The sequence below is a fragment of the Magnolia sinica genome, chromosome 6 (assembly GCF_029962835.1).
Source record: "Magnolia sinica isolate HGM2019 chromosome 6, MsV1, whole genome shotgun sequence".
Lineage (NCBI taxonomy): Eukaryota > Viridiplantae > Streptophyta > Magnoliopsida > Magnoliales > Magnoliaceae > Magnolia > Magnolia sinica.
Genome location: NC_080578.1, coordinates 87,866,954 through 87,939,042, shown reverse-complemented (window position 1 = coordinate 87,939,042; position 72,089 = coordinate 87,866,954). Strand labels below are relative to the sequence as shown.

General features: G+C 38.9%; 2 protein-coding genes and 1 long non-coding RNA gene across 3 annotated transcripts; 1 reads left to right on the top strand and 2 right to left on the bottom strand.

Annotated features, from left to right (window-relative positions):
• Positions 1-31,533: 31,533 nt before the first annotated feature.
• On the bottom strand, positions 31,534-48,673 carry LOC131249023 (sesquiterpene synthase TPS3-like). The gene is made up of 7 exons (XM_058249592.1): positions 48,510-48,673; positions 47,993-48,251; positions 47,102-47,477; positions 46,162-46,380; positions 34,471-34,609; positions 32,691-32,939; positions 31,534-32,178 (listed from the first exon to the last, which is right to left on the bottom strand). Exons 1-7 carry the CDS (start codon positions 48,624-48,626, stop codon positions 31,858-31,860), a joined length of 1,680 nt encoding a protein of 559 aa, XP_058105575.1. The 5' UTR covers positions 48,627-48,673; the 3' UTR covers positions 31,534-31,857.
• A 13,948-nt stretch (positions 48,674-62,621) lies between these two features.
• Positions 62,622-64,425, bottom strand: LOC131250106 (uncharacterized). The gene is made up of 6 exons (XM_058250751.1): positions 64,246-64,425; positions 63,937-64,174; positions 63,624-63,833; positions 63,449-63,541; positions 63,259-63,366; positions 62,622-63,173 (listed from the first exon to the last, which is right to left on the bottom strand). The coding sequence occupies exons 2-6, from the start codon at positions 64,018-64,020 to the stop codon at positions 62,820-62,822; spliced, it is 849 nt and encodes a 282-aa protein (XP_058106734.1). The 5' UTR covers positions 64,021-64,174; positions 64,246-64,425; the 3' UTR covers positions 62,622-62,819.
• Positions 64,426-66,848: 2,423 nt separating this feature from the next.
• On the top strand, positions 66,849-69,909 carry LOC131250105 (uncharacterized). Its single transcript, XR_009173065.1, has 3 exons — positions 66,849-66,972; positions 67,990-68,070; positions 69,830-69,909. It is a non-coding gene; the product is annotated as an uncharacterized LOC131250105 (long non-coding RNA).
• The last annotated feature ends 2,180 nt before the right edge of the window (positions 69,910-72,089 follow it).

The following is a 72,089-nucleotide window of genomic DNA, read 5'->3' as shown; positions in this document are numbered from 1 at the left end:
ATATTTCAATATCTAGATTATATAAGGCAATTTCTTATGAATTTTTCAAATAGGGAATGATCACCTACCTGCTATGAAAAAATTGTGTGATGGGAGAAAAATAATCTGAAGCGATGTTGATTTCTACGTGTACTAGCTTGGATTGATCAAATCTGAAGTCGATGTTGAACCCTCACGGATACGCTCCCTTCTCCTGATCTCTCTTTTTCTTCTTAAAATCTTTCTTTTATGATTTTCTCTCTCGTTTCCTATAGATAGCATGAGAAAATGGGGTATAAAAAAATAATGTCAGGTGAGTTAGTGGGTTGGGAGTTTAATGAACGGTTTAGATTGAGGACTGGGTCCCACCATGATGATAGCAATCATGGTGGATGGGTTCCCATCCGCAAACATACCGCGGAGTAGTGGGAAGAGAGGGAGTCGTGGAGGAGAGGGGGTTGCTTTGTGGGTGACGTGCGTCATCACGTCACTTGCTTTGCTCTTTTTTTTAAGAGTGGGCCCCATAGCTATGATGTGATAAATACACACCGTTCATCATTTTTGCCCGACAGGGTTAGGGCATGAGCCAAAAAATGACGGTCATCCAAAGCTTATGTGGGCCACATCATATGTAACGGTGGATTAATGGTGAATCCCAACGTTTAAAAGAAACAGGGTATTACAAGCAGTGCATCAGAAGATGTCCCTATGCCTCCGTTTATCTTTCTCATGGCCTTCCCTTGAAGGGATGAGATAATGGTGTTCATACTCAAGGACTTATTACTTGTGCACAATGAGTCCCTAAATGATTCATACGATGCCAGAAGAGAATTCAACAACATACATGCCTAATCTTCATCTTTGACCACTTCCTTCATGTCCAATAACTTGCAAATCAATTTATTAAAACTACTGATGTGGGCCTCCACATCTCCACCTTCTACCATCCTGAAGTTGAACAACTGCATCTTCAAGTGTAGGCGATTCTTAGTAGACTTTTTAGCATAAAAATCCTCTAACTTTGCCCACAAACTCACTGCGGTTTTCTCCCTAAAGACATTGTAGAGAACCTCATCCGTGAGACACAAACGGACAAAGGATAGGCCATTTTTATTAAGAGTATTCCGGTCTTTGTCACTCATAGACGGTGGTCGCTCCTTAAGAGCCCTATCTTCGCCCTGCTTAGTTAATAGGCTAATCATCTTAACTTTCCATAACTCAAAATTATTTTTCCTTGAGTAATTCTTAATATCATACTTAGTGTTTCCCATTGAGACTAATACTATAGATTCAAACCTGTGCCCCAATGTTAGCTCTGATACCACTTGTTGGGGGAACCACAGAAGCATGCAAAGATGAATTAAGGATAACAATTCAATAGCACCAAGCAAACAAAAAAAGAACACAATGATTTAACGTGGAAAAAACCTTACAGGAAAAAACCACGGCACAAAGCGACAAATGATCACTATGAAAGCAAAAATTACAAAGAGAAAGAGCTTATCCGATTTGAACAACGTCGAATTTTACCCTTGCTACACCCTTTAAAACCCTAGGACTATTTAGAAACTCTTAGAATACCTCCCAATCCCGTTTACACCCATATATACATATATATGTATGTATGTATGTATATACATATGTATATATATACATATATATACATACATACATGTATATATATATATATGTATATATGTATATACATATGTATATATATATATGTATGTATATGTATATACATATACATACATACATACATACATACATACATATATATATATATATATGTATCAGAGTCATCTTGTAAGCAGTTTTCATTTTCTGTTATATATATGTTTTGATTTCTGTTTTTGCTTCTTGTATTTAATTTTGTGTCTAAGTGTATTTCGGTAAATCTCTTTGCAATAGATTTATTTTCTGTTTTTATATTTCCAAATTAAAATTAAGAAGAGGTCCGAAGCTCCCTTATCGTAATACCCTGATGCCGTTAGCCAGTGCGTAAGGCCTTTGTTGGGACTCATAGTATTGACCAGCCACTCTTGTTAATTTTACTTTTGTAATATGGATTCAGGAAGAAGATTTGTTTCAGAAAGATCTGCCAACTACAAAAAACTAGACAGATCTGACAGTTCTGCTAGCCAAAAATCTGTCAAATCTTCCAAAAGTGTTATTTCCAAAGTAACCAAATGGTTTTTTACCCAAAGTAATTTTTATTCTGCCAAATTTACTATAGAATCAACAAGAATTGCCAAAGTAGCTGACGCTGACACTATGTCTATCAAAAATCTTGAAGAAATTCAATACTCTGATATCAAACAATCTCTTCAAAACTGGAGTCCGCCAAAAGTTTCCACAGAAGAAATTTATAGAGAAGGTTCTTTCCAACATGATGAATCTTTTAAATCTGATTTCATCATCAAAACTGTAGAACAAACTTTATCTATTTCTCATCAAAGTGAAGATCTGAATTTATTATCTATTCAAGAACTTCTCCGATCTTCTCACAAATACAAATACATACATGTTGGATTTGTCCAAGTTACTGTAAAACCATTAACTCGATTAGGTTTACAGACTTTTACTCTTGTCACTTTGTGCGACCGAAGATTCAAAAATTTTAAGGATTCTTTAGTTGGAATGATTGAGGCTAGCCTCTCCAATGGCCCTGCCTATTTCATCTGCATTCTAAATTATTTAGTCGCCCTGACTGACAATCATTTGTCTAAATTCCTTAGATTAGGAGTTTATACAAAAGGATTCGATATGTACCCAGGAAGTGAAAATATTGTGGTAACTTACCATATATATTATAAGCTGATGAAAACAGTTACTCCTGGAACAACATATGAAGAACGAATCTGAGGTTTAACTACCTTGTTTCTGGTCAATCTAGCTCATAATTTCACAACACCAAAAAGAATTAAATTGGACGATGTAAATGTTTCCAATTGGCATCTTGAAGATGCTAAAAAAAAAGCCCCAAAAGAATCTACCAAACTAGAATTCATTCAAACAAATGCTGATGGATCTGTAGACATCATCTTTGCCAAATATACTCAGCTAGGAATGAGTTCTTCTCAAACAGTCCCAAATCCAAAACAAAATCTTCCAAAGACAATTCCCACTCATGTCTTTAGCCCTCACTATCAAAGGCAAGAGGATGATTATAATCCTTCTGAAAGTGATTTTCTCCCTCATGTCAATATGATTTCCGTTACCTGCTAAAATCTATCCTCCTTCACTATAAATATTGAATATCTAAAAAAGGATTTTCAAAAATATCCATTAACAAAATTATACATATGAAGCATGCAGTTTCTAAAATAAAATCAGTGTTAATAAAACATGCTAAATCAGTGGTAGGGAAGGCCCGGAAGTGATATACAACCAAAATAAATAAAGAATTCTACCATCCATATATAACAAAGAGAATGCATCCAATGCTGACATCTAAGTTAGTTATCAAGCACTCAATCTCAGCAAACATGGCACGTAGGCATGTGATCCAGAACATTCATCTATGGTGTGCTACCATGTATTGACTATATGCCAAAAATTCCACCAATCAGATCCCAGTGATTGATTAGAGCATTTTTATCCATTTGGGGGTTACAGGTCAGGCTTAGGATTGGATCTTGAGCCATTTCATCAAACAGTTAACATGTATGAATTCTGAAACAGAGAAAAATAGATACAAAGAGAGGAAGAGATCAAACCTATGGAGAGAAGCCTCAGATTTCTTCGATTTTAAGAGATGCCTAAAAAATATGAAAAGGGGCTTTCGAATGGTGTGTGTTTGCTTCGGGTAGGAGCTTCATGGCTACTGCAATGGAGGTCTGAGCAAAAAGATGATGTGAGGGAGATAGAAGAGATGTCAGAGATGCATTGGAGAAAGATGAAGGAGAATGAGAGAAAGGGAAAGCAGATTGGGATGAAGATCGAGAGAGAGAGAGGGGAATAGGGAGTAGAGATCGGGTGAGAGAGAGAGAGGGAATAAGAGAACGGAGAGAGGGAGAGAGGGAGAGGATTAGGTTTTTTTAGGCGCGGCTCTATTTTGAGTGCGCGCCCATTTTGGGCGTGGAGTGGGTACCCATCAGGACAAACTTTTGGACGGTCCTGTTAGGGGCTACGTGGGGTCCACCATGATATATGTGGTGTATCCATGCCGTCCATCCATTTCAATACTTAAATTTATTTTATAATACCAAAAATGAGTTATATTGAATGCCCAAGTGGACCACACCATAGGAATCACATGTGATTTAATCTCCATTTTCCCTACCGTGTGGTCCACTTGAGCCTTCGATCTACCTGATTTTTTTGATTTCATGACCTAAAATGATATGTCAAAATAAATGGACGGCTTAGATAGAACACATATATTGTGGTGGGCCTCATAGACCCCTTACAAGTCCGTTAATTTGTAATGAAGTAGTGGTGGTGCAGTAACTCTTTAGCTACGGATTAAAACCGTAGTAATTTTGCTACGGATTAAAACTGTAGCAAATGACTAACATGATCCGTAGCCTTTGCTCATTTTTTTGGTAGTGAACCCACATGATATGAATATTTATTCCTCTCTAATATATTGGATTGCAAAAATGTCGACAAATTTCTTTCGTGGTTCATTAGAGCATCTTTTAGATGCATTTGTAATATTTTACATCTCCCATACTGTATATAGGAAGTTACTAAAAGAGCTTCTACATCATCTATGCAGGGCATAAAAGTAGGGAAACCTGTGCGGCTTAAAGCAAGAGCAGACATGATCTGGATTGTTAACATCATCTATGTTAGGCCCATGATTTAAACGGTCCAATTCAAGTATATGTAACCAACAAAAACCGTCGCTAAATGGGAGATTTTTCACGGATACAATCCACGTTTCTTAGTGACGGAATTTATGTATCACATTTTAACAACAAATCTCATATGTTGTTTTTGTGAAAGAAAAATGTGACAGACCAAGCGACCGTCGAAAACCGTTGCTAATTGCAAATTGCGATGGTTTTGGTCCCTTTCTTCACTATTTTGGTGCAGTATCGTGTATATATATCACTATGAATCAAGTTTATTACTTGGTTGTTCTTTTTAATTCTTTTGAATTGTTTTTCTAGAATGCTTGAATTGTATACAAAATTTACTCTTGTTTTAGTTTTTAATTTCTACTCTGGGAATAAGCCACATATTAATCATGCTTTCAAGAGAATGATAGTTCACATGTCCTATTCTAACATGTGCCACTTATCAAGAAAGTCAATCAAGTAGAAGAAATAGCACAATGATCATTAATTACAATAAGTTCGAACAAGCAATTAGATACATAACATTTTCTAACAAATTTACCATTTTTAAAGATAATGCATTTTTTAGATTCAAAAACTAACTTAAACATATTCTTGTCAAGTGTAGAGCTAGAGACAAGTTTCTTCCAAAGGTCCGGTACATACAGCATGTCTAAAAGAGTTAACACCTTTTTAATGGCAAGTTGCAAGCTCGTATTTTCCTTGTCAATGACCTTTGGTTTGGATAATTTTTTGATTAAAAAGTCAATCGCATCCTCTACCTTCTTGTATGAGGAAAATGTGCCTCAGAGTTAGGTAAGGAGCTTAATGGTCCCCTATTCAGTCCACCACTCATTTGAGCTATATGAGCAATGAGTGCTTTGGTGATGATTCCACAGACTCATTAGTAAAATGTGCATGATCTTTCTCATTTTTATTACTTTTTTTATATCTACATTCCATAGTAAAGTAACCTTTTAATATCTGAGTATTGAAAATTCTCGAGTATTACCATGAAATTTAACTTATTATGTATATGTGTACAATACCAATCTAGCTATCCTAACCTTACTATTCTCCAACACAAATTTACCCTTAGAAATAATCTTCATTCATAAATCAAGACATCTGACCGTTAATTTTGAGATAGGATCATCATATACCCACGTATTTTCATTTGTCCATAACAACCGACCATTCAGTCAACTATTCACCACTAGGTAAAGATATCTAACCATTCACTTTGAGTTTGGATCACCTAATTATAGTAAACCTAATACTTGATCTCTGCATCCACTCATATACATATCAAATTGAGATTCTGACCCGTTCATCTTGTTCACCACCATGAATATGCTTAACCCACTATCAAAACTATAATCTAAGAAACTTATACATGTGAACAAGTCACTTAAATCTAACGGTATACATGTTCTACTTCTTGATCACTCTAAAAACTCCCTTGTGATCATCCATTTACAAAACTGACTGTACACCCACTTACATACATGATCAGAGTACCGACCATTAAGTTTTTTTATTTTTAACATGTCATCTGAGCATCCATGTCATGCCCTAGACTCGGTAACCGGATTCACAAGGAACCCGATGGCCGGTTCTGGCCGTAACAGCCTCCGTAGTACCCCATTCTCGGCTCCTGAAGCAGGTTCCGATCCTAAGATCCTACAAGGAGGATTTCCATAACAATATAACCATTTCCAATACGAGCATACCCAAGATCATAACAAGTAAATCTGAGAATAAAAAAAGGCACATATCACAAAATCCACTATGAATTTGAACTTTTACAAGTTACATAAGGTCCAAAAGGACATACATAAGATAATAGAAGAAAGAAAGGAAGGATGCAATACTGGGTCCTCAAGCTCAACTCTACTCCATGCTCTGCCGCTACGACGCCTGCCTAGGATCTCCCGCACGCATCAATCTTGTATAAGCTTATAGAAGCTTAGAGAGTGGTGTAAGTGTATGATAATAGTGCACAGAAAAATAGCAGGAGGTACAAGGAAAGAACCATACTCAATAAGAATATCACTAGCCTTACCAAGGCTTATCATGAGTATGATGCAAAGAGTACTGGACGCCATACCAAGGCATTACATGATGGGGCTTACATAACCAATACTAATGCGATGCAAGTAATGCCAATGCTCATAACCAAACCGTATGTCAAGTATATTTCCAATCATAAGAAAATCACCGGGGTCCATTACACTGCTAGATGACTGCCGCTCTACAGACCCCGCACAGTCAAACGAGCGTAAAAGACCTCACTACCCGCCTGTGGACAACCAATCACCAGCAAGGCCTGACGGTAGCGGACCCATTCACGAGCTGGTCAGACTCAGCCTAGCAATGCCCTCTTACATCAGGCGAGTAAGGCCACACCCCTATCCAACCGACTACACGACAGTGGGAGTCACGGCCTAATGGTATAAGGCTCTCGTGCGCTCATATATTCCACCCGGTCATGGCGTTGGAGCAGATCCTTGGTACCATGGAAGTTTTGGAAATTTCACCCATGGGCATCCTATGCACCCAATATGCTCAAGTAACATTTTCGGTGTCCAAACATGGCCATCCATGATGTATCTATGGAGGCTACAACCCTAATGAAGCAAGGGTGATAATGCTCATATTATGCAATACCAGATGCATGAATCACACAATCAACTATGCATCAATTCCAAGCATCCAACATGCTCAAGAGGGAATATTACGTCCCTTAGGAAGACAGCATGCAATGCCCAATGACACAATCATAACCACACACACAATGTCATCCAAGCATACAATGATGCACATGGGCCATGAAGATGGGTCTAGGCGCATTATGCGGCGATATACAAAGTAAATTACATTCCTCCTATCCAAGAAGGAATCAAGACTAGGTACTTAGACAATATCCATAAGGAATCCCACCTCTAGTGGGGGCTCATTTACCTGGGGTAGCCCACGAGACTAAGCATACAACTACGGGTCTAAGTAATATAGAAATGAGCCTAGCAACTGTCTAAGATAAGTATCCAATCACTTTTAAATACAATCAGACCTAGAGGGGTCCATAATGGGGACATTTAACCACCATTCCCCAAAAAGGCATATCTACCATGAACTATATGGATAAAAGGCCCAAGGCCTACATTTAAGATAAAAATAAAAGTAACCACATACATATATTCCTCATAATAGGCCATAAAAAGATATAATACCACTTTTAACAACATGGCTCTAAGAGGGGAATTAAGGCCCAAGGCCCAATTCCCAATGGCCATAGAATCCATGCATTAAGTTGGACTTGGTGGGCAGCCCGCGTACACAATATACGGCCCAAAAATAGGTTTAAGTTTGGATGAAATGGGCCCCACTACATCAGCCCAATAATTAGCAATTTAAGTAGGCAACCGAGGGCCCAATACTATCCTTACCTCAGCCCACAAGTCCATCAAAATGGTGGAAGTCGGCCCAATGTATGGTTGGGCCAAGCTGGGATGTCCCTGCCCAATCTGGGCTCACTGGATGTCCCAAAATTCTGATCTTAAGATGGTGGTCCTCATAAGATCACTAAAAGTGACCCAAAAGAATACACTGATTAAGCCCAAGGATTATAAGAAAGCATAAGCATGTAACACGTACACAAGTTCTCAATATGGTGAGCCTCACAGCCAAATAAAGTTGTAACCATAAAATTATACATTGAAGGCCCTTTGATAAACTTTTGGCCCATTTGACTTCCTGGGCCTGCTAAGGTCCAGAAATTAGTTGAGTATGTGGAAATAATCTCATGAAGGCCAACTATACTCACTGGGGAACCCTACCAAATGGAGAGTGTGTATATATCATGAAAAGATCAAGTGGGCCTGCTACTGGATTGTGAGTCCAGCAACAACCCAAGGCAGAGAGTGCTTCCACAATCGGGCGATCCAAGGCTTGGACGGCCTGGACCAAACATGCATCCAAGGCTTGGACGGCCTGGACCAAACATGCATTAAGGTAGGTCCCACATACATGCACAGTGAGCCTTAAATAAATAGCCTAAGGTCTATGGTGGGCCTTTAACCACCCATAGAGAAACCTATGAGCTTACCTTAGGATCACCGAGGAGGACATCCAACCTCAACTGGTTTCCAAGAGGTAGCTCACCACTACCCATATAAATGAAAGATCTAAGGCCTAAGTAATGTGTGGACTAGTAGGCCATACACCAAGCCCAACTCATAAGCCATATAGTGGGCCCTCAAGTAAGGTTTGGGCCCAACCACAAAGGTCATAATTCCACATATTGTGATGGGCTTCATGGGCAGCCCAGTAATTCATTTACATGGGCAAGTTTTACATTTAACACAAGTGAGTTGGGCCTCACTTTTGGCCTAAGTACTGGGTCAGTTTAGTGGGCAGCCAAGGGCCCGACTTCTTGTGTATCATTGCCCCTAAGCCCATCACAATAGATAGGAGAGTATAGGCCCAAGATCAATGGGCCTATCCAAAGGAACTGAGTCTACAAGGCCTACTTGCTAACACAAACATGCATATACTGTATCACATAATGAGCCCTAAAGAAATGGCCCAAAACAAAAGTCATCCAATTCATACATTATGGTGGGCATGACTGCAGCCCATAAACCTAAGAATACACATAGGCAAGGCCTATACTGACAGTGTGGGCCTTGCCACGTCAGCCTAAAGACTTAGCAAGGCCCTCCACACTATACATTTATGTGGGCCCCGCAAGTCAGCCCATAATTAAGTATTTCATGAGGGCATCACGGCTAATAAATACACACGGTCAGCCTGTAGATGGCTCGTTGGGCCCGTGAAACAATAAGGTTAGGCCCTACATGATCTAGGGCTCAAGAAATAGGTTTCCAGCCCATTGGGCCTATAAACTACCAAAAATCTGGTTAAGGCTAAACCCCAACATCACCACAAAGGTGGGCCTTAAGAGGAACTAATTATGCCCAAAAATGTCTAAGGAAAAAGGTAAGGAGTGTGTGCAATACTCCCTTAAATCTGGTGGGCCACAACAGCTCCAAAACAATCAACTATGGAGTAAATTTGGGCCCCTTACTGGAATTTCAGCCCACCCACTTCCTGGGCCTGCTGGAATCCATAAATTTATGTAATTCAGATGGGTTACTAGCCCATGGTGACCCACACATATATAGTGGGTCCCACCGGATGAGAGGGGAATGCACAACACATATTAGAAGTGGGCCATGCCGCTGGAATACAGGCCCAGCAACAGCCCAAGGTAGGGGCGTCCCGTGATGGGTAGTCCTACGGGCCTGAGTATCTGGCCCAAAACTGACCCAAGTTTGCAGGCCACACCACGATCAGTACAGGGGCCCGATGGCCATGAAAATTTACAAGATGGTCCTCCCATAGGTGGACCATGAATCCTCAAAATTTTGTGATTTTTGGACGGTCATAAGTATTTTAATTAATTTAAATAATACAGACCATCAAGAAAATCTGGTGAATTGGGACACCTGAACGTGGTGAGCCATTCCAGCACTTTTCACGGTGTACACAGGGCTCCATTGGCCCCAAAAATTTTTAGGTGAGTCCCACCATAGGTGGACCACTTCCCTGTAAATTTTCATAATTTTAGGATACTCAAAAGTATTTAAATTAATCTAAATAATACAATCTATCCAGGGTGAAATATTGCTGGAATATAACTGTCCTGAATTTGGGCCATCCAATGGGTGGGTTCTGGGCCTCCAAAATTCTTGAAATTTGGACCCAAGGTCCCTCATCAAGCCTAAAACAAGTTTGCATCCAGAAATATGGCCCACCTTCTTAGAAATTATTTTTTAAATATTATTTTTATGGGACTATGCTGCTGGACTGCACAGCAGAAATTTCTGGCAGTCCAGTATGTTGCCCCCCCCCCTTTTGGATGCCCAAATAGGATTCCTTGGCCCTGAAATTATGTGGATAGGTCCTACCATAGGTGGGACACCTCCCTACAAAAATTTAGGATTTTTGGGATAGTAGAAATATTTTATTTAACTCATGAAATTCATGGACAGCAAGGTCCAGATTTTTATTTTCCTGCTGCAGCAATGCTGCTGTCCCTGACTTTAGCACCCCATTTGAGTGGGCCCAGGTCTATGTAAATTTGGAAAAATGCAAGACCAACCTTCCTATACAAGTATACAGTAATGTGGGGTCCACAAAGGTGGCCCACCATTTCAAAATCAGGCTGATATTTATGAGTTTCCAGCAAACAGTGTAGCTGGACAGTCCAGAAATATCTGGACCGTCCACCCTCCTTGGTCCACCCTTTTGGGTGATCAAATAGGGACACTTGAAGCTGAGGTTTAGCATACTTTTAGGTGGGGTCCATACCTGAAAGAGAAGTCTAAGAAATCAGGAAAAAGGAGACCACAAACAAGGCCTACAACACATACATTACAGCATAAAAAAATTCCAGCAATCTGGACAGCAACATGTTGCTGTCTAGATCAGCCCAAAAATTTAATAAATGGGAAATAAATCATAGATTCCACAAGGTGGGGTCCACCCTGATGTGTCACACAACTCCCAAGCCCAGCACCTCCCCAAGAAAATCCATAAAATCAGGCCCAAAGGCTTTCCAAATCAAGCAGCAAAACTAGGCAGCACAGTTGGGCCTGGGTGTCCAACAACTTGGGCCTGGATGTCCCAAAATTTAAAAATTCTGGTTGCATGGCACATCAGGTGGGCCACATAATCATTACATCCAAACCATAGAAAGTGGAGAAGAGAGGAATAAAGGAAATCTCATCAAGATGGGGTCCATGGAGAATGGCCCCATCAAGATCACATGCATGCAAGTGATGGCTAAAAAAAAAAACCTTATCCAAGGAGTGGTGGACCTTCACCATTGATGTGGTGACTCCTACACTCTCCATATGAAGCAACAAAAGATCTATGAAAAATAAGAACCATGCAATCTATCCTACATGCTCACCCACTTGTTGGATCTTCAAGATTCTTCAACCACCATGCTCCTTAAGCTTCAAGGAAGGGGGTTCAATGGTGATGATGGATCTTTGATGGTTAGATCTAGGGGGAAAGAAGAGGAAAGATGGCTGGAAAAGTTCAGCAATGGAGGACATTAGAGAGCATTTGCAAAGAGGAGAAGAGAGAAATGAAGAAAGAGAGAGGGAGATGAGAGAGTTTCTAAGGTTGAAATGATTGCTTTCTTAGAAAAAGATGAGTTTTGAAAAGAGAAAATAATCATTGCTCATGGGATAGGGTGGCTCATCATTGCCTAGAGAAGCCAATCTCATCATGGATTTCTTGAGAAAAGAAGCCATCATTGCTAGGCTAAAGGTGGCTTACATGGGGAATAGTGCACATGGGGAAATGTGCAATCAGGTGGGTCCCATAAAAAATGCAATCAACGGTCCAAATAATGCGCGGCCCATAACTTTCGATGGACATGCCAGATTTATGCATGAGGTGCGGCGCTAGAACCGCGGCGACGATACAGTCGCAATGGCATAGGTCTTGGGTCAATCCGAGTCGGGTCTACGTGACCAAACTCGAGGGTGACTGCAATCACTATTCGAAGGTCGCGGGTCGTCGAAATTTGACCGGTAGGACCGCGGGACCAAAATACACGAGATGCATACTCACACACACACATGCAAACATGTGAACTCGGGTCAGGTCTCACAATCCATTATGTTGATTGATATATGTACATTCCTTTAATCAGTTTGGTGAATAATTCCTTATTTATAATGATTTAGATATAAGTTTTTTTGTAAGAATTACTTAGAAACGTGCCTATAACCATGTAAAACCATTAGATTTCCCAAAACTCTTATATCAGCAATAATTACAAAAATGTCATTAACCTAAACCCCTGAATTCTAGATTATATAGTTTCTAAGATGCGTTTAATGTGAAATTATATACTATGCCTATGTATCATAAATTAACCATACATGTCAAATTTCAACCCTTAGATCATTGTAAAAGTGACCCAATTGATAAATCAACCCCTTAACCATTGATTTTGGTGTTCATCGAGTGAAGTAACCTCGTGGGTAGTCTTAGTAAAATATTTTCCTTCATATGAACAACTTGGATTGCCCATCATATAGACCAAGTGCAAAATATGAAGACCCCACTTTGATAACATTTTTCTTAGGCGCGAAGTTATCCTTTTGAGGCTTACTAACTTCTTATAAATCTGGATTTTCTAATTTAACCACTTCCTGTCATCCATCGCAACTCGAATTTAGACAAAAATTTGGTCTCATATGACTATGAGATCATAAAAAATTTAGACCCCGATTTATGATCTTACACCGTTAAATGTTAAACTCAGTTCCTTCCTTTTGGTACAAAAGGTGAAATTTTAGATTTAGATTTTTCCACCATCGATCAACCACCAAATTTTGTCCAACCGTTTAGCTATCATAACTACACATTTCTCCCAAAATTGGGCCCTTATTATAAAGTGTAAACCGTTAATTGAGATCAAGTTCGTTTTAGCACCTGTTAGGAGAATTTTCAAGATAGGCTAATCTAAACTTTGGATCACTAAGAAAATCATACACATTGGCTCTATTCGACGACCCTGACATAATGGATGAATTAGATTTGAAGAAAGATCATCAGAAAATGAAAAATTAGAGAAACACAGTCCAAGTGGGAAACACAACCCTCTTACACGCCCTCCTTTTAAAAATGGGTGTACGTCCTTTCTTCACTCACATGCCTAATCTTCCCAACACCCAAGGAAGAGAGAGAGAGAGAGAGAGAGAGAGAGAGAGAGAGAGCCTAGACACCACCATCCCATTCATTCTCCAGATGTGTGGTGTCTCCCTCTTACTTAAGCGATGTTGTGATTCATGTAGAATCTTTCTTACATGGATATCCACCTAGAGTTTAGATCTAAGGTTAAGGTGAGGGATTTATTTAAGCTTACATTAATTTGGGTTGATATGATTTATCTTATTCTTTTACATGCTTCCATGTTATTGTGAATCCTCCCTGCAATTATTTAATTTACCATTATCAATTATTTATCCCTTGAAAATTATGGTTAAGGCATGATTTTAATTATTCGTGATCTTCATGAATTTATGTGAGGCGATGAATACAAGCATTGCCTTTACCTTTACCAATTTTATTAAGTTAGTCATTGTTACTCTCCTCTTTTGTAGAGTTAGCTCTTGCTACTCTCCTCTTTTGTTGAGTTAGTCATTGTTACTCTCCTCTTTTGTTGAGTTAGTCATTGCTACTCTTCCCTTTTTGTTGAGATAGTTTAATGTTACTTTTCTCCTTTATTGGGTTAGCCTTATTATGCCTCCCTTTATGGCTTGGTCATGTGTATTGGAATTTCAAAACTCTCATGATTAAATTTATTTCCTCTTTGCTGCAAGTGATGTGTTAGAGGTTTCATAATTAGCGATTCAAATATTTTATCAAAGACGTAATGTGCTCTGGGTAGTGACCCTCTTAGTCGACACGTAATTCTATGGGCTTGGGTAGTGGTGCACAAATCGATGTAAGTAATTCATAATGCATGTTACATCACTTCTGGAATTAGATGTTGCAAATAGTCGCTCCATGAACAAATAGTGTCACGTAATTCATCTAACTCATGTGTTGTGCCGCCTCGAGGTGTTCACGTAAATCTACGGTAGCGTTAGACACGTCAACGAATCTCCTTAGTTATGAGATGCGGGGCAAGTCAGGTTTTCTATGAATTATATTCCACATTGTAATGATCATTAAGTGTGATGAGCCGCACACGCTTTACTAAATATGCATTTATATATATTGGTTGTGTATACTAATACCACTCATAGTGGTGGAGTACGAGGTGTATCGGAACCCTTATATTACTTTTATGAATCTCTTAAATTATTATTAATCTTAAAGGATAACTACACTACAAGAAAACCCACTTTTACTGATGAAATTTTTCGTCGCTAAATTCACTTTTTTCGTAGGTAAAAGACCGAAGGTAAAAGCTTTTACCGACGAAAAATCTTTCGTCAGCAAAGGTAAGACTTTTATTAACGAATTTTTTCGTCAGTAAAAAATAAGTAAAAAACTTTTACCAATGAATTTTTTTGTAGGTAAAAATATTTACAAAACTTTTACTGACAAATTTTTTTCGTCGGTAAAAAATAAGTAAAAAAACTTTTACCGACCAATATTTTCATAGGTAAAAATATTTACAAAACATTTATCGATGAATTTTTTTTGTCGGTAAAAAATAAGTAAAAAACTTTTACCGACGATTTGTTTCGTAGGTAAAAATATTTCACAATACTTTTACCTATAAAAATTTTCGTAGGTAGAAATATTTACAGAACTTTTACCGACGAATTGTTTCATCGGTAAAAAATAAGTAAAAAACGTTTATCGACAATTTGGTTCGTAGGTAAAATATTTCACGATACTTTTACCTATGAAAATTTTCGTAGGTAAAAATATTTACAAAACTTTTCCCTATGAAAACTTTTGTAGGACTTTTACCTACAAAATATTCGTAGGTAAAAGCCTCTTTTTTTTTCCAATATTCTAGCACAAAATTCCCAATATACACCTGTTACAATATATTTCATCATATTCTTCCTGATATACACCTATTATATAATATATTTCATCATATTCACATTCACATCCATTTAAACCTAAACTACGTAAATCCATCCAAACATAAACTACATTCATCCAAACATAAACTACATCCATCCAAACACAAACAATCTTAACCATATCACATTTATCTACGCATAAATACATATAAGTTTAACATCATAAATAAAATACAAAAAATTATTCATAGCCTATTTCCTGGTGGGGCTCACAAAATTCAATGTGGTGAACACATCGCCGACTGTGCACACACACCTAGGTCCTTACTCATGCCTTCATGGTAGATTCAAAATAGTTCTAATACAAGGTCACGAGTTCAAGTACCCATTATGGTCGTAAGTGACTCTGGTGTGTGAGTGTGTGTTAAAAGATAAAGAAAGAAAGAAAATGCTGATTTATCTTTTGGATTGAGCCTAATGGTACTTGGTAATTTCTCATCAGGTAAAAATTATTATTAGTTGTTTTTAGAAAGGTGAGATTAGGCTACTTATAATTATATTAACATGATAAAATGTTGTACATGAGCAGACACCACAAAATAAACAATCCTATGAAAAAAAAAACAAATGAAAAGAGAGAGAGAACATATGAGAGGTGATCCTTATCTCCTTTGATGGATTCAAGCTGCATTTGCCCTACCCAACTTCTTATAAGGAGAAGTTATATGGGTCTTAGAATAATGTTGGTGACAACTCCACCTTGTCTATTAATATTATCATATTGTGTTAGGACATAACTCTAAAAATGAGATAAATCCAAATCTCAAATAATCTATGCTATAAGAGATGGTGTAGATGGAAATAGATGCATTGTGACGCTTGAATTCGAGTATACTTGCCAACAAAGTAAGATTTTCTTGTTTGTTGCCATGTGATTGGGCTACATTATTACATCAATCGGGTTCGGGTTTAGGTTTGGGTTTTTCAAGTTTAGGTTTAGGTTTAGGTTAGGGAGTTGAAATTAGGATTAGGTGTAGGTTTAGGTTTAGGGATTTGAGAATACATTTAGGTTTTAGGTTTAGGTTTAGGTTTTAGGTTATAGGTTATAGGTTTAGGTTTAGGTTTTGGGTTTAAGTTAAGGTTAGGTTATAGGTTATAGGTTATAGGTTAAGGTTTAGGTTATAGGTTTTGGTTTAGGTTTAGGTTAAGGTTTAGGTTTAGGTTATAGGTTATAAGTTATAGGTTATAGGTTATAGCTTTAGGGAATTGAGAATAGGTTAAGGTTAGGTTTAGGAAATCAGGTTCGGGTTCGAGATTGGGTTTAGGTTTGGGTTTTCAAGTTTATGTTTAAGTTTAGGTTAGGGAGTTGAGATTTGGATTAGGTGTAGGTTTAGGTTTAGGGATTTGAGAATACATTTAGGTTTTAGGTTTAGGTTATAGGTTTAGGTTTATGTTATAAGTGTAGGTTATAGGTTTAGGTTTCGGTTAGGTTATAAGTTAAGGTTTAGTGAATTGAGTTGAGGTTATAGGTTATACGTTATAGGTTAAGGTTTAGGTTTAGGTTATAGGTTTAGGTTTAGGTTAAGGTTAAGGTTTAGGTTATAGGTTTTGGGATTTGAGAATAGGTTTAGGTTAATGTTGTAGGTTATATGTTTAGGTTTAGGTTTATGTTTAGGGATTTGAGAATACATTTACGTTTTAAGTTTAGGTTTAGGTTTTAAGTTTAGGTTAAGGTTATAGGTTTAGGTTTAGGTTAAGGTTTAAGTTTAGGTTATAAGTTTTGGGATTTGAGAATAGGTTTAGGTTATAAGTATAGGTTTAGGTTAATGTTGTATGTTATAGGTTTAGGTTATAAGTTTATGCTAATGCTGTAGGTTATAGGTTTACGTTTAGGGATTTGAGAATATATTTAGGTTTTAGGTTTAGGTTTAGATTTTATGTTTAGGTTATAGGTTTAAGTTTAGGTTATAAGTGTAGGTTATAGGTTTAGGTTTACGTTAGGTTATAGGTTAAAGTTTAGGGAATTGAGAATAGGTTAAGGTTTTGCTTTAGGAAATCGGGTTCGGGTTCGGGTTCGGGTTTAGGTTTGGGTTTTCAAGTTTAGGTTTAGGTTCAGGAGTTGAGGTTGGGATTAGGTGTAGGTTTAGGTTTAGAGATTTGAGAATACATTTAGGTTTTAGGTTTAGGTTTAGGTTTTAGGTTTAGGTTAAGGTTGTAGTTTAGGTTATAAGTTTAGGTTTAGGTTATAGGTTATGGCTTTAGGGAATTGAGAATAGGTTAAGGTTTAGGTTTAGGAAATCGGGTTCAGGTTCGGGATCAGGTTTAGGTTTGGGTTTTCAAGTTTAGGTTTAGGTTAAGGAGTTGAGATTAGGATTAGGTGTAGGTTTAGGTTTAAGAATTTGAGAATACATTTAGGTTTTAGGTTTAGGTTTAGGTTATAGGTTATAGGTTTAGGTTTAGGTTATAAGTGTAGGTTATATGTTTAGGTTTAGGTTAGGTTATAGGTTAAGGTTTAGGGAAATGAGTCTAGGTTATAGGTTATAGGTTTAGGTTATAGGTCAAGGTTTAGGTTATAAGTTAAGGTTTAGGTTTAGGTTATAGGTTTCGGGATTTGAGAATAGGTTTAGGTTATAAGTATAGGTTTAGGTTAATGTTGTAGGTTATAGGTTTAGGTTATAAGTTTATGTTAATGTTGTAGGCTATAGGTTTAAGTTATAGGTTTAGGTTTAGGTTTTACGTTTAGGTTAAGGTTACAGGTTTAGGTTATAAGTTTAGGTTTAAGTTATAAGTGTAGGTTATAGGTTTAGGTTTAGGTTACGTTATAGGTTAAGGTTTAGGTTTAGGAAATCAGGTTCGGGTTCAGGTTTAGGTTTGGGTTTTCAAGTTTAGGTTTAGGTTAAGGAGTTGAGATTAGGATTAGGTGTAGGTTTAGGTTAAGGAGTTGAGATTAGGATTAGGTGTAGGTTTAGGTAATTAGGTTATAGGTTTAGGTTATAGGTTTAGGCTTAGGTTATAGATTATAGCTTTAGGGAATTGAGAATAGGTTAAGGTTTAGGTTTAGGAAATCGGGTTCGGGTTCGGGATCGGGTTTAGGTTTGGATTTAGGTTTTAGGTTATATGTTATAGGTTAAGGTTTAGGTTTAGGTTTAGGTTATAGGTTAAGGTTAAGGTTATAGGTTTAGGTTATAGGTTTAGGTTTGGGTTTAGGTTATAGTTATAGGTTTAGGTTTAGGTTTAGGTTATAGGTTTAGGGATTTGAGAATAGGTTTAGGTTTACGTTTTGAAATTCGGGTTCGGGTTCGGGTTCGGGTTCGGGTTATATGTTTGGGTTAAGGTGTTGGTTTAAGTTAAGTGAATTAAGTTTAGGTTATAGGTTTAGGTTTAGGTTTATGTTATAGGTTTAGGTTTAGGCTAAGGGTTTAGGAAATCAGGTTCGGGTTCGGGATCGGGTTTAGGTTTGGGTTTTCAAGTTTAGGTTTAGGTTTAGGTTAGGGAGTTGAGATTAGGATTAGGTGTAGGTTTAGGTTTAGGGATTTGAGAATACATTTAGGTTATAGGTTTAGGTTTAGGTTATAAGTGTAGGTTATAGGTTTAGGTTTAGGTTAGTTTATAAGTTAAGGTTTAGGGAATTGAGTTTAGGTTATAGGTTATAGGTTATAGGTTTATGTTATAGGTTATACGTTATAGGTTAAGATTTAGGTTATGGGTTAAGGTTTAGGTTAAGGTTATAGGTTTTGGGATTTGAGAATAGGTTTAGGTTTAGGTTTAGATTTAGGTTTTGGGGTAGATCTAAAGCTTAAGTAGACGTCGAAATGAATTGGGGCCACAAAAGTTTTCGATCAAGCTGATATTTGTGTTATTCCTTCTTCAGGTCTAGGTCTATGTGAATTTACCAACAGGTTGGATATCAAATAACCACCATGGTGGGTCCCAGGAAGGAATCAATGGTCGGGGGCACTGTCCCCATCATGATGTTTAGTTTTACGTGTAGGTTTAGGTTTAGGGTTATACTAGGGTCTGCTCCAAAATTTCGAGCTAATACATAAACACGGCCTGTCCAAATGATCAGGCTACTCCAATGCTGTCGATAAAAAATGGACATATTCATCATAGTCATACAGCGGTTCCCACCTTTTAGGGACCCCCGCTCAACATCCGGATAGCTCTGACGCACATCCGGGTCTGCTCCATCAATTTCGAGCAAATACATAAACATGGCCTGTCTAAATGGTCAGGCCACTCCAATGCTATCCATAGGAAATGGACAGCTTCATCATGGTCATAACAGCGGTTCACACCTTCTAGGGACCCCCACTCAACATCCGGATAGCTCCGACGTATATCCGGGTCTGCTCCATCAATTTCGAGCTAATACATTTAAAAACAACATAAAAGGTAAGTAAAGCAAGAAACATCCATATGAAGATATTGAGGGGAATTACTAGTGTATCGATATTCCTTTTATGTACTAGGTTGCGCATTAGCACCTTTGACTTAAGTCATAATTGTTTTCACCAATGATGTTTTTAACACAAGGTTTTATGGACTTCTTGAAAATGGATTTTAGTGTGATCACTAATATGTATGGTATATATTTAAGGGAACCTTCACCTTGGCAAAGTCCTTTGGTGGATGTGTGATGGTGTTTTCAGCCACACACCCACCCACTCACTCCAACCAGTAGGTCAGTGACTCGACTTTGGATGAAAAATCAACTCCATTTGTGATTTAGGTAGACGGTAGGGTTGGAAACAGTGCACAGACAACACTCACCCTCATAAATATTTCCCTTAGTATGGCCCACCTGAATCACAAATAGGGTTGGTATGTGGGCCTTGGACCTAACATGAGATGACATACTTGGTGGTTGGGGTGGATTTCACATCAATAATGCGGTGGAGCCCACCTGAATGGGCCAAGCCAGTAAAATTAATAGGGGAAATGAAATCAGTTTCATGGATATGGTGTTTTCTGGTGTTTGTATCACAAACAGAAGCTGTGGAAATCAATTATCATTATTACAATCTATAACGCCCTGAAATTCGGGGGTCGAGCATAACTCAGCTCCCGAGTTCCAAAACATCACTTATGCAACATATTTAATGATGAATGTATGTTGACTGTATTAGTGCATAAAACATGGAATAGATTAAGCCAAAACACAGATATGATTCAGGGATAAGTGAATAAAGTAAGCGGAAGACTTATAGTAAAATGTGTACAAGTGTAAATCCCTGAATTACATATACAAGCCAGATCGTATGAAAGTGTTATTTAACAAAATTGTAAGTATCAATTACATCATTTCAGTTCCTAAAATAATCCCAGAGATCCCGCGCATCAGACCGAGGCTCGCTAGAACCCGTCTGAAAACTACATATAGGAGAAGGCAGCCTCGTCATCATCCAGCTCCCTCTCTGCCTCAGAAGTCGCATCCACATCTGCAACATCAGGGCCTAAGACAGAGTCTGGTGGGTGTTTAACACCGCCCCAGAAACGTGGGAGTGAGTGATCAACTCAGTGGAATAATAAGGCACTGGTTAACATGTTATCAGTTCAATCAAACAGTAATGATAAAATAGAACAGTTAAATAAATCCTAAGTACTCTTGTTAATGCAGGGATGTATGCAAAATGATGCATGCCCTCACGCGTACACCCTCAGCGTCTTCATCTTACGTTACACATGACATCGCTTCAAAGTGCGCCACATCTACAAAGCACATGCAAATGCGGTGCATGGATATGATTACCGAGTTGTTATTAGTCCATTTCACACAGCAGAATTGGGAAGCTAAGATACCTTCCTCATATCAACATCCAAACAGTGATCCATACTAGGGTCGTCAATCCTAGACATCTCATACGATCATATAGTTGAGGTCGTAGCAAAGGGCTCGTCACCAATCAATGCACGCCTTTCATGCCCTTACTACCACAGTTCGGCTCGTCACCTCCTCGCGGTATCCAGGTATGCTTGAGGTCACTACAAAGGGCTCGTCACCAATCAATGTAGGCCGACAGCACGAATATAGTGTCCCATACCACCATAATCGGCTCACGAGTTAAGTTGCTCACTGGTCACTACGGGGAGGCTCGTCACCCCAGCGTAGGCCGACAGCTCGACCACGATGTCCCATACCACCATGTCCGGCTCACGAGTCTTAGCGGATCAAGTACCATAATTAACAGGATTTCACTGGTAAGTTCGGTACCCTAGATTCAAACAATAGCGTCCAATACATTGTTAACATACAACGGACAATCGGGTTACTTGACGAACTCGACTAGCACCAGCGCACGTTGAATTGAACGATATAGAGTGCGCAAACACTCTGCGTGGCCAAACCACTGCCGACAACTCTAATACGGCTCGGGTTCGTCTAATACGTCGTACGTGGTGAAAGCAATTTCAACCACGAATATAGAGTCAATTACCGATTTCCTGGACTAAGGCATAGTCCCAAACATCTTACACTACAGCAGATATATGGAACGTAAAACAGTAATGAACAACGACTTGAATCATGGTACATACGCATGTGAAGAATATCAACTTAACATAAATGTAAGCATAGGAGATGCTTGAATTTAAATAACATGGAAAGTAACTTGCGTAAAGGAAATCATGCGCATCAATAGGAGTATTGAAAATCACTTCTCAACGTCCGCAATAAGTGTAATAAGTTACACTTAGATCATTCATGCATTTCTACAAACACTTAGCATACATGGAACAACATACATGACGTATGTTGAAATACATGCATTTAGATAATTCCTTTTACCAAGGAGATGTCATACATGCATCTAGCATACATACATGACAAATAATCATGGCAAACATAAGTGCATAATTTATACGTATACGGTACTTTATAAATACACCTAGAATACACAAATCTCAATATAGCACATGCATATCAGGAAAGCAATGTAAACATAACATTTGACATGCGAAATCTCATCCATAACAAGAATAAATCACTAACTGGCATTAAAAGCCTTGAAAACCATAACCTATACACTTAAAGTCCGCACCTTAAGCGAAGAAAGAAACACCGACTGATTTAGACGAGTTGTCTTCGTCAACGGCGATAGGATACCCTAAAACAAGGATAGAAATGAGATACAACAACACCAAGACTAATCTAAGCTCTAACACAGGTTAGGGTTAGGTTAACTTACCCCAAAAGAACTCAAAACCGTCAGAAGAACGATTCAAAGTGAAGGTTCAAAGATAAAGAAGAACAAGGAAGAATCCAAGATGATTCACCAACTTATCTCTCTCACTTTCTCTCTCTTTTCCACTCTCTTTCCAAGCTAGGGTTAGAGAAAATTCGTATGGAAAAGAGGGCTAGGGTTTAAGGACTATAAATAGGCCTATTCTTGATGAAAATAACCCTAAGGACAAGGTATACTTAGGTTATAACCAAAGTAAGCCTCACTCGATCCAACGAAGCACTTCTGGTGGGCCTATAACCACGAAAGGTCGGACTTAAGCTCACTGACCATGGATCTAGGTCAGGCTGAGTTTTCGTACCGACCGGCTCTTCAGATCAGCCGTGGCGGACCACACTCAATTCAATGGTCACGGAATCTCGATCAGGTCCACAAGCACTAGGATATGCCTGGGCCACCTTCCCTGATCAGAGGGTGAAATTGGGTCAGAATCCAACGGTCAGATAGCTTAAAATCATCGCGCAAGCGACACGACTCAGATTTCATAAAAGCTTATTAAATTCCAACCGTTCTCACACTCTTCACTCAGAGCTCAATCAAATCGACCCAGAACATCACATGGACTTGATTTTCGAGGAGATGGTCAAGTCCAACTCAGTGACCGCAACAGCCTAAGATCATCGCTATCGGACTTTCGACGCGCGGTCTAGGTCCGATCCAGATCTTCCAAAAATTCCCCAGAATAACTGGATTTAGCGATGGATCCCAGATTTCAGAGTAACGTAGCGCTCACTAATCTACACGTTTAGAGCCATGCAGATACAATTTAAAGTGATTGATGCGAATTTCACAAGCATTCAAGTAAAGCGCTAATTACCCCAAAACAACTACTTAAGGAAAGGTTAGCACAGAAATTCCAAGGTCGTTACACAATCCTTCTTAGCCAACTCAATCTGCCACACTACTAATATCCTTATTTACATGGGTAAAGGAAACTGAGATGGTTCCCTTCATTACCCTAACTTCCTCTATCCATGTGGAGAACCACCATATGTAATCAACAAAAAGTGAACCTCGTCCGGTAGTATTATCCGAATATCCTTCGATTACAGTAAACGGAGCATGAAGATGAACCCTCTCTCTCTCTCTCTCTCTCTCTCTCTCTCTCTCTCATAAGAAATCAGGATTTCAAAATCATTCAATCAGTCAGCTAATATGAGGCAATCGATTGGTAACTGTCCACTGATTGACTTTAGCTTAGTGGCTAGTTGCCCAATCGTTTAGCCTGTTTTGATACAAATCTTCTAGAACATGAAGCATCTTATACATGAGAAGAAATTCAAAATTAGCTTAGTGGCTATTTAGGGTAGGCTAAAATTCAAAAATTCAGCATTCATACATGAGATGAAATTAGAACCTTTTTATAAGAATGCATACCTCATCAAATTGAACACTTCCAACTCTTGATAATTGTCAGCAATTAGATGCAAACTCTTGTCCAAAATATTCTGCAACTCGCCACATTAAAAAAACAAAAGTTAAAAACATGCTTCAATATAACAAATTTTAAAATTCAACAATCAGGAAAAAAAATGATTAGAAACAATAACAAGGAAACATTTTCATGCATTAAATACAGGGTTGTTTACCATCACCAGAGGGTGGATAGGTATTGGCAACAAAAATCCAACTTAACCATAATGTTACAAGTTCCTTGCTTTTGTAGGGTGAAATTTTAACATTCTCTATCCTAAGATGTTTGCAGATGGACTTATTTGTAAAGATGCAACATGCATTATAAGTTCTTGCCTCAATTGTTTATCTTTACAAATATCACATTCTATACATTGAAAAATAATCATTTTACTGAAAAATTTTAGTAGATAACAAGGATAGCTGCAACTTACAGTTAATATATTGGAAATGCATATCCTGCAATCATATCCCATAAAAAAAAAAAAGAAAAAAAGAATAGATTTCTTTAGATCATCAATGTATCAAAAGCTAGAAACAATAGCTGATTTCTACTTTCAAGAGAAGTTTGCAACAAAAGATCCCAGAATGAGGGACATACTCATGTACAAAGTTAACCCAATTTGCTCTTGCAAATAGATCCGAGTTCAATACCTTCAAATGAAAATCATTATTTGAGGAATTGTAATTTTCCTTATTGTGGAGAAAAAGGGCAGAATTCATCATATATATAAATAAATAAATAATCCCTCATCGACCATCAAATTGATCATCATATATATAAAACTTGAATTTTCTACCAGGATTTGAGCCAATAGCTATCAAACAGTACACATCCAATGTCAAAAGCTTCAATGACATATCATAAGGTATTTGAATTGGATCTTGCTTGCTCACTCGGGGCTCACTATCATGATAAAAGCTATGGGAATGCAACTTTCCAGAATCATAGAGAAGATGTAATCTAAAATAAATGATGTAATCTAAAATCAGAAATTGAGAATTTCGATCCCCAAATCAAAAAATTAGGGATCTCCATCCCCAAATCAGGAATTGGGATTTCAATTCCCAAATTCGATGCTTAGGGATTTCGATCCCCAAAAATTCGGTATTAGGGATTTTCTAAATTGGCATACAATGGGAATAACGATTTCAACTATTGAAACCTTTCTAAAGACTACAGTGATATTTATTTGTCATTCACCTTGATTCAGATTGAAGGGGCTGAGGGTGGGGCGTATAGGAGTCCATGGTCTCAAAAATGACACAACATAATGAAAGAGAAGCTCACCTATTTGAAGATTGTGCTTCGATGGAAGATGACGCTCAATGGAAGATGATGCTCGATGAAAGAGGGAGAAGAGGCAATGACGCTCGAAGATGAATTTGGAAGATGGAAATGGTGCTCGACCGATATCCTCTATTGGATATGATAAAAACTTGAAATCAGAATTCTGTGAGTTTTCTATTATTTATAACACATGCTATATTAACAGTCGTACATGCATGGGACCATTTTCTAGATGGTTAAGATTATATTATATAATAAAATTGTAAATATTTACCATCTACAACTAGACCGATTATTTAGATGGTCTGGATAACTTTAAATCTTTGCCACTATTGTTATGAATGACTCACCATTATTTTAAATCAAATACAAAACTCTCATTCTTTCACTCTCACCTAAAAATGGTACTTGAGCTTTGGATCTGGTATGGCTCTGTGGGCCCCACCGCATGATGCATGTCAAACATCTACCCCATCAGTTAGATGCACCATTCCATGGTGGGCCCAGGGATTAAAAACCAAATCAATATTTGACTTGTGTGGGCCACACCACTTACAAAAGTTGAGAGGGATTACCCTCCATTAAAACATTCATAATTATTTTTTGGGCCCACAGAGATGTGGTTCACAAATCCAACCCATCCATTATGTGTGTAACACTTGGATGAGGGGTCATAGCAAGTTTCAGACGCATGCAAATTTCAGGTGGCGCCCCACCAAGTGCTTTTATATGTTTTAGGCATGTCTTCACATGATTTTAGATGGTATGGCCCACTAGAGTTCCGTATACGGCTGATTTTTGGGATATCCCATAATTTAAAGGGGACCCATCAAATGCACAGTGTTGATGTTTGACACACGTCATGATGGGGCCCACACAGAGCTCTTTGTTGCCTAGCTCCTGTGGCCTGACCTCAGCTAACCTGATGCCAGACTTGACCTTGAGCTCACTTTGATTTATATATTGTATATCCATGTGGTCCATTTGTTTTGCCAACTCATTGTAGGATATGAGCCCAAAAATGAATCATATTCAAATCTTAAGTAGACTACAACATAAAAACAATGGTAATTGAACACCCACCATTAAAAACTTTATGGGCCCACCTTAGTGCCCACTTTAATATTTATTTATATCCAACCTGTTGATTAGGTCAGACATACCCGAACAAAGGAAAAAAAATAATAATAATAATTTAGAAAAACAAATATCAGCTTCATCCAAAATGTGGTGTGGTACAACAGAAATTTGGATGTGCTCCATGAGCTGACAAAACAGATGAATGGTGTGGATATACAATACTTACTTTAAGGTAGGCCCAACAGTTAGGGCTGCACCTAAATTGAGAGGTATATAAAGATCATTTTATGACTTGATCCCAAAAATGAGAGGTATACAAATCGATATCTTAGGTGCACCACACCACATGAAAACAATTGTGATTGGATATCCATCATTAAAATCCTCTTAAAGCCCACTGTACTGTTTATTTGACATCCAATATGTTGATTAGGTCATACAGGGCCAGATGAAGGGGAAAAACAAAAATCAGCTTGATCCAAAACTTTTATGGCCCCAAAATGTTTTTTAATGGTTGACGCATGGATTAAACACATACATCATGGTACGGCTCACAGAGCACCAACCACCAGCCATTGGATGGTGTTAGGGGGAGTAGCCAATCCGTTCCCCTTATTTGTGGTGTGGTCCATTTAATCTTTGGATATGATTCATTTTTTGGATAATTCTCTAAAATTATCTCGAAAAATGGATGAACGGTGTGGGTTGATCCCAAATTTTTGGTAAATCCAAAACTCAAGTGTACCATACCACGCAAAACAGTGTGAAATAATGATCTCCACCATTGATACCTTCCTTGGGCCCACAATAATGTTTATTTAACATCTAACATGTTCATAATATCGAAAAGATATAAATGAAGAGAAAACACAAACATTTGCTTGATCCAAAACTTCTATGAATGTTATTTTTAATGGTGGACGTTCAGTCCCTACTTTGTAGTCCACTTAAGCTTTGGACCCGCCCCATTTTTTGGTTAATATCTTAAAATGATTCAAGAAAAGCGTTGAACGGTATGGAGAAAGTCAATCCATGACTTAGGTGGGCCAACAACTTAAAAATAAAGTCAATCCATGACTTGGGTGGGCCACACCACATAATATAATGGAGAGGGATTTCCTTAAAACATTCATAGAAGTATATTGGGTCTGCCTAAATGTGATTCACATATCCAACCCTCTCATTATGTGTGTCCCACTTGGATGAGGAGTCAGACCAATTTTCAACCACATCCAAAACTCATGTGGGCCCCACCAAGTGCTTTTATATTTTTTAGGATGTCTTCACTTAGTTTTAGATGGTATGACCCACTTGAGTTTCATATACAAATGATTTTTGAGATATCTTATAACCTAAAGGGGACACATCAAATCCACGGTGTTGATGTTCGACACACATCATGATGGGGCCCACAAAACTTACTAACATCAATTCTTAGGTTCTCACGAGGTCAGTTAGTTGGGTCACAATTTTGACCAGAATATTTGGCCCATTTTACATGTCTGGTCCATTCACTCTTTTTTACTGATCAATACTCTCAATTTGACTAGTTACTCACCTCAATCAGGCTACATATGAGAAAGATATTGGGGATACAAGATTGATCAACAATTTCAGTGAAATTTGATTTAAACATCTGAAGTTATTTACTATTCAATCTGAATTGATTAGATTGTCCAAAAACGATTAAAGGTTCAATTAGTGGATGTGACTAATAATTTAGTAATTTTATTTTTCATAGATAAATTTCAATTTTCATTTAAAAATAACATTTTCTTTTTAAAATGTATATTTTTTTTTACTCTTTTAACAAAATATCATTTTTATTATAAAATATTTCAAAAAAAAATTTAAAATACAAATTCTAAATTTTGATTTTCAAAATCTCAAAAATTTTCTCATATTTTAATTTTTTTTCTCAAAAATTTCAAAATGCCGATTTTTTTCTTCAAAAGCATTATTTTGTTCTCAAAATTTTTCTCAAGCAAGTGATATTCTTTTCAATATTCTTTTTCAAGTGATATTACAAATCATTTAAATATTACCTTTTAATTATATATATAAAAATTTCCACTCATATGATATAAAAACTAAATATATATATACAAACATACTACCTTTACCAATGGTTTTTGACCGTTGGTTAAAACCATTACCGATGGCTTTGGTTCGTCGGTAAAACTCTTACCGCAAAACATTTCATGGTAGTGCGAAAATTTTCTAAGTTAAAATTATATCATTATTCCCGACGAAATTTTTCATCGACAAAATTATTTTTGTCGTTAAAAACATTATTCCCGACAGCTTTCGTCTGTCGGTAAAACTCTTACTACGAAACTTTCCAAAGCAGTAGGAAAATTTTCCAAGGTAAAATTATATCATTATTCCCGAGTAAAACATAAGTTTTACCAACAAAATTTTCTTCATCGGTAAAAACATTATTCCTGACGGCTTTGGTCCGTCGGTAAAACTCTTACCGCGAAACTTTTCAAGGCAGCGGGAAAATTTTTCAAGTTGAAATTATATCATTATTCCCGACGAAAGTTTTCGTTGGTAAAAACATTATTCCCGACGGCTTTGGTCTGTTAGTAAAACTCTCACCGCAAAACTTTTCAAGGCAGTGAGAAATTTTTCTTAGTTAAAATTATATCATTATTCCCGATGAGATTTTTTTCGCAGGTAAAAACATTATTACCGACAGCTTTAGTCCGTCGGTAAAACTATTACCATGAAACTTTTCAAGGCAGCAGGAATTTTTTCTAAGTTAAAATTATATCATTATGTTTTACCGATGAAAAAAATTTCATCAGTAAAAACATTATTCCCGACGGCGGCTTTGGTCCGTCGGGAAAAGTATATTTTTTGATTTTTTTTTTTTTAAAAATTCAAAACAGCTTTTACCAATGAAACTTTTCATCGGTAAAAAGCACTTTACCTATGAAATTCAAATTTCTTTGGTAAAACAAAATTTTTCAAATTTTTTTTTTCCAAATTTTGAAACAAGCATTACCGACGAAACTGTTCGTCAATGAAAAAAGTTTTTTACATACGAAATTGAAATTTCGTCAGGAAAAGTATATTTTTTGAATTTTTTTTCAAAAATTCAAAACAACCTTTATTGACGAAAATTTTCGTCGATAAAGCTAATTTTTTTTTTTTTTTCAAATTTCAAAACAGGCATTACCGACGAAACTTTTCGTTGGTAAAAAGGGTTTTTTACCTACGAAATTCAAATTTCATCAAGAAAAGTATATTTTTCAATTTTTTTTTCAAAAATTCAAAACAGCTTTTACCGACGAAAATTTTCATCAGTAAAAAGCACTTTTACCTATGAAAATATTTTTCATCAGTAAAAGTCCTTGTTACCGATGAATATAATTTTCATCGGTAAAGGTTTCGTTGGTAAATATCATATTTCTTGTAATGCTATCACTATGAGTAGGGCATTGACCATCTCCAACTGTACAGATGATACAGGTGATGTCTAGATTGAAAACATGGATGACAATCCTCCTAGGGAAGATTATTCTGAATAAATAAAGAGATAGCTTTATGTTTAGTTTTATTTATTTTCGCTGCAAACTTTGATAATGTAATAAGCTCCCCTTAAAAGGGCATTTGATAATTTATTAAATTCTTTTAATCTAACGGAATAATAAATACAATTGATTTTACTCTCGTAAATGTAACTAAATATGATCTAAATGGAAAGAAAATCAAGATAAGATTTTGAAGCATCCAAATCTTTACATTATTAACAACCGGAATTCTTGGGCACGGGTATGTACTTGGGTCGCAAAAATTTCGGGAGGTTACAATATCCTTCATTCTTCTTATTATTCTTGTTTATTTTCTTATTCTTTTCGGTATGTGGGTACTTTTTTCCTAAAGAATGCTTATCATGATTTCTTATATCCTCTTCAATTCGTGTGTATGTGAGATCATTCAAGCTCATGTCTTTCTCTCATGTTTTAGAGAATCTTTTTACTCCTAAAATAGTAAGAGTTTCGCTATTATTATAGCATCTTGGAAAGCCTCATCAATCAACATACCTTTAAATGAGATTTCACGAGTTATCTTTTATAAATCATACACCTGATCTACGATAGAGTTATCATCATACATCTTAAAATCAATATAAGGACCAACTACATATTTCTTTGTTCTAGTATCCTTCATTTCGAATTTCTTTTCAAGATGATTCCATAAATCTTTAGTAGTTGAGAGATGATAATAGATATATTAGTTTTTGTTTGTTATCACCTTAAGAATATAATTTCAACGTAGATAATCATCATTCTTCCATTGCGATTGTTCAAAATATGTCTCTAGTTCATTTGCCTCAAGTGATAGGGCAAGAACTTTGATAATGTAATCACCTTGAGAGTAGTGAGATAGAACTCCAATTTCTATTACCATCTCTTGAAGTTCCTCCCATCAAAATCTCGATTATAGGATTCTAAAAAACAATTGCCATAGTGTTAAGATTATTTAGAGAAAAATCTATCTTTAAATATTGGTTCTAATGAAGAGATTAAGAAGAAAATCCAACTACAATAAACTAGAAATAATGGAGTAGTCGGGAGATCTGAAGCACGTTCTAGTCATTTGTCTTAAAGTCATATTTAACCCCACAAGGAAAATCCTTAATGCATGGAGTCATAATAATTCTGCCCCCAAGATACAACAACTCTTTTCCACAAATGATGGCTTCGATCAAGTGAACACACAATTTTAGTCAGATGAATTGAAGCCTCCTTGCACTGATTTGCCCAAAAGGAAGATGAAGAGAACAAACTAGAGGAAAACTGAAGAGAATGAGAGAAGATGGTTTTTCTTGACGTATAACTTGTATGAGAAAGAATGAGCCTTTATAGAGAAAAAAAAATGTAGCTATTGGGGCTTAAGGCACATGCAAGCAATGCATTAATGATCCATTATTGCATGTTGGCTCAATTAATATTGTGTCGGTTCATGGAACCTCTCTACCTACATGCACATGCATATGACCACATACATGATCACACTCATACAAAGAAAAACAAAATAGGATGAGTCAAAGACACCACAACGCACCGCACTAAGACCACAACCGTGGCCACGGCTGCAACCCACGTGTATGCGAGGCTATTCCAATGCCATACGCTTAGATTCCAATACATATGTTAAGTGAATGATTCTTATATAAATTCTCAAATTTCTCATCAGATCTCCAATGTGTGATTAAACTAACAAAATTAAAATGGGATTAATACAAGACAAAATCAAAATTTCCTTTATTTTCTAAATCCTTATTTTTCCTTTCCATTCTAATAGACGTGCCATTCCCACTTGGCCTAAGAGTTATAGGTCATGCTTTGAATTACATATATGAAATCCCCATGTACAATTCCATTTTTTAAAGGTGCTTTTGGTTGCACCAAATATCATAGATTTATTAATTATAAAATTTCATGAAATTCATAAAATTTGGTGCAACCAAACACACCCTAAACCAAATTGACGTGGCACTTGATTCTGCGCTCTGTTGGAACTGCTTCAACAAATAGAGACATGACTTGATCATTGGTTGCGTAATTGCCATAACCATCTCCATGTCGATAGGTACACACACCGAGTCTAGCCCCATAAATAATAACATTTGCGAAAGTCCTTCCGAAAGGAGCATCTTTAAAACTCTCTTCATTTAATTCCTTCCATGCATTGCTCATCAGATCCTTGATGTGTTCCTGTGCAACTTCTTCTGAAACACCGGTTTCATGCATGTAACATTCGACTGATTTTGGTACGTCCCCACGTAGTTGCTCTGCCTTTAGAAAATAAATTCACCAATTATCAATATTTACTGAAATAATTTGTTATAAAAACTCTAAAGGCATGTGTGGATTATGTTCCCTAATCATTCAAACTGGAATACGGTCTGAGAAAGTGTCTCAGACATCCCCTAAAAGAAAGAGATGGGAGGGAAAGAATTTTGCAAACGATATTTTCATTACTATCTGTGTATATGAGTGTGTAGGATGATCCAAACTGTCCAGCCGATGTTTTGTATTGTGAAACCTCCTAGGTTATCCATTCTTCAACAAGCGGTAACAACTGCCAACGAATTGTGTGAAGCGTACACACACGTTCTATTAGAAGAGTGGGATTGAAGTCCCAACCCTCAAATCTTAATAGGTCTGCTGAGCCCGACACATTTCCATCCATAATCTTGGATGGTTCGTTGGAAAGCTTGTAAAATAATAATAATAATAAAATGCAATCGATGTTAAGTAGACCATCTCTTTACCATTGACAACTATACAAAGTTTGTGCGACATACCTTGGAAGTTCCCAAATCATCGCAGAGCCGAAAGATCAACGATGACAATGAAAGGAGCTTTAGAGTGTGATCTATCTGAACAAGTTCATCCTTGCTCTTGGGTGGTTCGGTGAAAGTGTATGCCTGGGCCATTGTAATGGTTGCCCCTGCAGTAATTGTTGAAATTTTCAAGTACTCCTCCATTGTTGGTATGTGCCCTTTATGAAACCATCGAGCCTCTATGATGTAATTGTTGCATAGCGTTACCCACTGCATGTCACAAGATACGAGTAAACATTATATGCTAGCTCAAAGAAAATAATAACTACATGCCAAGCATGAGTGTTGAAATGCAACTAATTAGACCGATGATTTTTTTACTCGGCCGCTTAGACTGACTCGTTCAGTCGACATGAGTCAAGTTGTGACTCACTGAGTCAGTGGGTGATTAGTCCGAGTTGGGCCAAGTCATATTTCGGTAGTGTGACTTGTGGCCTCGAAAGGGATAAGTAGGATGAGTCCAATCAGACTCAAATGAGTCGGCAATCCATGGTTGGACCACTACATTACTGGCATATTGTTGCCAACATGAGTGTCTAACATTCAATCCATCCCAAAGGTTGGCCCACCATAAGATCACTTAGCATAGAAATCAAGCTAATCCATACATCAAGTGTATATTCTATTTCTATGTTGTGACCCGCATGATTAGAGTGATATTCATATTATTGAAATGTCTCTAATATTCTCCGTATCTCCAGCTCGACAATATCTATAACAATGGTAGCCATACCGATAACACCAGTAGTCTAAAAAGTTCCATGTATTAGCGATGTATTGTTAAGCATCATCAATGTATTAATATTACTAATATTTTCAACCGTGTAAATTCCAGGTGTCGCTTGTATTGTCATGTATTGATATCACCAATATTTTTTACCATGTAAATTCTAAGTGTCGCTTGTTATGCTAATGTATCAAAGAGATCTCGATAACATTGCTAATGTCAATATCGCAAATATATATATATATAATTCTATTTCAATTTTTCTTATAGGTGACTGATTGTACGTAGTGTTTAAATTAACGATGATAATATCAATCATATCATAATATTATCATTATCGTAACATATGTGATATCGAGACTATAATTTTTTATTTCCTTTTCAGTTGTCAATGATTTCTCTACGAAATATCATGTGTTATTGATATTCTAAAACATTGATGGATGTTTGGATGGTCGGATAGATAGATGGAATTGTCGGATAGGTAGATGGAATTGTCGGATGAATAGATGGAATGGATGGGATGATTGAATTAATTTCTTACGACATGATACATGCTTTTAGGCATCCGTTAAATGGAAACTTATTATGTATGTATTCTTTTACAATTTTTTATTCTTAAATATTCAAAATGTGAATTTTAGCATCTCCTGAAATTTAACTGAAAATTTTCACCAATTTTCCCATGTTTCCCCGATGTTTAACCACATTTCTAATTATCAGCGATATTAACAATGATGTCGATATTATTTCCATATCCTCAGCCCCAAAACTTGTCGCAATACTGATTCTTCGAACGCTAAAGTGGAGTAGCCTGATTTTCCATGCTAGGAGTTCTCAGTGGTGGTGCCAATTTTTTGGACAGGTTGGATGTTTTACCTAATTGAAATGTTTACACGCGCTCTCTCTCTCTCTCTCTCTCTCTCTCTTGCTCGCAAGCTATTTTTCCTCTAATGTAGAAGGGTATGATAAAACTTTGAGACAACTGCGCAACTACGCAGATGATAGCAGTACCTTTTCCTTGACAAAGTCCACGGCGTTCCATCCTGTCTCTTTCAAGGTGATATATGTCATTTCATTTGCAGTGTTAATTAAAACCATGTAGGCAAGCTTCATATACTCTGGTAGCTGATCGATTAACCGTAAATCCCATCTGCAGTCCAAAGTAAAATAAGTAATTAGTTGTCACGAATTTTAAGGGTGTTCTTGGTTTCACCAAATATCATGAAATTTCAATATATTTAGACTGATCGTTCATGAAATTTTGTGATATTTACGTAACCAAATGCAACCTCAAGTAAATTTACTCATATAACTATAAAAATTCTAGCTAAGACAGCATGGCCAAATTGAAATTAATAATGATTTTTTGGAGGCAATCAGACAATCATTCTCTTTTCTAATTTATGGTTACCTCAGCTTGGAAGCGGACTGTGTGGTGTGCCGCACAACACCACCGACCAGGCCCAAGCTCTGTAGGTCCCACTGTTCTATATGTATATTATCCATGCCATCCATTTATTTTTCCAAGTCATTTTAGAGCATGAGCCCAAAAATGATGAGATCCAAAGATCAAGTGGACCACACCATAGAAAACAGTGGAGATTAAATGCCCACCATCAAAAGCTTCTTAGGGCCACAAAAATTTTGGATCAAGGTTATATTTGTGTTTTCCTTCATCCAGGTATTTGTGACCTTATGAACAGGTGGATGGCAAATAAAACACTATGGTGAGCCCTAGGAAGTTTTCAATAGTGGCCATTCAATCTCCACTCTTTTCTGTGGTGGGATCCACTTGAGTTTTGAATCTACATTATTTTTGGGCTCATGCCCTAAAATGAGATGGAAAAATGGATGGATGGATTAGATCTCTTATGTATGTGATATGCAGGAACATGTGGTGTATACCATGGCCCTGTAATGCGTAACAGACGGTTCCCAACATTATTGTTATCTCCGTTATGTAACTATTTTTTTAATACCTTGTTATAGAGAGTATATTAGAAAACAAAACTCCTAGCAAAGCGGAAAAAGCTTTTTTGGGTGTGAATTTCCTAACAAATGTGAGAACCACTGGTGGAGCCAGTCCAACGAAATGTCCAGAGGGTTCTTCCTCTTCATCAGTAACATCTCATTCGACACAATAGCAGAAGACCTGTACAAGAATTTTGATAAGTATGGAAAAATCGTCGACATCTTCACGCCTTTAGATGGGAAGCTCCTATGACCTAGGGATTTTGCATTCGTCAGGTTCCTATATGCAGCAGACGCATACGTAGCCATGGGTGTCCTCGATGGGAAGTTGGTTAATGGAAGGGTGCTGAACATTGCTATAGGCAACCCTAGAAAGGACCGCCTCTCTCGTCACCCCTCTTCTAAGGGCCTGTTTGGATGCCTGTAAGTTGGGTAAGTGGGAAGTTACTTACAGGGAAGTCACTTACAGGCAGTGTTTGGGGGAGAAAAATCACCTGTAAGTCACTTACAGGCAAATCTACCAAAAAACTGCAGGGGGATGGGGGTGGGAAGTCACTTCCCTGTAAGTCACTTACAGGCTCAACGGTCAGATTTTTAAAAAGAGGGAGAAACGCACCAAAGGGGATTGAAGGTTTCGTCTCTCCATCCCAAGCACTCTCCTCCTCCCTCTCTGCAATCTCTCTTCCCCTCCTTCACTCCCTCTCTGCAATCTCTCTCCCCCTCCTTTCCTTCCTCTCTGCAATCTCTCTCTGTCTCTACAATCTTTTCCTGCAATTACCACCTTCCGTCTCTTCTCCCCCTAGAACGTTAGGGTTTCATCAACCCTTTTTTAATCTTTGAAAACAGTAGTGGCTCGACGTTACACGATAAGGCACGCTCACTTATACGCACCTGCGCATGTGTGCATTTTTTCACACGTGTCATGGACCTCTAATCCGAACGGTCCATGTGATGCAGCATCCCATGAAACCGTCAAGGACTAATTTTCTCCGTGATTTAAAACTCTGGTGAGCCATAGAAAAGAGAGATACAAATCAAAGTAGGAAAATGTTTTCTTTTGTTATGGCCCACCAATGTTTTAGATCAAAGTAACAGTTGGGTCATAGGAGTCTCATGGGGTTCAGCATCACGTGGACTATTCAGATTTTGGACTCAAGTCACGCGTGATGAGTTCTCAAAAAGTTCTCAAGAGAACTCTTGCCAACCTGTCCGCAGCTGAGTAATCGGCGGGAAGGGATTGAGTGCTGAGTGATGCTGAAAATATGTGGGGTCCACCATGATGTATGTATTTGATCGACACCGGTCATCCATTTTATTACTTAATTTTTTAAGTCCTGAACTTGAAAATTAGCTATATCCAAAGATCGAGTGGACCCCACCACAGGAAATAGTGTGAATTGAGTGTACACCGTTGAAAATTTCTGGGGGCCCACAGAAGTTATGGATTGAGCTGATTTTTTTCCCCTCATTCAGGTGTTCGTGATCTTATGAACAAGTTGGATGACAAATAAAGATCGCTATGGACGCTAGAGAGGTTTCAACCGTCCAAATCAGTACTTCCACTGTTTCTTGTGATACGGTCCACTTGAGTTTTGGGTATACATTTATAGTGGGCCCAACTAAATTTATTTAGTGTAATAAAAGTACACCAGCAACTGGGTACACAATCTGATTGCATTACTGGTAACACGGTAGTGGGTGTTACCCCTGCCGTGGGCCCACCTTGATGATGTGTTATATATCCACTCTGCCCAACCGTTTCTCCATTGGAGATTTTAGGCCCACCTTATTTGTGTTGCCGAGTTTTTCACTGAGGAAGTTTATTCTCAATGTTTAAATTGAGTTATTACTCCATATTATGGATATTTTGAATTCGTGGGCCCACTTTTATAACTCACTTGATGATTGTTTTAGCTTAATAATTATCTCAAATATTCATCTTGATGGGCTTAAGAAAATAACATATTTGATCCCATGTTTTTTTTATATGATTATAACATTTTATAACAATTCCCTAATCTAAGTTCTGCTTGATGTGAATATACAACTTTCTACCTGTAAGTAACTTACAGGTTATCCAAACAGAAAAACTAACTTACCTGTAAGTGACTTACAACTTACATCCAAACAGGTTACCTATGAGTAACTTTCACTTGTAAGTGACTTACAGGTAAGTCACTTACAACTTAAAAGAACTTACAGGCATCCAAACAGGCCCTAAGGAAAAGCTACCCCCTGATTGACAAACCCCTATTTCGCCGCATGCAAGAGGCGTCTCCTTCCTAGATGTTGCCAAGGCTCCTAACCGTACCATCACAGACCAGCCTCGTAGGCCTGACAGAGATTCAGGGATGTCGTCCCAGGTATTACACTCACCAGAATACCTCTCATTCAGGGTAGACCACAGGGAAGTGGAGAACAAGCAGAAACAACTCAGCCTAGCCCTTGTTGCCCACGTAGAGAACAAAGATGTTCCCCTCATTCGCCTCTTTCAAACCCTGTCATGGTCTAGGTATGTTGCCTCTACGATTGACATCTCTCGAATAGCTCCTGATCGTTTCCTGGTAATCTTTAAAAACATGATTGAGCTGATTTCGTTCTTCGCAAATGCTAGTCTACACGCCAAGATGGGGATCTCCAGAGTAGAGGCCTGGAATCCATCATCTTCTGCTAATAAGGATGGAACTTGGATTACTCTGTACGGGATCTCAGCGAATGCCTGGATTGAGTCAGTATTCATGGGATTGGGAAGTACGTTTGGTAAGGTGGTGGAGGTTGACAGATGCTCGACCCTTGGCCTCGTCCAGATTGGAGCTAGAGTCAAGGTCATCTTGCAATCAGGCAGGGATACCGAGAAGGTAGCTGGTAGAGATTTCCCTATTTGGGGGGTCCTGGAGGCCAACCACTTATCATCTGTTGAGGATTCTCATCCGTAAATCGACGCCATGCCTTCTAAATTATCCACTAGGGAATGGGTGGAGTGAGCTTTTTTCCACTCTCGACAACCCCTAGTCAGATCCAAACCATTGTTCCAGTCGGAAGCAAACACATGCCTAGGTGTTTGTCGAATTGGCGCTGAGACTTCCAGTACCTCTGGCCCTCAAGATGTTTAAGACAACGATCCAGAAGAAAACACGAGCCTAGGTGTCCGTCAAATTGGCGCTGAGACTACCAGCACCTCTGGCGCATTGATTCGGCAACCCAGTAGGAAGGGAGCAACCATACTCTTTCCCTCACATCGCTGAAAATTCTAGCGGTAGTGTGAAAGGCCCTCTCGGACGGACATAGTCCACTCAAGCTAGGATCACTGTTTGAGGAAACTGTGGAAGACACCGATGCTGTGGAATGGAATTCCTACCCATTACGTTCTAACTATAGGAGAGAGACAGTGGAAGATGTCAACCTCACAGTGGACCTCTCCCCTACTTTTCACACCCTCCATTCTCAGCGGCCGAAACATCTGTCTGGTTTCTCGACGCCTATGTCCAGAGTTAAACCTTCCTTTCCTTCATTGCACTTTCATGGACATGAGGCTATGATAGCCTCAGTCAGCTAGTTTAAGGGGCAGATGGCAGCCCCATTGCCAGACCCATCCCTTGATGTTGTCCAACCTAAGGGGTCAACTGACTATGAAGGCATCAAAAAGGTCACAAAAGTCACTCAGAACTAAGCCCAAGCTGAGGAGGTTATTCCCTTGCCTTTGGTAGAGATCCCGATCACAGAAGGTGGGAATATAGCTAATGAACCTCACTCTAAATAGTACTGATATCGCAGAAGACTCAAAAGCAAGTGGTGCTGCTAGGACAGGGTCGTGACAACCAGCCAGCTTCTTTAGGCAATGTAGGTTCGGATGCTAGCTAGAATGGTAGACTCAGAATACTTAAACGCCGGGGAATGACGACCGAACAGCTCCTTCATGGATTATATGCTCATCTGGAATGCGTGTGGCGTGGGCAATTCTCCCACCATTAAGACCGTGAAAAGGCTCATTGAGCAGGTTAAGCCATCAATCATCGTCATCCTGGAACCAATACTCAAGGACGAGAAACGAGTGTGCATAGGCCTAAAATTAGGCTACCACTCCTCTGCCTCCAATGCCTTAAAAGGAGGTAAAGTGTGGATCTATCACACCACTGCCTTTACAGTCGACCTCATTTCAACAACAAATCAGATGCTTACTTTTACGTTGGGTATCCAAGGCAGATTGGTTCTAACCATTGGTACTTTCATCTATGCAAAGTGCTCGAGGATCATGCTTAGGGATCTGTGGGACCAACTCACCCTGTTAGGGATGAGTACCTCGGTCCCTTGGGTGGTAGCGGGTGATTTCAATACTGTCCTAACTTCAGCAGAGAGGAGAGGAACCAACTCTTTCACCCCTCGCAGCTCATCCAAATTTGCTGAAGGGTCGCGCAAGGCAAGGCTAATCGATGTTGGATTCTCTAGGAACAGATTCACGTGGTGCAACAATCAAAGAGGCCAAGTGAGGCTTTGGGCCAGGTTGGATAGAGTTTGTTGCAACAACTTATGGCTAACCTCTTTCCCTTCATTTTAGGTGCAACACTTGGCCAGACTGAACTCGGATCACGTACCTCTCCTCCTATACTTCCATTCTCAACCAAAGACCTACCCTAAACCGTTTAGGTTCCAACGCATGTGGCTGCAGCATGATTCATTCCAAGACCTCGTGCATAGGGCTTGGACTGCTGAATTGTGGGAGACCTGATGTTGGTCCTCTAGAGCAAACTAAAAAATGTGAAGCGGGCTATGAGGAATTGAAACAAGGACACTTTCAGGAACGTTTTCCAAAATGTTAGGAAGGCTTGACCTCACCAGAGCAGAGGCATCAGCTCAAGGTTTGTATAACCCAGATATTGAGCAGGAGCTGCAACCGGCCAAGAACAGAGTAGCCCACTACGAACTATGCGAGGAGATTTTCTAGAAACAGAAATCTAGAAACCACTGGCTTCAGGAAGGTGACTGGAACACTAAGTTTTTCCACAGCATGGCTACTAAGCGAGCGAGAAAGGCTACTATTAGGGAAATCAAGCTGGAGGGAGGGTCGATGGCTGATAATCAAGAGTCCATCAAAAGGGTTGCAACATACTTCTTCTTGTCCCTATTGCAAGCAGATCCTCCATCTCGCCTGGGGGATCTCCTGGACGTCATCCCGTCCATTATCTCAGAAGAAGAGAACGGGCCTATAATGGAGGAGCCATTGTTAGAAGAGGTGTTGGTAGCTGTGAAGGGTCTTCTACTCGATGGAGCACCAGGCCCGGATGTCTTCACAGGAGCTTTCTTCCAGGGTTATTGGGAAATAGTGGGCCAGGGTCTTCTTCTAACTGCAAGAACTCTATTAAGAGGAAGTTCTATCCTAAGGGCCTTCACAATGATGCCGATCTGCCTCATTCCGAAAACCCCGTCACCAGATAAATTCTCGGACTTCCACCTTATTAGCTTGTGTAATTGCGTCTTTAAGATTTTTGCTAAGCTAATCGCTGACAGGCTGAGTAAGATCCTTTCCAGAATTGTCTCCATTGAACAAGGGGCATTCATCCAAGGGAGATCCATAGTAGAAACTGTATGTTGGTGCAAGAAATTTTTCGCGACATCGACAGAAAAGTTAAGAGGATGGAACATCCTCATCAAACTAGAGAGGCTCGAGTGGGGCTTCTTGAAGGTTATGCTCTGCCATTTCAGTTTTGGGACTAGCTGGATCAACTTGGTCGAAAAATGTTGGAGCAACTCATGGTTCTCCATCCTTATTAACGGGGAACCTTGTGGGTTCTTCCGATCCTCTATAGGTCTTCGTTAAGGGGATCCCATCTCGTTCGACCTCTTCACCCTAGCGGCAGAGGTGCTAAGTAGAGGTTTCGAACAATTGATTGACAGAGGATTATGTCATCCTTTCAAGACCCGTAGGAACTTCCCCCTTATCTCACATCTACTCTTCACAAATGATACAGTCCTCTTTGCTAACGGCAGTTGCTCTTCTCTGAAAAGGATTGCAGACTTTCTATCCCAATACCAAAGGGCGTCAGGACAGAAGATCAACACTCAAAAGAGTTTCTTCATCCTGTCTACGAGTCAAGCTGACTTACGTTTCAGGACTGCCTAGAGGATCCTGGGATTTAACCGGGGAGTCACTCCTTTCACCTACCTCGGCGTGCCGATCTTCAAGGGGAGAACTCGAAGGGCTTACTTCCAACCAATAGTAGAGAAGATACCGCACATAATATCGGGTTGGAAAGGTAGAATTTTATCCTAAGCGGTTCGTTCTACTGTTAAGGGTCAAATACTGCATATTAGACCCCAATTATTTCCTGGATTTACAAGCATGATGCCGGTTAATGACCTGAGTTAATCGTATTTGTGATGCAGAGTATGTTTACGAGCATGGGCTGAAAAAGATGTTAAAAGCATGGATTTAAAGCTCAGGCATTACCAAGGGCAAGGGACGGACTCCAGGGGACAAAGATCGAAGAAATTAAATGCCAGGGGTCCGAGAAAATTAAGAAACTGAAGCTCAAGTGGCCTGAAAGTCAGCCAGATTGCAAGATCACAAGGTTTCCACCATCTGCTTGGTTCGAAACTTCATACATGGCTTGAGGACCAAAAACTAACCGTACACGTCAAATTTCAGCCATTGGATCGTCGTGAAAGTGGCTGAACTAACAGATCAGTCTATAAAATCCTGATTTGGGGCCCACCCGCTGTCCAGATACGCTTTAACTTCGGCCCCTACGGCTCAAATGAAAGGGGGAATAAGATGGATGGTGTGGATTTCTCATAATCATTATACAGTGTACATAGTACACTTTTTGCACTAAGACGTGCATGGCAACAGGGACGTCTCTTCTTCAAAACAAACAGAACTCTGTTTCTGGTATGAAACAGAGACTGCGGATGATCTCAGTGGGCCATCATCATGGTCCAAATGCTCAATCCGAGCCGTCCATCATGCAGAGGGGCTCGATTTAGCCAAACCCATGTTGACTTTATGCACTCATGCACGCACACGTGTTGGTTTCAATGGTCACAAATGGACTGCCCTACAACTATTGCAGCTGATTTCTTTCGTGGGTCACGCCGAATCTGATCCAAAACCGTCCCTACCCAACTGAAATTCTGAGAGGAATTCAATGGACGGCTTGGATCTCTCATTTGAAATAGACAGTGGACCCCACCATCGTCACAGCGTAATAGCTACGCTCCCTGTTTTTGTCCGGAAAAACTGAAAATTCCGGACTGTTTTGCGAATTTGGCGAGGATCGGTCCGACGATCTGAGCCGTTCAAAACCTCTCCAACGAAGTGCTGAACCGTGGCAAGAAGACTGAACGTCTTAAGATTGGTTTTGTTGGCCGAAAAGATGAGCCGACGCAAGGCAGTTTCCAAGCTGGCTGACTGCGTGCTGCGGAAGGAGATGACGCACTCCGCGTCCGACTCCAACTCGGTCGGTTCCTTGCAACCGACCCATCCAGCGACGCCTCTCTAATATAAGGAAGAAAAGAGAGGGAGCTTAGGGGAGAAAAACGGGAAGGAAGGGAGAGGGAGCTGCTGGACGTGGCAGGCAGAGGAAAAGCTGGGGAGGAAGACAGGGAGGGCAGCCGTGAGGATTGGACAGGCTTGAACGTAGGGACGAAAACGTGAAGAAAAGAGGAAGGCGGGGACGTGGAACTTGGCTGCTGGAACGTAGCCGTGGAGCAGACAGGGAGGCTAGAGGTTTCTTTCCTTGTTTTTTTTCTCTTTTTCTTTTTTTTTTCTTTTTCTTCTTATTCTTATTTTAATTTAGTTATTTTTAAGAGATCCAGCCCATCCATGTCTGGCTGAACCTCTTAGCTAGGGCTAAGAGGTGAAGCTTGTAGTCTGATGGGGGAAACTTAGCTTGTGCCTATTGTTTAGATGGACTGATGTTGATTTTTGTTTAAATTAAAAGGAATACTTTCAGTTATCTTTAAGGGTTTGTTGTGACTGAATTTACAATGGATCTGCGATGGTTTTGAGTATTTCTTTTTCCTTTTTATGTTTATGAAGTCAGGAAGCCCTGTTGTTCATCATCGTTCCATGGGCATGGTAGGATGACAGTACCCTTCCTGAACTTCATACATTATTGGTTGGTTGGTAATTAGTTTAATTCTGTTGTCTACTTTGTCTCCTGGGCATGGTTTGGTGATAGAATCCATTCTAATTCATATACCTGTCATCTCTTGAAAACTATATCAAAGAAAGTCTAGTTGATTTCCATGATTTTTGAAGCAGGTATAAGATCTCCCTGATCTCTACAAGTGGATCCTCTGAATCCCTAGTTTCCTTCCTCTGAATTCCTTAAGTTTTACATTAATCTCTCACCATTATTCATCAATTTACATTTGAGTTTGATTGCATCTTAGGCTAGTTCTATTTCTACCTAGTTTCAGGAAACGAACAAGTTTCAGTCCCTGTGGATTCGACCTCGGTCTTACCAAGTTTATTACTACATCACAACCCTATACTTGGGGAGTGAACATCTACGCTGATCAACCATGTGTTGTCCAGCATCCCAGTCCACACTATGACGGCGATTGAGGTACTAGCTTCTCTACTTGGAGATTTGGAGCGTGTCTTCTCAGATTTCTTTTGGGGCTAGGAGAGTGACTGCAAGCACTACCACTGGGTCAACTGGAAGTCCATCGCGCTGCCTAGGATCGAAGGTGGGCTGGGAATTAAAGTCCTTAACAATGTGATGAAAGCCTCTAGGATGAAGTGGCTTGGACAAAAAAAATAATAAAAAGTGACCTGGACAGTGACATGCAGAGGGAGAGATAGTTGCTGGGCTACATTTATGAAGGGAAAATATTCCATTGACCTCCACTTAGCTGAAGTTGTGAGCCTGGCGACCTTCGCTTCCTACTTGTGGAAAAAAAAAAATCTGCGAGGCATTCCTAATTATCACTGCCCTGTCTCGCTGGCTCATCAGTCATGGTGATAGCTGCTTCTGGGAGGACGATTGGTCTAGTTAGGGCCTCTTAGGGAATGGAGGCTGCTAGTGTCTACTCCTATCCTCCTCCCCCAAGTGGGGGTAGACCACATCGCGAACGTAGGAATCTGTACCTCCCCTCAGGAGGATAGAGAGATTTGGATTGGTTCTCCATCTGGTGAATTCGACATCAGCTCAGCTTTATAGATTACTAGAACTACAGGGGTCAAGAATTCATGGTCCAAATGGGTGTGGCACCAAAAACTTCGGTCAGAAATATCTCTCCTCGCATGGAAGATCATCCACAAAGCGGTCCCTGTGGACCACATAACCCAAGCCAAAGGCATCTCCATGGCGTCCAAATGCAACTGCTGCCACCATCCTCTTTCATCTCAGGTGGAGACAATCGACCACATTTTCTCCTTGAGTGCCACAGCCACAAAGGTGTGGGATCACTTCCAACCCATGTTTAGCATTCTCCCTTCAGCCCACACCACGACACACGGTAGGGCAGCCAAATGGTGGGCGTCATCTTCCCAATCAGACCGCTTGCAAATAATAAAGGGCCTCACCCCTGCTTTCATATTCTGGGAAATGTGGTTGGCCAGGAACGTCGCTCACTTTGAAGACTCTGCGGTTTGCGCTGCCAAGGTGATTGCCAAGGTCCATCACTGGTTCTCCATTCTCAGCCCATCTCTCCCACTTCCTAAAGTGTTAAAGCGATTGATGGCTACAACCTTTTCAGCTCTGGAGATTAAGGGGGGACAGCAAACCAAAAATCAGTCCAAGTGGTCAAATGGGTTAGACCCAAGATAGGCTGGGTCAAAATCAACGTTGACGGCTCATCCCTTGGGAACTCAGGGCCTTCTGGGGTTGGCAGTGTTGGTAGGAACAGCGCAGGAGATTTCCTGTTCGCCTTCTCATCCAGTTATGGATTCGGATCCAACACTCAGGCCGAGATTAGAGTTATCTGGGATGGGCTCTCCCGGTGTGCGGACTTGGGTTTCACCAAGGCGGAGGTGGAGAGTGACTCAAAGTCTGTGGTAGGGACCCTCTCCAACAAATTCTCTCCTGCATGGACTATTTGGTATTGGGGAGCCAGGATCAAGTCGCTCATGGATATTATCGAGGTCAAGCTAACTCACATCCCTAGGGAGGCTAACGCGGTTGCTGACACTCTAGCTCGCAGGGGTAGCAACGGTCAGACGCTTAGATTCTTTTGGTCCCCGTTTGAGCTCCCCTCTATCATTAGAGGTCTATTATTTATGGATAGGGTGGGCTTGGTTACTTAGAGGGAGGGTTATTCTTACTTTTGTTCTTTTCCTCATGATAGGTGGGCCTCTTTTTTGTTTTCGATTGACAGGTCCGCCTGAATCTTTCGGTCCGTAAAGTTTTCCCCTTTGAATGAATATATCCTTAAAATTAAAAAAATAAAATAAAATAAAATAAAATGTGGTGTGTACCGGAGCTTTAGTGCACACGTGCATGCTTAGCATAGCTCTTCGTCTTATTTTTAATTTTTATCACTGTTCTCCAGGTTTCCATCTCATTTTTCAAAATAAAGGTAGATAGGTAATTTTACCCTTATTAGGAGATTAGAGGCATGTTTTGGTAAATATGAAACCTCAAAGCATTTTTTTGGGAAAACCAGCAATTCTGAGGAATTTTCAGGTAAAAAACATCATCGCCATTGTCACAATAATAATAATAATATTATTATTATTATTATTAACAATAATAATAATAAAGTCAAGCTGTTTGAATTAAATTATACCCATTAACCGCATCAGTGAAGAGTTCCAGTTCATCTAGCGAACCATAGACATCATAAATATCGTCAATAACGGTAATCATGTTTATTGCTTTGGTAATCGCCTTCCTCCATTCAGAGTATTTGGGCTCGTCAAGTAATCCAACTGAGAGTAGGAAGCTCTCCATCAGTCTGTCTCGGAAAAATCCCAGCTTCCTTGCTAAGTCCATAGAATCCCACCAACTGAAAATGTTGCAAAATCCGAATTAATCCAATGGATTATTGAAATATATAGAGGAATTATTATCGATCTATTAGTTATCAAGCAATCAACATCCATACATTTGATACAAATGTATAGCACCCGGTCCTTTTATCTTTTAAAATACAACGTGTATCGGATGTGGCCTGGAAATCGGGCCTATCCGGTGATCTTAACCACTGATTGAGTACTTTTGTGAAGCAGAAATGGACGGTTAGGAAAGGTCCAACTAACATCCATGCAACATCCCTGTCCCATGGGCAAAAATTCTCCCAATCTACGACTAGAATCAGGCTTGTTTTGGAATGAGTCTATCCACAGTGGGGCCAGTAGGAAAACAGTCCAGATCTGGTGGAGAGATTGAGTGCTTTGTAACTTAGATATATATTCACGTTTGGCACCATAAATGTTTACCTAATGACAGTGGATGTGCACTTCCACGTGTAGGAACCCGAACATGCAAAAGAGGGTCCCACCATGAACATTACCTGTATGTCATGAAAATCAGGCTAATTGAATCATTTGGTGGGCCACACCTGCACATTGAATCAAGGCCATAATACTTCTCGTGTGGGCCATCCAATGAGTAGACCAGCCTGATTTTTCGCACTAGTCAATCTCATAGTGTGGGTGGAAAAGACGTGATTGTATGACAAATTCACATACAATGATAGTATATCAGGACGGACTTATATTACTCACATTGACAACTCTTTGAGTTCCTCTTGGTGCAAGGATTGGACCATATTGTAATCCAACTTTGCAAATTCAAGCAAATCATCGTTCCTCCCATTCTCTTTCTCCTTGTACACATCTATGTAGTGTCTGGCTTCCACCCTGATCACCCTCCAATGTAGTGGAAGATCTAAGGCATGCGCTATTCTTTCAGCGTCACGTGCCTTGACGTGGTCCATCAGCTTCTTGAGGTTTGATGTAGAGAAAGCCTTAGCTTCATCTAATATAGTTTCCCCTTTGATCCCAAGAAATGAAGCTTCATACAAGCTCAAAAGGCCATCCACATCTTCACATAAGCTGGCCTTGAAACCACCTTCTCCTTCTTTGAATTTGGTGAATATATCTGCATATTTAACAAAAGATACAGGTAAATCAATTGGGAGTTACTTGATACTCTGGAAGTGGATGACACTTGATATGCAGGATATTAGAAATAGTAGATGTGGTGTATATTAACCCAAATTAAACTAAACTGTGTAACCCACTGTCGGGAAGTAAAAATCTAAAAACAATATTAGTTGAACAATCCTATCCTCTGATTTGTGGACACTTGTTTTTTTGAAATAAGACTCAGATTTATTATTTATTTATTTTTCATTTTTTAACCGTTCAGTAAATGTCCAGCAAATCTAATATTGAGACTGCACTGGTAGACCATCCTTGAGAAAGAATCTAGCTGGCTGCGTTTGGGTTGCACTGCACCAAATATAATGATATTTGGTGCAACCAAATGCACCCCAACTGGAACTATGTGTATTACAAATAAATCATTACTGAGAAAATTGCTGATCAACTGCCCATTCACGAAAAGATTTCAATAACTAATGGTGGATGATTGGCGATATGCCGGGTTCAAACCTGATGAAATGTAGCACCCATGTTGCCTGATCAGTCTAAAATAGAGACTTGCTGCATGGAGATCGTTCTTGTTCACCAGCTCCGCATTGTGTGAGTAAAGATCATCCAAAGCATCGTTGATCTGCTTCTCAAACTGGTAGGCCACGCCGAGCCGTTTGATGTCATCGATCAAAATAAGCCTATCCAGAGGTTCCAAGGTGACATCTAACGTTCTTTGAACTGCTTGTTTGAGTTCCTCGTGGCGATTGCTTTGCGAATCCTGCATTACCTCAACCCATTCATTTAGTGTTTGCATGTCAGATTGGATGATCCAAAAAATCCAAACGAGACCCTATTAGATATGGACCACTGGTCATTTATCATCCATTACATTGGATGGCTATGATTATATTATAAGGGAGAATCTAGCACATGGCTATGCAATTATGCAGCCATCCAGACCATCAACCCATACATGTACACATGCTAAAAGAAACAAACACACAAAAAAATAAACAACCTGCACTGCTAAGCTGACGTTGTAATGGCTCTTCAGGGATCGGATGCGATCGCCATCCCAAATGTTGGGATGGTAATTTGCAGAGCGACGTCCATCTATGACTGTCAGAGTTTTGGAATTCATCTCAGATGCCATGAAAATCTGGTTGTTAAGTGGAGTTTTATCCAAGAAGATGATGATTTTGTTTCCATGGGGGGCACATATATAGAGCATTCCTGGTCAGTTCCATTTCAATGTGAAACAGGAGATTTGCCAGCGGAGTGTACGGGTGTAACTCGTTTTACTCGTGGAAGCGATTTTCCTTTCTTCTTTTTTTCTGGTGGGATTTAAACCGTTCTAACCTCGTTCCACACGAGTGTATGAATGTAACTCGTTTTTGTTTTTTTTTTTTGTTAGCTTGTTAGTACACCCTACTGCAGTTTACACTTCACTATTAGCCACCCCCACTAGAATGTAACTCGTTTTACTCGTGAAGTGATTTTTCTTTTCCAAATTAGATTTTAACCGTACAAACCTGGTGGTACTCCCGGATATATAAAAAATCAGCCCTTTCCTTTTAACGTGGGTTAAAGGATTTTAATGCAACTCGTTTTACCCGTGAAGTGATTTTTCTTTTCCAAAATCAGCCCACAAATGGATTTTGACTAGGGCTGTACACGAACCGGGCTAGCCCAGTTAACTCGCTCGACTCGGCCCAACCTGGAACTGAGTTCGGTCCGGGACGGGCCATTTTCTTCAGCCTGAAACTAAGTTCGGGCCGAGTTCGAACAGGTCCTAGTTCGGCCTGACTCAATCCGAAACCCGACTCGAGCTGGCTCGAACCGGCTCGACTCGGCCGAACAAGTCCTAGTTTGGCCCGACTCGGTTCGAAACCTGACTCGACTTGGCCCGACTAGGCCCAACTCGGTCATATATATATATATATATATATATATATATATATATATATATATATATATATATATATATATATATATATATATATATATATATATATACCCTAATCATTTGAGACAGAGAAGTGAGAACGCTGCTCAATCCTAAACCCTAAAACACACACACACACACACACACACACACACACACTCTCTCTCTCTCTCTCTCTCTCTCTCTCTCTCTCTCTCTCTCTCTCTCTTTACTTCTGAGATAGTTCACCGCTCATCTTTGAAGTGACAGTGACTCATCCACTTCACAGGTGTCATAGATTTATAGTAATCCAGACCATCCAAATCGTGGGTCCCTTTGTAGATGGAGCAGAGTCCAAAAATCACATAAATTGGAAGGTCGTAACCATTTAAGTTTGACGATTGAAACATTTTAACCATTCATTTGATAGCTACTAACTGGATAGCTTAGATAGTTTGACATGTTTCAAGTTATGCACCGTCCATAATGAGACGTATAACTTGAACAACATAGATTCACCCAAATACAAAAAGGCATTATAATGTCCTGACGAGTTAGATTTTTTTATGGAGTCTATAGTTCAACTATCTAAACCGTTGATCGAGGGTCTTGTAATGGAACACGGATTACCTACCAAAGCCCTTCCCATGAACTTGCTGTAAGGGCCGAAACTGGCCCGAACTCGCCCGATTGCTGACCGAGCTGAGTTCGGGCTGGACATGTTGGCCCGGTGACCGGGCCGGGTTGGGTTCGAGCTGGGTTTGGTTGGTGACTGGACCAAGCCGGGTTGAGCCCAGTTCGACTCGATTCGGCCCGATGTACACCCCTAATTTTGACCGCATTGGCCTCCTTCTATCCTCAAATTCTTGAAAGAGATTCCACTTTCCAAATATTTTGATGGTGGTCTTCTGACAAGCCTTGGAAATTTTGTCATTTTTAATGCTAAGAAAGTGAAGTGGACGGAAGCTTTTTGGGCGTGGGGCAAGGCCCAACTTGTGGGGCCCACATTGATATATATGTGTATAATCCATGCCACCCATCTTTTTAGTCATGTTATTTTAGGGCTAGGGCCCAAATATCAGCCTAATCCAGAGCTCGTGTGGGTCACATAATAGAAAAAAAATGTGACAGTGGCACTCACTGTTGAAACATTCCAGGTTCACTACAATGTTTGTTGGAAGTGGACTATGCTCAAGTTAGGACTTCTTGGGTCCATGGCGAGCTGGCCGACAAGGTGGACGGAAGGAATCACCCCACAAGGTTCGTGGTTGTCGTGGGTTGTGGTTGTCATGTTATATTGGTAGTGGCTGTCATGGGTGGTGGTTGTGATGTTATATGGGTCGTGCTTATCATGTTATATGGGTCGAGGTTATCATGTGACATGTGGAGTTTATGGTTTAGGTCATATCATGATTTATGTGTCGAATCCAATCCGTCCATTGGATTTAGAATTTATTTTAACGTCGTGTACCAAAAAATGAGTTACATCCAGAAATTTTATGGCCCCCAAAAGGTTTTCAATGGTAGGTTTTCAATTTCACTGCTTTCTATGGTGTGGTCCACATGAGCCTTTGATATGCCTCAATTTTGGGCTCATTTCTTGAAGTGATCTTTCAAATTGAGTGGACGACGTGGATAAAATATATACATCACATTAGGCCCAATTGTAACGCCTCGAGTTTTCGAAACCTGTGTATATAACTCTATTTCCAAAAACTCGAGTGTTAACCTTTAAAGATAACCCAAGTCCACATTTTTTTTTCTTATTTTCTTCTTCAAAGTGAGCAGTTTAGCGAAAGATGGACAAATCAAACATAAAAGAAATTGCATATACATTCAAATTATACGAGCGGCTGCTCAAATGACTTATACAAACCAATGTCTCTATGATAACAAATACAATAAATACAAGAATTACACAATTTAATGCATGAGAAATAATAAGATGCATATTAACTTAAGCAGCAAGATCGCATAACTCCTCTTGGCAGGTACTGCCATGCATCCTTGATAATTGTATACTGCTCTTTATCAATCTAGACATGAATATTATTTAATCCACCCGCACTACCTGTATGGTTATATGTTCGATGAATGAGTGGCCAGCTCAGTGTGAATTCCCCTCAAGATTACACACAACTACATTAAGTAAACATAGTTATAAACAAAAAGCATATAAAACAATACATGATGCAGTTTTATTAAATGCATGGATGCGTCGGTGCACATCAACTGACGATGCTCATCCAGTTGGCTTTTGGGCAAAACGCGTGCATATGGCCGGTCACCAGTGAAAGTACATAGTACATGCGTAGTGCCAAGCTCACCAAAAGTGGGCCGATAGTCTGTGGTCTGGGAGCTAGCGAAACGATATCCCAACTAAATCCTATAGGCATGTGCTATAGCATCCAGAATTAGTCATCTGTCATCGTCGGTATGCTATGAATACATGATTAGCGCAACCATTATTATTCCATTTATAACCAGCTAGTTTAAGAAAGCTCAAAGGTCACTACGGGGGTCTCATCACCCAGGGTAGCCTGACAGCTCAGGCATAGGTCTCATACCACCATCCTCGGCTCATGAGATTACTACCTTAGAATGTTTAATGGAACCTCATCGACTAGTGACCAATCATAGTTTAACATGTAAAACTTACCATCGCATGGTTATCTAGAAATAAATCATCGAAGCCACATAGGGCAAATAACAAATCGAAATCATATAAGAAAAATATTAAATCGAAGCCGCATAGGGCAAATATCAAATTGATGCGATGCAAAGGCCATCCTCAAAAGCCACGCTATTCACACCCCAAGTATAGGATTGTGATGTAGTAATAATCTCGATAAGACCGAGGTCGAATTCATACGGACTGAACCTTATACGTAATCTGAAAGTAACCAGAATTAGAACTAGACAAAATTTAAATCTAAATCAGGGAAAATTAAGGGAATAATTGTGAATTTAATTAACTAAAACTTGTGAAATTCAAAGGTGGGAAACTAGGGTGCCAAGGATCTACTTGTAAAGATTAGGGAGATCTATGCTTGATTTTGTAATGTCTCGAAAAAATCTGTACCAAGACCCGAGTACCGCCTCAAGCAGAAATCACTCAGGACCAAATCCTTTAGAAATTAGACGAGAATTAACTAAGTGTTAAATGAGATTATCTGTGAAATTAGCTTAGATCACTTTAAATACGATCTGCAAAATCCAAAACTTGTAGAGTCATTTAAGCTATATCATCCTGAAATCTATGATCAACCTCTAAACCCGGTTGCTCTCGGGAGCACATTGAAACTTCATATCGGACCTAGATCAAGCGTCGAAAGTTCGACGACCGTGAAACTATACAGTTATGACCGCCTTATTGCGCTTGACGACCATCTCAAAAATTAAGTTCTAATAGTATCCCAAAATGCACAACTTGAGCCCGGAACGAAGTGTGTGAGAAACGCGAATACCTTTAGAAAGCGAACTGAAACTTAAGTGAATTGAGTCGTTCGCTTATAGGCCAAATCTAAGGTTTCAGACCGTCGGATTTTAACCCAACTACACCCTTGGATCATGAAAAATTTCCAACACAGGTCGATGTACTTGTGTTGAGGGTCAAATATTGCATATCAGACCCAATTATTGCCTGAATTTATGAACATGGTACCGTTTAATAGCCCATTTTAATCATGTTTCTGTTGCAAGGTGGAATTGCGAGTTGGGACTAAATCGGGATGCTAAAAGCATGGAATTAACGTTCAGAATGCACCAAGGCAAGGGATGGACTCCAAGGGACCAAGATCCACGGAATTACACGCCAGGGATCCGCGAAAATCGAGAAACCAAAACTCAAGCGGCCTAAAAGTCAGCCAGAATGCAAGATCATGGGGTTCCCACCGTCCGTTCAGTTCAAAACTTTATACGTGGCCAGGGGCCCACAAATTAACCGTACATGTCAAATTTCAACCCTCAGATCCCTCCGGAAGTGGCCCAACGGACAGATCAGCCCCTTTAATCGCTATGTGGGGCCCGCCTGATATCTGGATACGCTTCAAAAGTGGTCTGCACGGTTTAAATGATATGACAGAATGGACGGACGAAATGGATTTCATGAATATATCAAAGTGGACCCTATGCTGCAATGCGTGTACACCATGTACTTAAAGGCGTGCTGTGCACTGAACTAACACGAGCGGTCAAGCAGTGTTTGACCGCAATTTACCGTACGCAACAGAGAAGGCTCTGTTTCATAAAACCAGCCGCTGTGATCTTGTAGTGGGCCACCATCTGAGGTCTTCAGGTCGATCTGGACCGTTCAGGAGACTCTAACAGCATAGCTAATGTGGACCTAGGAGAGAGAATTTCAAGAGGCAGCATAGATCAGATATCAACCGTTCAAACGTAGGACGAATGGTGAAATGAGAAATCCAGTGGGCTTGATCGAGGACCCCACTAAGATTCAGCGGAACTCTCACGCGGTCCCTGTTTCGCGGACGTCCGGGGAACCCGGCCGCTGTGGGCCCCTTTTGTGTTTTTGATCAACGTCGGATCGGTGATCCAGACCATCTAGACATTTGATGAGAGGGTGTTGACCCTGTCCAAGAAGTTCGAATGGATTAGATAGCCGAAACGGATTTGCTATTGTGCCAAACGCAGGTTGATCGCGGGTCCTCCACCTGTTGCTGCGAAAGCTATTTCATACCGACTCCAACACGTTCTCTTATGCGTAAGACTTCCGCATAGAATGCGGAAATTCGGCTCCGACGACAGTTCTATAAAAAGAGAGAGAGAGAAAGTGTAATGGGATTATCAACGAGGAAAGGAGGGGAGTAGCGGTCGGTTAGAGGCTTGGACGTGAGGCTGGAGTGGGAACTAATATCTGGTTTTTCTTTCCTTCTTGTTCTTTTCTTTTTCTTTTTCTTTTTATTTGCTTTGTTTAAAGGGTCCAACCCATTCATGTGTGGCTAAACCCCGTAGCTAGGGCTAAGGGGTGAAGCTTGTAGCGTGATGGGAAGAATTTTATGCCTTTAATTCTTGTTTAAACTAAATGGATTTGGTATTGGGTTGATTGTAAGGGAATGTTTTCAGTTTTTAATGGTCTGTTGTGACTAAAATTACAATAGGTTTGCGATGGCTTTGAGCATGTTTTTTCATTTTTTCATGTTTATGACGTTAGGAAACCCTATTGTTCACCATAGTCTCATGGGCATGGTCGGATGATGGTACCCTTCCTAACCCTCATAACATGTTGATTGGTTGATAATTAGTTTAATTCTGTTGTTTACTTTGTCTCCGGGGCATGATTTGGTGATGGAATCCATTCTAATTCCTATACCTTTCATCTCTTAAAACTTATATCAGGTAAATTCAGTTAAGTTCCATGATTCTTGAAGCAAGCGTAAGATCTCTCTGATCTCTACAAGTGGATCCTCTGAATCCCTAGTTTCCTATCTCTGATTTCTCTTAAGTTTTAGATTAATCTCTCACCATTATTCATCACTTTACACTGGATTTAAATTTCATCTTAAGCTAGTTCTATTTCTACCTAGTTTCAGATAACGTACAAGTATCAGTCCCTTGGGATTCGACCTCGGTCTCACCGAGTTTATTACTACATCACAACCTTATACTCGGGGAGTGAACAACTTGTGGCCCTGATCGAGTGTCGATGACCGTTGAATTGAAACTGATCCTCCGCAGTCGATCTGTAAATCCGATCGGACCAAAAACTTAACCTGGCGCAGATCCATCGTCAGGGAACTTTCCCTAAACCGTACGCAGAAAAGGGGCCTCCAGATGTGCTCCGTTGGACCGAAACAGCTGACTTTTGGCTATAACCTAAGTATACCATGGCCCTAGGGCCAATTTCATCAGTTCTGGGCCTATATAAGCACCTAAACCCACCCCTCTCTCACTCCATACAAATTTGTAAACCCTAGGAGAGAGAAGAGAGTAAAAAGAGAAGGAAAGAGAGAGAAAGTGTGTGAGAAAGTGAGAGATCATTCTTGGGATTCTTCCCTACCACTCCACATGCTTAACCCCCATTACCATATCGCTATTCTGGCTATTCTGATTCCATTCTTGGATAAGAAATCCTAACCTTAATCTATTTTAGGGATTCAAGTAGAGAAAAGGGTGAAACAGCTAACCTATTTCATTTTATAGGTTGTCGTTGTGCCGTAAACGACGAGTTAGTGTTTGAACTGAGTTCGTTACGAGTCTACCAGCGTAAGGTGCGGACTATAAACGTTTAGGTTATAGTTTTCAAGGCTTTCAATGCCAATAATGATTTATGTCTGACTTGATTGCTATCACATATGCCTAGATATAATGTTTTTCGTATATTTCACATATATGTAAACTATGTTTATTTTAAATGCATTCTATGTATTTGGTGAAATGTCTGAATGGATATAGAATTATGATTCGTGCTTGTTGTGATGGACATTTGGGAACACATGATGGCTGTACGTGTGGCAACTCCTATGTGGAAGGATTTGCTATAATATGTGTTTTAATTAACTTATTACCTGTATGTAATATGTTATTACATGTATGTAATATGTGTAGTCTAAGTGTTTGATAAAATGCCTGAATAAGAAAATGATTTACGTGATGTGTTTAATGAGGGTGTGGAGATAGGATTCTCAACTCCCCCATCTATTATTATAGTTTTCTTTATGTAATCTATCTTGCTACTACATGATTTGTGTATGGAATGCCTATGTATAATAGCGTGTACTTTATGTGTTCGTTAAAATGTTTATAGGAGATTTATATCTGAATTGGTTGTCACGTGCTGTCTTTGATGATCACATGTGAATGCCATTGCTTGAAGTATGATTGGGGCTATGATGTAGTCCGGGCAATCAATAATGGTTCACTGTCGGTGGCCAAGCTATTTTAGCCACGATGGATACGTCCGATGAATCCGAGTCATATGATGATTACCGATAGTGGTTAGGCCATGAGGGGTGCGTATGCACTTCATGTCGACTAATTCAACGTATGCTCGTACTAGTCGAGCTTGTCAAGTAATCCGATTGGCCCGATGTATGTTCACCATGTATGGACGTTACTACTTGAATATAAGGTACCAAACTTACTAGTGAAGAGCCCGTTTAACCTTGGTATCTCGATCCGTTAAGACTCATGAGCCGGGCATGGTGGTATGGGACACCGTGGTTAAGCTGTTGGCCTACGCTGAGGCGACGAGCCTCTCCGTAGTGACCAGTGAGCAACTCAAACTCATGAGCCAAATATGGTGGTATGGGACACTGTATTTGAGCTGTCAGCATACAATCAGGTGACGAGCCCGTAGTGACTTTGAGTATACACTAGGACTATGTTAAGGCGATGAGCCTTTCCGTAGTAACCTTGAGTATAAAGTAGGCCTACACTGATAGTGACGACCCTCTCCGTAGCGACCTAATACTGTTGTCGTATGTGATTTAACTAGGATTGACGACCCTAGATGGATCATTGTTTGGGTAAATGATATAAAGGGAGATAACTTAGCTTCACAATCCTGTTGTATGAATATGCTTAATTAAGTATTGGCTAACACAATCATGCACCGCATTGCATGTGCTTTGGCGAGGAAGCGCACGTTTCGGGAGGATGTCATGCGCGAACGTGAGATGAATTCGCTAAGGGAGTGTAGGCGAGGGCATGCATCATTATCATATACCATGCTTGCATTAACAAGAGTAATATAGGACATGATTGATGTACTACATATCATTACTGCTTGACTGAATTAATAACATATTAACCTTTGCCTTATGGTTTCACTAAGTTGATCACTCACAACCACGTTCTGGGACGGTGTTTTAAAACACCAACCAGACTCTGTCTTAGTTGCAAATGATGGCGCAGCTTATGAAGCGGAGCCTAATTTTGATGTTAATAAGGAGGAGTTCTCGTATATGCAGTATTCAGGCGTGTTCATGTAGGTCGCATTCTGATCGTCGAGGCTACAGGGATTGCATAATGTAGATGGATGTACACCTTTTAATATTTTGTAATTTGAAATGATACATGTAATTGTTTAACCTGGAACATGATTATACTCCGGAGACGCACTACCACTTATATGCTTTATATATATATATATATATATCTATTACAGTCTTTCGCTTGCGAAATTTAACTGTCTCTGGAGTATGATATGCTATTTTGGTATAATCTCACTCATGTCTAATGCACTAACACGAACAACATTAAATCATTCATTTCCATGTTGCATAAGTGATGCGTTAGAACTCGGGAGTTGGGTCCTGCTCGACCCCCCGATTTTCAAGGCGTTATAGATTTATAAACACAACTGGAATCAGAGTCCTATTTTCATCCAGTAGGAAGATAATTCATTAAAATCAACTATGAACTTCGATCTAGTTATCAATGGATAAGAGGTATGAGAATTAGAATTGATTCCATCACAAAACCATGTCCATGAGACAAAGCAAACAACAGAATTTAACCAATCTAAGAGAGTTATGAACGTTTGGAAGGGTTCTGTCATCTAACCATGCCTGTGAGACGAGGTGAACAACAGGGCTCCCATGTTCACAATCCCTATAATGCAATGAACGTACCCGAAGTTATCGTAGATCCATTGTAATTTAAGTTAGAATAAACCATTAAAAACTACGAATATTCCATATAATCAAACTATAATCAAAGAGAGTTCATAAAACATGAATCAAAGCCGTAAAAATTGCCCCATCATGCTACAAGCTTCACCTCTTAGCCCTAGCTAAGAGGTTTATCCTGACATAGTCATGATCAAGCTAAATCTCAAATAAACATGAAGAAAATAATGAAAGGGAAGGAAGAAAAAAATACTCTTGGCCGATGGAGATGGTCGGCCTCTCTCTCTCTCTCTCTCTCTCTCTCTCTCTCTCTCTCTCTCCTTCTTTCTCTTCCCACGTCCAAAAGATCGCCTCCACAGCTGCCCAAAGATAGTTGTTCTCCACGTCCTCCCTCTCTTTTATAGGCTCCAAGGGCAGTTTAGAGTGTTGGAGACGGTGGAGAAGGCCTTTCATAGTGCAATTTGCAAAAACACAAACATGTTGCATTTGGGTGGAATTTTCGACCAAATGAAGCGTCGAAAGCCTGGTTTTCCTTTATGGTTTTGGTCTTTTTTGGCTTGGGATTCCTCTTAACGGTTCAGATCATCCAACCAATCATGGACGGTGGGCCACAAATCCCTACAACTCCCGAATGCGTCCGGACGTCCGTTTTAGAAAGTTATTGTGCTGACATGTTCGGTGGGCCCCACAGTGATGTTTTAGGTGAAATCTACCTCGTTCATTGGATTCCTGGCGAAATTTCAGTCAGAAAGGAGTGGTTTTGGTCGAGTTTTGGTGCTGTCCACTGTATCAAATCAACTCGCCGTCTATCGTGTGTTTTCTGACGATCCACGTGTGTACATGTGCATGGGACCAAAAGGCCACCATGGCTAGGGTTGTCCCCACCCTCTGGAGCATATGGACGGTCCGGATCATGCATTTGGATGATGTGTGAGCCCCACTACTCAAAACTGGATTGGGTAGGTACGTTCACTGGACGTCCCGCGCAGGAAGGAGATTTGATTCGGTCAGCCCTCTGTTTGACCGGACTCTCTGTCTGGTGCACCTCTTGTGTACGTGTACCCTATGTACATGCAATGTACATGTGGGATCCATCTTGATATTTGTGAGAAATCCATTCCATCCATCCGCTTTGCCACCTCATTTAAGGGGTTGAGACTAAAATTGAAGCATATCTAGATATCAGGTGGGCCCCAAATTAAAAATATTTTAAGGGCTGATCTATCCGTTGGGCCACTTCCACAAGGATCCAATGGCTAAAATTCGATGTGTACGGTAGATTTTGGGTTCTCAGACCAGATATAAAGTTTCGAACCAAACAGGTCATGGAAACCCTGTGATCTTGCATTCTAGACGATTTTCAAGCCTCTTTAACGTGAATGGCTTGATTTTCTCAGATTGCTGGTGTGTAAATTCTTCAATCTCGGTCCCCTGGGGTCCGTCCCTTGCCTTGGTGATTTAAGAGCATTAAATTCATGCTTTTAGTACCCTTTTTCAATCCAAGCTCCTAAATTCACCTTGCAACACAAACACGATAAAAATAGGCCATTAAATAGTATCATGTTCGTAAAATCAAGTATTAACTGGGGTCTAATATGCAATATTTGACCCTCAACACACGCAGACACAATAACCCATGAATGGTAGGCTCACTTCAATATTCACATCATTCAAAGTAACCACTAGATCGATGACACATTATAAACACAATCAATCAAGTTACATCCCAAGTATGGGTGTACATTTATAAGTGGGGTTTCCCACTGATTGGTGCACCAGTTTAAGCTCCATACGAAATCCACAAGCAATTCACAAATATTAGAAAATATACAGGATAAATATTGAGCATGTAATCTAGCATTTTTTTTTCAACAAAGCTGATATCTTTCATATATGGCAAAAAGACACTTTACATCCTGACTGCACACATTTTGGGAACCTCTGAATTTTAGGGGAATCTGTCATCAGCAGGAGCCCGCTAGGGCCAACCCTATACAAGGAAAATCGAAAAAGAAAAAACACAGACTAGGGACCATTCTGGACCCTTCTTATAACTACAAGGCTTGCTTTGTCTAAGCAACACGAACCTCGAACTAGGTCCAGGAGGTCCAACTCAATAAGATAGAGGGCTGCCATTTGGTTGTCGCTCACCGCACGTGCCAGACCATCTGTAGGGCCATTGCCCTCTCTCTTGATGAGCCGAATAACCACATTTCCTTTACCCATGAGTAATCTAGCATTCAATTCCAACAACTAGCACATGTAATTATAAGATAAAGATATCGATTATCAACCAAAATTAAAATAAAAACTATCACTTAAGCTAATGGGAAAATGGAAAGCTCAAGGGGAAGAAATCATCACCTTATGTATCGAATCACCTACTAATGTTGGTAGAAAGTGCATGCACCCTTAGGATTGAGTCATCAGCGGAAGTTGGATGTGGCCCAACTCAATGTCTAGTGAGTTAAGACGAGTAAAGACGACAACCCGATTCAACCGAGTTGACTTAACTGACTCGACCACAACTCTTTTCTTTCTTTCTTCCTAGGATAACCCAAATCAGACCATGTCTAACCTGACCCAGTTGGTCTCGTTTCCAGCCGAGTTGACTCGGCCCCCCTCTCTCTAGCTTCTCTTCTTCTCTCTCCCTCGTTCTTCCCCTCCTATCTCTATAACACCCCATACTTTTTCGTACTCGGGTGTTGCCATGAGCATCTAAACCAGTTTATATATGTGTGGAAACACACATAGCTTTCCTTACACATCAACATCCAGTGATCCCCAATTCATCAATCTCAATCGTCTGGTGCAACATTCGTTCGTATATCAAGCCATCCATTCAATTGATTTTCAGAATAGTCCAGAGACGTCTATTTTAGGATCTCAATCACTTTAATAGAAGAATCAAACCATCCAGTAATATCTAATAAGTATATATATATATATAGGGAAAAGGTACTATGCACTCGACCTCACGATAAGCTCCCGTGAGGTTGACTGTGTGGGCCCCACCATGATGCGTGTCGACCATCAACACCGTGTATTTGATGGGTCCCCTCTAAATTATGGGATATCCCAAAAATCAGCCGTATACGGAACTTAGGTGCGCCATACCATCTAAAATCATGTGAAGACACCGTAAAAACATATCAAAGCACTTGGTGGGGCCCACCTGAGTTTTTAATACTACTAAAACTTGGTCTGAACCCTCATCCAAGTGGGACACACATAATGGATGGGCTGGATTTGCAAACCACATCTCGGTGGGCCCAAAAAATGATTATGAATGTTTTAACGGTGCACGACTCCTCCCCACTTCTGTATGTGGTGTGGCCCACACAAGTCACGAATTGACTTGATTTTTGAGACCTAGGCCCACGATGGAATGGTGCATCTGATTGATGGGGTAGATGTTTGAAACACATCACGGTGGGGCCCACACAGCCTGACCTCATGGGACGGACTCGTGAGGTCGAGCGCATAGTACCTTTTCCCATATATATATTGTTATATATATATATATATATATATATATATATATATATATATATATATATATATATATATTGTTATATTGTAAGTTTTACACAAACATAAATTAAAAGAATTATGGATGTATTTGATAATTTATTTATCATATAAATAATGTATGAAAATGTGTTGTAATAAAGTGATATGTATATAACTAACGTATATAAAATATTATGAAAATAATATTATAATGAGTAACACTACAAGAAAAGCCACTTTTACCGATGAAAATTTTCGTCGGTAATTTCGTCGCTAATATACCGAGGGAAAAAACTTTTACCAACGAAGTACAAATTGTCGTCGGTAAAGATAAGACTTTTGCCGACGAATTTTTTCGTCGGTACAACCTTTTACCAATGATTTTTTTAGTAGGTAAAAATATTGACAAAACTTTTTACCTACGAATATTTTCATAGCTAAAAATATTTACAAAACTTTTACCTACGAATTATTGCGTAAGTAAATATTATTACAAAACTTTTACCTATGACTATTTTCGCAGGTAAAAATATGTACAAAACTACTACCTACAAATATTTTCGTAGCTAAAAATATTTACAAAGCTTTTACCCACGAATATTTTCGTAGGTAAAAATATTTACAAAACATTTACCTACGAATATTTTGGTACCTAAAAATTTTTACAAAACTTTTACCTACGAACTGTTTCGTAGGTAAAAATATTTTCCAGTACGAATATTTTCCTAGGTAAAAATATTTACAAAACATATACCTACCAATATTTTCGTAGCTAATAGTATGTACAAAACATTTACCTATGAATCTTTTCATATGTAAAAGTCTCATCAGTGTTTTTTACCTATGAGTAGTTTCGTAGCGAAAAATATTTACAGAACTTGTACCTACGAAAATATTCGTAGGTAAAAACGTGGATGAGACTTTTACCTATGAAAATTTTCGTTGGTAAAAGTGTCTTTTTCTTCCAGTATACCAGCACAAAATTCCTAATATACACCTGTTACAATATATTTCATCATATTCTTCTTGATATACACCTGTTATGTAATATATTTCATCATATTCACATTCACATCCATTTAAACCTAAAGTACGTAAATCCATCCAAACATAAACTACATCCATCAACATGACATTCATTCACACATAAATACATATAAGTTTAACATCATAAATAAAATACAAAAAATCACAAAGACGAAGGTGGAGGTGGTGGAGCATCGGTGGGTAAGCATGCAGCAAGAACCTGAAACATCTCCATCATCTACCGCTCATGCTCTACCCGCATCTTCTCCATCCTCCTCTCCTGCTCCTCCCTCTACCTCGCCTGCTCCTTCATCCTCCTCCTCTCCTTCTCCTCCCTCTGCCTCGCCAGCTCCTCCATCCTCCTCTCCTGCTCCTCCATCTGCCTCTCCAGCTGCTCTCTGATGTCATGGACAACGACCCGTATCTGCTGAACCTCTCTCTCTACGATATCAGCTCGGCAGGTGGCGCTCTCGCCAACGACGATGGATCGGGTGGAGGAAGCTCTAGCGGGTGCCATGAGCTTGGCATCATGGCCAAGCACACGCACATATCCAGAACGGGTGCCAAGCACCTCACTCAGGATCTCTGGCTCACTCTGCTGAGTACCATCGGGAGTGGGCTGACTATGTAAGGTGTCCATCGACGCCTGTAATGAAAATATATGAATTTTCTCTAAAAATGACATTATTATAATTTAATGCAATTAAATTTTACAATGTAAGAATTTTTACCCAAATCTCGCCGGCTATAGGATGTACCCAAGATCCCGTCGTCTGCCGACAGTGAGGCCCTCTGTAAAGGTCTACTGGTCCGGGCTCCTGGCTAGTGACGGAATCTCGCTGTGCAATCGAAAGGACAATAGAATTAATATAAATGCATTAAAAGAATATATTAACTTAATAATTACCAGTAATTTCTTACCATGTCGTGACGAATTTCTACAAATGACTTTGAACCAGCTACGTGGTTCACTTCTAACTTTCCCCTGTTGTCAGAATTTATTTTGTTCCTCATCTAAACACATTATGCATGATATATTATTATTAATTGTGAATTTAATTGGTACCTTAAGATATCGTAAATGTGTAAATATTACCTGAAAAGAATCAGACAAAAATCTATCGCAGAGTATCTGCCAGTCGTCATGGGTCACGTGCGGTGGTGCGGATAGTACGTCCTCCTCGTGGCTTATGCACCGCTTGTACCGCTTGTGTAACTCAGAGCAGTACTCCTTGAACTGCTCCTTAATCATGTCGTCGATGACATAGGAAATGTACAGAAAAGTCAAATTTAAATCAAATTTATCCTTCAGTTTAAAAAATAATAGATTAAGGCAATAAACTTATCAAGAAAATAACTTAACTGTAAATGAACTTTTATAAAATAAATTTTAATTTACTAAGATTTACCTGAAGGCACTGACGGATGAGCTGCCACACATCATCTGTCACGTCTGCCCAACGGGGGGTGGTGGGGGGATCAGAGATCAGCATAAGACACCGACCTCTGACGTAAACAGTCTGGCATTGTTCCCAACAGGTCTAATGCAGTCCTGTGGGAACTTTACCATCATCCTAACCTCATATGTAAGTCACTCTAAAAGCAACCCACACGTGGGTCCACATCCTCGTCGGCTGGTCGACGATACTGTTGTAAAAGAAATATGTAAGTTTAAATATAAACAGAAGTCATTAAAAGAAATATATGTTTAGACTTACATGCAGTACCCGGTGTATACGCAACTGCGGGATCAGACGCCTGCGATGCAACATGTGATGGCGATGCTTGCTCCGTCGCATCACCGGTAGAAGGGGTAGATCCAGTGCGCGAATAACGTCCTCTCCCACCTGGTGTCATCACTAAATATGTGCGAGATACAAACTTATAAATTTAAATAATGTTAATACAAATGGAATATATTAAAACATTATACAAGTAGTGTTGATGGTACAATACATTTGTGCTTATGCTTAGAGAGATAATTAAAATATGATTAGACCATTACACTATAATGCAAGCAAAATATAATAAAACTGTAAACTTTGTTTAGGTTAAGGTTATAAGAATAGGTTAAGGTTAAGGTTTAGGTTTAGGTTTAGATTATAAGTACAAGTTTTGAGATTTGAGAATAGGTTTAGGTTAAGGTTATAAGTATAGGTTTAGGTTATAGGTTAAGGTTAAGGTTATAAGTTAAGGTTAAGGTTTAGGTTAGGTTATAGAGGTTTTAGGTTTACGTTATAGGTTATAAGTATATGTTTAGGTTTAGGTTAAGGTTTAGGTTTAGGTTATAAGTATAGGTTTTTGGAATTGAGAATAGGTTTAGGTTAAGATTGTAAGTATACGTTATAGGTTAAGGTTAAGGTTTAGGTTTAGGTTTTGGGATTTGAGAATAAGTTTAGGTTTATGTTTAGGAAATTGGGTTCGGGTTTTGGAATCAGGTTTAGGTTTGGGTATAGGTTTTAGGTTTAGGTTAAGGGTTGGGTTATAGGTTAAGGTTTAGTTTTAGGTTTAGGTTATAGGTTATAGGTTATAAGTATAGGTTTAGGTTTAGGTTTAAGTTAAGGTTTAGGTTTAGGTTATAAGTATAGATTTTGGGATTAGAGAATAGGTTTAGGTTAAGGTTATATGTTAAGGTTAAGGTTTAGGTTTAGGTTTTGGGATTTGAGAATAGGTTTAAGTATAGGTTTAGGAAATTGGGTTCGGGTTCGGGATCAGGTTTAGGTTTTAGGTTTAGGTTATGGGTTATAAGTATAGGTTTAGGTTTAGGTTTAGGTTAAGGTTTAGGTTTAGGTTATAAGTATAGGTTTTGGGAATTGAGAATAGGTTTAGGTTAAGGTTATAAGTTAAGGTTTGGGTTTAGGAAATCGGGTTTGGGTTCGGGATTGGGTTTAGGTTTGGGTTTAGGTTTTAGGTTACAGGTTTAGGTTATAGGTTAAGGGTTGGGTTATAGGTTACGGTTTAGTTTTAGGTTTAGGTTATTGGTTATAGGTTATAAGTATAGGTTTAGGTTTAGGTTTAGGTTAAGGTTTAGGTTTAGGTTATAAGTATAGGTTTTGGGATTTGAGAATAGGTTTAGGTTATAAGTATAGGTTTAGGTTAGGTTATAGTTTAAGGTTTAGGGATTTGAGTTTAGGTTAAGGTTTAAGTTTAGGTTAAGGTTGTAAGTTTAGGTTAAGGTTATAAGTATAGGTTATAGGTTAAGGTTAAGGTCTAGGTTTAGGTTATAAGTATAAGTTTTGGGATTTGAGAATAGGTTTAGGTTTAGGTTAAGGTTTAGGTTCAGGTTATAGGTATAGGTGTTTAGGTTATAGGTTAAGGTTTAGGTTTAGGTTATAGGTATAGGTTTAGGTTATAGGTTGTAAGTATAGGTTATAGGTTAAGGTTAAGGTCTAGGTTTAGGTTATACGTATAGGTTTTGGGATTTGAGAATAGGTTTAGGTTAAGGTTATAAGTTAAGGTTTAGGTTTAGGTTATATGTTATAAGTATAGGTTATAGGTTAAGGTTAAGGTCAAGGTCTTTGTTTAGGTTATACGAATAGCTTTTGGGATTTAAGAATAGGTTTAGGTTTGGGTTATAAGTATAGTTTTATGTTATAGGTTAAGGTTTATATTTAGGTTATAGGTATAGGTTTAGGTTATAAGTATAGGTTATAAGTTAAGGTTAAGGTGTAGGTTTAGGTTATACGTATAGGTTTTGGGAGTTGAGAATAGGTTTAGGTTAAGGTTATAAGTATGGGTTATAGGTTAAGGTTTAGGTTTAGGAAATCAGTTTCCAGTTCGGGATCGGGTTTAAGTTTGGCTTTAGGTTATAGGTTATAGGTTATAGGTTCGGGATCGGGTTTAGGTTTGGGTTTGAGAATAGATTTAGGTTATAGGTTATAGGTTATAGGTTCGAGATCGGGTTTAGGTTATAGGTTTAGGTTTAAGTTTATGTTATAAGTATAGGTTTTGGGATTTGAGAATAGATTTAGGTTAAGGTTATAAGTTTAGGTTAAGGATATAAGTATAGGTTATAGGTATAGGTTAAGGTTTAGGTTACAAGTATAGGTTATAGGTTAAGGTTAAGGTCAAGGTCTAGGTTTAGGTTATACGTATAGGTTTTGGGATTTGAGAATAGGTTTAGGTTATAAGTATAGGTTTAGGTTGGGTTATAGGTTAAGGTTTAGGGATTTGAGTTTAGGTTAAGATTTAGGTTTAGGTTATAAGTATAGGTTTTGGGATTTGAAAATAGGTTTAGGTGATAAGTATAGGTTTAGGTTGGGTTATATGTTAAGGTTTAGGGATTTGAGTTTAGGTTAAGATTTAGGTTTAGGTTATAAGTATAGGTTTTGGGATTTGAGAATAGGTTTAGGTTATAAATATAGGTTTAGGTTGGGTTATAGGTTAAGGTTTCGGGATTTGAGTTTAGGTTAAGGTTTAGGTTTAGGTTAAGGTTGTAAGTTTAGGTTAAGCTTATAAGTATAGGTTATAGGTTAAGGTTAATGTCTAGGTTTAGGTTATAACTATAAGTTTTGGGATTTGAGAATAGGTTTAGGTTAAGGTTATAAGTATAGGTTTAGGTTATAGGTTAAGGTTTGGGTTTAGGTTATAGGTATAAGTGTTTAGGTTTTAGGTTAAGGTTTAAGTTTAGGTTTTAGGTATAAGTTTAGGTTATAGGTTAAGGTTAAGGTCTAAGTTTACGTTATACGTATAGGTTTTAGGATTTAAGAATAGGTTTAGGTTAAGGTTATAAGTATAGTTTTAGGTTATAGGTTAAGGTTTAGGTTTAGGTTATAGGTATAGGTTTAGTTTATAGGTTATAAGTATAGGTTATAAGTTAAGATTAAGGTCAAGGTCTAGGTTTAGGTTATAAGTATAGGTTTTGGGATTTAAGAATAGGTTTAGGTTAAGGTTATAAGTATAGTTTTAGGTTATAGGTTAAGGTTTAGGTTTAGGTTATGGGTATAGGTTTAGGTTATAAGTATAGGTTATAGGTTAAGGTTAAGGTCTAGGTTTAGATTATACGTATAGGCTTTGGGATTTGAGAATAGGTTTAGGTTAAGGTTATAAGTATGGGTTATAAGTTAAGGTTTAGGTTTATGAAATCGGTTTCCAGTTCGGGATCGGGTTTAGGTTTGGCTTTAGGTTATAGGTTATAGGTTATAGGTTTAGGTTTAGGTTTATGTTAAAAGTATAAGTTTTGGGATTTGAGAATAGATTTAGGTTAAGGTTATAAGTTTAGGTTAAGGATATAAGTATAAGTTATAGGTATAGCTTAAGGTTTAGGTTACAAGTATAAGTTACAGGTTAAGGTTCAGGTCAAGGTCTAGGTTTAGGTTATATGCATAGGTTTTGGGATTTGAGAATAGGTTTAGCTTATAAGTATAGGTTTAGGTTGGGTTATATGTTAAGGTTTAGGGATTTGAGGTTAGGTTAAGGTTTAGGTTTAGGTTATAAGTATAGGTTTTGGGATTTAAGAATAGGTTTAGGTTATAAGTATAGGTTTAGGTTGGGTTATAGGTTAAGGTTTAGGGATTTGAGTTTAGGTTAAGGTTTAGGTTTGGGTTAAGGTTGTAAGTTTAGGTTAAGGTTATAAGTATAGGTTATAGGTTAAGGTTAAGGTCTAGGTTTAGGTTATAAGTATAAGTTTTGGGATTTGAGAATAGGTTTAGGTTAAGGTTATAAGTATATGTTTAGGTTATAGGTTAAGGTTTAGGTTTAGGTTATAGGTATAGGTTTTTAAGTTATAGGTTAATGTTTAGGTTATAGGTATAGGTTTAGGTTATATGTTATAAGTATAGGTTATAGGTTAAGGTTAAGGTCTAGGTTTAGGTTATACGTATAGGTTTTAGGATTTGAGAATAGGTTTAGGTTAAGGTTATAAGTATAGGTTTAGGTTATAGGTTTAGGTTTAGTTTTAAGTTATAGGTATGGGTTCAGGTTATAGGTTATAAGTATAGGTTGTAGGTTAAGATTAAGGTCAAGGTCTAGGTTTAGGTTATACATATAGGTTTTGGGATTTAAGACTAGGTTTAGGTTAAGGTTATAAGTATAGTTTTAGGTTATAGGTTAAGGTTTAGGTTTAGGTTTAGGTTATGGGTATAGGTTTAGGTTATAAGTATAGGTTATAGGTTAAGGTTAAGGTCTAGGTTTAGGCTATACATATAGGTTTTGGGATTTAAGAATAGGTTTAGATTAAGGTTATAAGTATGGGTTACAGGTGAAGGTTTAGGTTTAGGAAAGCGGGTTTGGGTTCGGGATTGGGTTTAGGTTTGGGTTTAGGTTATAGGTTATAAGTTATAGGTTTAGGTTTAGGTTTATGTTATAAGTATAGGTTTTGGGATTTGAGAATAGATTTCGGTTAAGGTTATAAGTTTAGGTTAAGGATATAAGTATAGGTTATAGAGGTTAATGTTTAGGTTACAAGTATAGGTTAAGGTTAAGGTTAAGGTTAAGGTCAAGGTCTAGGTTTAGGTTATATGTATAGGTTTTGGGATTTGAGAATAGGTTTAAGTTATAAATATAGGTTTAGGTTGGGTTATAGGTTAAGGTTTAGGGATTTGATTTTAGGTTAAGGTTTAGGTTTTGGTTATAAGTATAGGTTTTGGGATTTCAGAATAGGTTGCGTTATAGGTTAAGGTTTAGGTTTAGGTTAAGGTTGTATGTTTAGGTTAAGGTTATTAGTATAGGTTATAGGTTAAGGTTAAGGTCTAGGTTTAGGTTATAAGTAAAAGTTTTGGGATTTGAAGGTTTAGGTTAATGTTACAAGTATAGGTTTAGGTTTAGGCTTAAGTTATAGGTATAGGTGTTTAGGTTATAGGTTAAGGTTTAGGTTTAGGCTTAAGTTATAGGTATAGGTGTTTTGGTTATAGGTTAAGGTTTAGGTTTAGGTTATAGGTATAGGTTTAGGTTATAGGTTATAAGTGTAGGTTATAGGTTAAGGTTAAGGTCTAGGTTTAGGTTATACGTATAGGTTTTGGGATTTGAGAATAGGTTTACGTTAAGGTTATAAGTATAGGTTTAGGTTATAGGTTAAGGTTTAGGTTTAGGTTATAGGTATAGGTTTAGGTTATAGGTTATAAGTATAGGTTATAGGTTAAGGTTAATGTCTAGGTTTAGGTTATACGTATAGGTTTTGGGATTTGAGAATAAATTTAGGTTAAGGTTATAAGTATGGGTTATAGGTTAAGGTTTAGGTTTAGGAAATCGGGTTCGGGTTCGGGATTGGGTTTAGGTTATACGTATAGGTTTTGGGATTTAAGAATAGGCTTAGTTTAAGGTTATAAGTTTAGGTTATAGGTTAAGGTTAAGGTTTGGGTTTAGGTTATAAGTATAGGTTTAGGGATTTGAGAATAAGTTTAGGTTAAGGTTGTAAGTTTAGGTATAGGTTATAAGTATAGGTTATAGGTTTCAGCTATAAGTAAAAGTTTTGGGATTTGAGAATAAGTTTAGGTTAAGGTTATAAGTTTAAGTTAAGGTTATAAGTATAGGTTTAGGTTATAGGTTAAGGTTTAGGTTTAGGTTATAGGTATAGGTTTAGGTTTAGGTTTATGTTTAGGTTAAGGTTTAGGTTATAGGTTTTGGTTTAGGTTTAGGTTTAGGGTTATGTTATAGGTTATAGCTTTAGGGAATTAAGAATGAGTTTAGGTTATAGGTTTAGGTTAAGGGTGTGGTACTTACAATTACAGATATAAATACAGCCTGTCCAAATGGCTAGGCCCCTCCAATGTTGTCCATAGGAAATGGACAGCTTCATCATGGTCATAACAGTGGTTCCCACCTTCCAGGGACCCCCGCTCATCCGGATAGCTCCGACACACATCCGGGTCTGCTCCATTAATTTCTAGCAAATACATAAACACAGTCTGTCCAAATGGCCAAGTCCCTTCAATATTGTCCATAGGAAATGGACAGCTTCATTATGGTCATAACAGTAGTTCCCACCTTCCAAGGACCCCCGCTCATCCAGATAGCTCCAACACACATCCGAGTCTGCTCCATTAATTTCGAGCAAATACATAAACACAGCATGTCCAAATGGTCAAGCCCCTCTAATGCTATCTATAGGAAATAGACAGCTTTATCATGGTCATAACAGTGGTTCCCACCTTCTAAGGACCCCTGCTCATCCGGATAGCTCCAGCGCACATCCGGGTCTGCTTCATTAATTTCGAGCAAATACATAAACACGGTCTGTCCAAATAGGCAGGCCCCTCCAATGTTGTCTATAGGAAATGGATAGCTTCATCATGGTCATAATAGCGGTTCCCACCTTGTAGGGACCCCCGCTCATCCGGATAGCTACGACACACATTCGGGTCTGCTCCATTAATTTCAAGCAAATACATAAACACGGCCTGTCCAAATGGCTAGGCCCTTCTAATGTTGTCCATAGAAAATTGACAACTTCATCATGGTCATAACAGCGGTTCCCACCTTCCAAGGACCCCCTCTCATCCAAATAGCTCCGACGCACATCCGGGTCTGCTCCATCAATTCTAAGCTAATACAATTAAATCCTAAATTAATCACTCATCCAAGGTTGGATAGATTGTAATACTTTCATATTCCTATTTAAACGTTCACGTCGAAAATCCGGCAGCATCTTCCCATGCCTCTCAAGATAAGTTGATCTTACGCTACATTCCAATGCTAAATATCTAAAACAATGTAAAGATATTTGGCATTGAATACGGAACGGAAGAAACATATCTAGAGAGAAACGTGAAGATGGGCCGCGGATCAGGCATGAACATTTAAATAGATTACATGAAAGCATACTATCCATCTAACCTTGAACTGTCCAAAATGGGACAATTTGAGCGATTTCTATGCCACCAAAAACACACCATACCTATGTATGGCCCTATAGAAATTCTCAAACGAGTAACTAATTATCTAACTTACAAATCTATAAATTACAAGTCACAACTATAAACTGTAATATGAATAATTTATGATAAGAAAATGATATATGAATAATTTATCCTAAAAATATTTTGCTACAAGAAATACATTCTTCATATCAACAGTAGCCTAATGAAAAATAATGTAAATTCAAAACATGGTCTATACGCCCAATGGTCAAGTGGACCAACATAGGCACTATACACCCATGCTCAAGTGAACCAAGTCAAGCATTATTCACACATGTTCAAGTGAACCAAGTCAAGCATCATTCGCACATTTTCAAGTGAACCAAGTTGAGCATCATTCACACATGTTCAAGTGAACTAAGTCAAGCATCATTCATACATGTTCAAGTGGATTGATTTAAGCATCATAAGCAAATGTTCTAGGGGGATGATCTTAGCATCATTACCACACATCCAAGTCAATTTATTTAAGCATCATAAACACCTGTTCTTGCTGAAGATCTTAGCATCATTACCACACATCCGAGTTGATTGATTTAAGCATCATAAACACATGTTCTAATGGACTAATTTAATCATCGTAAACACATGTTCAAGTGGACTGATTCAAGCATTGTAAACACATGTCCAAGTGGACTGATTTAAGCATTATAAGCATTATATAACTTTAAATAAAAAGTTACTTATATTTGATCATAAACCAAGCT

Coding starts and splice junctions, on each gene's coding strand:
- LOC131249023 (XM_058249592.1), bottom strand. CDS start 48,626: ATGGCATCTGAGATGAATTCCAAAACTCTGACAGTCATAGATGGACGT. Junction 48,252..48,509: donor CCCTGAAGAGCCATTACAAC/GTCAGCTTAGCA, acceptor GAGGTAATGCAG/GATTCGCAAAGCAATCGCCA. Junction 32,179..32,690: donor ATGATTTGGGAACTTCCAAG/GTATGTCGCACA, acceptor TATTTTCTAAAG/GCAGAGCAACTACGTGGGGA.
- LOC131250106 (XM_058250751.1), bottom strand. CDS start 64,020: ATGCTGATCTCTGATCCCCCCACCACCCCCCGTTGGGCAGACGTGACA. Junction 63,834..63,936: donor TCATCCGTCAGTGCCTTCAG/GTAAATCTTAGT, acceptor TTTAAACTGAAG/GATAAATTTGATTTAAATTT. Junction 63,367..63,448: donor TAGAAATTCGTCACGACATG/GTAAGAAATTAC, acceptor TCGATTGCACAG/CGAGATTCCGTCACTAGCCA.